This window comes from Pyrus communis, chromosome 12 (assembly GCF_041283825.1).
Source record: "Pyrus communis isolate YQ-2024b chromosome 12, ASM4128382v1, whole genome shotgun sequence".
NCBI lineage: Eukaryota > Viridiplantae > Streptophyta > Magnoliopsida > Rosales > Rosaceae > Pyrus > Pyrus communis.
The window spans coordinates 6,657,219-6,728,600 of record NC_142576.1 but is presented as its reverse complement, the minus strand read 5'-3'; the positions used below and the strand labels follow the sequence as shown (position 1 = coordinate 6,728,600).

General features: G+C 34.6%; 3 protein-coding genes, 4 long non-coding RNA genes, 1 other non-coding gene and 1 pseudogene across 23 annotated transcripts; all 9 read right to left on the bottom strand.

The window, feature by feature from the left end:
* Positions 1 to 784: 784 nt before the first annotated feature.
* LOC148692253 (sesquiterpene synthase pseudogene) lies at positions 785 to 3,091 on the bottom strand (annotated as a pseudogene).
* Positions 3,092 to 4,323: 1,232 nt separating this feature from the next.
* LOC137745692 (uncharacterized) lies at positions 4,324 to 7,256 on the bottom strand. 7 transcript variants are annotated; one of them, XM_088681099.1, is made up of 9 exons: positions 6,909 to 7,251; positions 6,356 to 6,516; positions 6,174 to 6,264; positions 5,967 to 6,000; positions 5,827 to 5,850; positions 5,499 to 5,544; positions 5,291 to 5,371; positions 5,091 to 5,215; positions 4,324 to 4,717 (listed from the first exon to the last, which is right to left on the bottom strand). In XM_088681099.1, the coding sequence occupies exons 6-9, from the start codon at positions 5,502 to 5,504 to the stop codon at positions 4,564 to 4,566; spliced, it is 366 nt and encodes a 121-aa protein (XP_088537225.1). In that variant the 5' UTR covers positions 5,505 to 5,544; positions 5,827 to 5,850; positions 5,967 to 6,000; positions 6,174 to 6,264; positions 6,356 to 6,516; positions 6,909 to 7,251; the 3' UTR covers positions 4,324 to 4,563. The 7 variants fall into 7 exon arrangements, 4 of the variants coding, with proteins under 4 accessions (XP_088537225.1, XP_088537223.1, XP_088537224.1 ...); XR_015954065.1 differs by having other exon boundaries at positions 4,324 to 5,215; positions 5,291 to 5,322; positions 6,909 to 7,250; XM_088681097.1 differs by lacking the exons at positions 5,827 to 5,850; positions 5,967 to 6,000 and having other exon boundaries at positions 4,324 to 4,425; positions 4,518 to 4,717.
* A 6,391-nt stretch (positions 7,257 to 13,647) lies between these two features.
* LOC137744079 ((-)-germacrene D synthase-like) lies at positions 13,648 to 16,931 on the bottom strand. The gene is made up of 7 exons (XM_068483941.2): positions 16,719 to 16,931; positions 15,968 to 16,229; positions 15,480 to 15,855; positions 15,163 to 15,384; positions 14,914 to 15,052; positions 14,456 to 14,701; positions 13,648 to 14,146 (listed from the first exon to the last, which is right to left on the bottom strand). The coding sequence occupies exons 1-7, from the start codon at positions 16,848 to 16,850 to the stop codon at positions 13,853 to 13,855; spliced, it is 1,671 nt and encodes a 556-aa protein (XP_068340042.2). The 5' UTR covers positions 16,851 to 16,931; the 3' UTR covers positions 13,648 to 13,852.
* Positions 16,932 to 25,711: 8,780 nt separating this feature from the next.
* On the bottom strand, positions 25,712 to 27,082 carry LOC137744131 (uncharacterized). 5 transcript variants are annotated; one of them, XR_015954042.1, is made up of 5 exons: positions 26,590 to 27,082; positions 26,474 to 26,496; positions 26,275 to 26,375; positions 26,112 to 26,187; positions 25,712 to 25,894 (listed from the first exon to the last, which is right to left on the bottom strand). It is a non-coding gene; the product is annotated as an uncharacterized LOC137744131 (long non-coding RNA). The 5 variants fall into 5 exon arrangements; XR_015954044.1 differs by having other exon boundaries at positions 26,449 to 26,496; positions 26,590 to 27,073; XR_015954041.1 differs by having other exon boundaries at positions 26,474 to 27,082.
* A 1,114-nt stretch (positions 27,083 to 28,196) lies between these two features.
* Positions 28,197 to 33,383, bottom strand: LOC148692252 (uncharacterized). Of its 3 annotated transcripts, none has more exons than XR_015954347.1 (4): positions 30,454 to 33,383; positions 30,128 to 30,305; positions 28,884 to 29,497; positions 28,197 to 28,569 (listed from the first exon to the last, which is right to left on the bottom strand). It is a non-coding gene; the product is annotated as an uncharacterized LOC148692252 (long non-coding RNA). The 3 variants fall into 3 exon arrangements; XR_015954348.1 differs by having other exon boundaries at positions 29,296 to 29,497; positions 30,454 to 32,859; XR_015954346.1 differs by having other exon boundaries at positions 28,197 to 29,497; positions 30,454 to 31,933.
* On the bottom strand, positions 31,986 to 32,088 carry LOC137746361 (small nucleolar RNA Z103). The gene has a single exon (XR_011069831.2). It is a non-coding gene; the product is annotated as a small nucleolar RNA Z103 (small nucleolar RNA).
* A 451-nt stretch (positions 33,384 to 33,834) lies between the features above and the next one.
* LOC137746260 (uncharacterized) lies at positions 33,835 to 37,845 on the bottom strand. 2 transcript variants are annotated; one of them, XR_015954350.1, is made up of 5 exons: positions 37,687 to 37,845; positions 36,944 to 36,999; positions 35,721 to 36,541; positions 35,236 to 35,297; positions 33,835 to 33,926 (listed from the first exon to the last, which is right to left on the bottom strand). It is a non-coding gene; the product is annotated as an uncharacterized LOC137746260 (long non-coding RNA). The 2 variants fall into 2 exon arrangements; XR_015954349.1 differs by lacking the exon at positions 33,835 to 33,926 and having other exon boundaries at positions 35,232 to 35,297.
* Positions 37,846 to 47,626: 9,781 nt separating this feature from the next.
* On the bottom strand, positions 47,627 to 51,814 carry LOC137744022 ((-)-germacrene D synthase). 2 transcript variants are annotated; one of them, XM_068483883.2, is made up of 7 exons: positions 51,614 to 51,814; positions 49,955 to 50,216; positions 49,422 to 49,797; positions 49,111 to 49,329; positions 48,843 to 48,981; positions 48,409 to 48,654; positions 47,627 to 48,100 (listed from the first exon to the last, which is right to left on the bottom strand). In XM_068483883.2, exons 1-7 carry the CDS (start codon positions 51,743 to 51,745, stop codon positions 47,807 to 47,809), a joined length of 1,668 nt encoding a protein of 555 aa, XP_068339984.2. In that variant the 5' UTR covers positions 51,746 to 51,814; the 3' UTR covers positions 47,627 to 47,806. The 2 variants fall into 2 exon arrangements, with proteins under 2 accessions (XP_068339984.2, XP_088538050.1); XM_088681924.1 differs by lacking the exon at positions 49,111 to 49,329 and having other exon boundaries at positions 51,614 to 51,813.
* A 6,803-nt stretch (positions 51,815 to 58,617) lies between these two features.
* LOC137745947 (uncharacterized) lies at positions 58,618 to 67,804 on the bottom strand. 2 transcript variants are annotated; one of them, XR_015954344.1, is made up of 7 exons: positions 67,619 to 67,804; positions 66,309 to 67,468; positions 66,170 to 66,218; positions 65,974 to 66,050; positions 65,620 to 65,687; positions 59,116 to 59,166; positions 58,618 to 59,032 (listed from the first exon to the last, which is right to left on the bottom strand). It is a non-coding gene; the product is annotated as an uncharacterized LOC137745947 (long non-coding RNA). The 2 variants fall into 2 exon arrangements; XR_015954345.1 differs by having other exon boundaries at positions 66,309 to 67,465.
* Between the last annotated feature and the right edge of the window lie 3,578 nt (positions 67,805 to 71,382).

Here is a 71,382-nt window from a genome sequence, read left to right as displayed (position 1 = left end):
ATAAAATAAAATAAAAAAGATAAATAGGTTAAAAAGGGTAAATGGATAAATGCGTATTAAACGGTTACGGGTATTAAACGGTTACGCGGTTATGAATATGGTTAACCATTTATAAATGATTATGGATATGGGTATAACCGTTCAGGCAATTACCCAACGGGTAAACGGTTATGGGTAAATAACCGCGGTTACCCGCCTGCCATAACCGTTGCCCATCCCTAAACGTAACGCATCAATTAATGACTCTACAAAGATGAAATTTGTTAATGTAACATATATATTACAATTGGGAGTTGAGACTAGAGTCTAGGATTAAAAAACTTAAATGAATTTGGAAGAAATAAAATTAGGCAGCTAGAGGTGGTGGAACGGCAAATGGTGTTGGGAGATGGGGTAACATGAGTTTAAAGTTGGAAGGTTGTGACGATTTGGGGTTGGGAGTTCTTAAATATAATTTGGGGATACTGGAAAGGACCGGGGTTCTCTGGTTCTGTATAAAAAAACAAAGATATTTTAGTTTTTAAATCTTTTATAATTACCTGGCTAAAAAACGTTGTCATTTCGGCTAGGTCTTTTAAAAAAAAAAAAAATTAGAAACCTCTTCTTCGTTATAAGCATTGTTGCATGCACATCCACGGAGGCAACAAGCCTCTCCACTGCACCTGCCCAAATTGTTGGAGAGTCTTGAATGTCAATCGCAAGTGTTTCTTTGGACTTTCGAAAATCCTAGGACCTCCCAGGTCCCTATATGGATTTGCCCATGATAGTAAGTCGATATTTAGTCTTATAAAGCCACAGGTTCCACTAGAGTAGAAACTATAAAATCTTTTAGCACACCTCTGGGTTATTGGCGTAGCCATCTTCACACTTGTACACAACATCAATGACCCTAGTTAAATTGAGAATGCGGATTAGCAAGGGCATGTGGACAACGGTAGGGTGGAGGCACGCTTCGTTTATGTCCTTCCATGCATTATCCACTTGTCTCTGAAGTTTGATTATCGCTTCTTTTTCTGTGGCCCCATATTTCTTCATGTAACAGTTCACAGCTAAGACAAAATGTTCTCGCTCTTGCTCAAACTAATCAGGCATCAGGATTTTATAAAATAAAAAAAAAAGACTATTATTACAAGTATCAGTGCAATCATAATACTCATGCTTGTCAAGATTTCAGTTTGGGCTTTGCGAGGGGGGAAGCCAATCCACTACTATTGGGTCAAGGAGTAATACTATTCTAATTTAACCACTCTTATTAGGTGTAAAATTTTATCACAAAAATATTCTCTGTAATTAGAAGTAGACCGCATAATATAAGTTATATTTTATTGTATCAGGTTTTCAATGAGACTTTTACATTCAACAATACTCACTAATACTATTTACATATACAATTAAGTACCTTGTGGTCCACTATGTCATCCATGAGTCTGACAATTGTTGACGCAGTCTTCACTGCTGGAGGGGAAGTTAATAACCAATCAAAGGAGTCTATTGTAGCTTCTTCCATTCCAACAAAGGATGTGGTTATTAGCAACAGGTAGCCACAGGTCACGAGTGATACAGACATGTATTCATCCAGTGATGGCATGTGCTTCTGGCGGAACAATTTGGCTTCATCGAGTAGCCCTTAACTACTTTTTTCATCTGACACATACCAGATCATGAGATTATAATAGTTCGTAATCATTTCTACTGTTAATTCATATTGATAAAGATCTTATAAATAGATAAAAGTTAGAGAGATAATCTTTACTAGTGACAAGAGCAAAACAGATGTAAAATATCACACTGTAACTATAACACAAGAGGATGACAAATAAAAGAGAGAGGGATAGATACTGATGTTATTAATCTTTTCTTCCTCTTAGTATGTTTTAATAGCACATTGAGCGCTCTATTTATAGAGCAACTCTTAACAAACGTATTAATTACATATTGAAATTTACAGCACACACTTTTTGAAAATACAATTCTCATTCATTTCCCAAGTATACATTACTATGTGGGCATTCATTAATCCATCGATATTTTCAACTCCCCCTTGGATGCCCACATATCAACATCAGTTGCCTCATTAAAACCTTACTCTGAAAACCCTAGTGGGAAACAATCATAGCGAAGGAAAAAGAATACAACTTTACCTGGATTGTTGATATAATGTTAAATATGCTTATGTTGCCTCATTAAAACCTTAATAGAAAAAATCCAGTGGAAAAAATCATAATCGAAGGAAAAAGAGTACAACATACATGTATCATGGATGCTCCCCCTAATATGTGTCTACTCCTGATTCTGCATTTTCCAAATTTATCTGATTGGTAAGTCGACATAATCCGATACTTTGCACTAACTTCTGAAACATGCACTTTGGTAGAGATTTGGTGAACAGGTTTGCCAGATTTTCATTGGAACGGATTTATCTGACTTCAATAACTTTAGCCTTCTGAAGCTCATGTACACTGAAAAACTTTAAAGATATGTGTTTAGTCTTATCGCCCTTGATGAATCCTTCCTTCATCTGGGCAACACAGGATGTATTATCTTCATAGATAACAGTTGGATTGTCTGTCTTCAAAATTACACCACATGAATTCCGGATATAATGAATCACTGATCTAAACCAAGAACATTCACGACTTGCTTCATGTAAAGCAAGTATTTCTGACTGATTTGAAGATGCAGCAACTAATGTTTGTTTTGTTAAGCGCCATGAAATTGATGTATCTCTATTATTGAACACATATCCAATTTGTGAATGAGCTTTATGCGGATCAGAGAGAAAATCAGCATCTGCATATCCAACAAACACCTGGTCATTTGTGGATTTCTTATAGTAGAAGAGACTCATATCTGTTGTCCCACGAAGGTATCGCAATACATCTTTGATTCCCTTCCAATGACGAATTGTTGGAGCAGATCTATACATTACTAACAAGTAGATTGAAAAAGCTATATCTAGTCTAGTACATTGTGCTAAATATAATAATGCACCTATTGCACTCGGATATGATACTTCTGGACCAAGGACCACTTCATCATCTTCATTTAGACGGAATGAATCTTTCTTAATGTCCAGAGAACTAAGAACCATTGACGTGCTGGGGGATAAGCCTTGTCCATGCCAAATCGCTTCAGGATTTTTTCAATGAAAGTTGATTGGTGGACCAAAATTCCACTAGCACAATGCTCAATCTGCAGGTCGAGAAAATATTTTGTTTTTCCAAGATCTTTCATTTCAAATTCGCTTTTCAGATATTCAACAGTTTTATTGAACTCTTCAAAAGTTCCAACTAGGTTCATATCATCGACATATACGACCATCCAGAGTTGGATTTCGTAATGAACATATAAGGGCAAATGACTGTTGAGGTACCCTTCTTTGATCAAATACTCACTGAGACAATTATACCACATTCATCCACATTGTTACAACCCATACAATGATCGCCTTAGTTTGATTGAAAGCATACCTCGTGATTTGTTAGTTGTTTCAGGCAACTTAAGTCCTTCTGGAACTTTCATATATTTGTCAGTATCTAATTCTCCATATAGATATGCGATGATGGCATCCATAAGTCGCATATCAAGTTTTTCTAAAACCAAACTTATTAAGTAACGGAACGTAATTGCATCCATTACAGAAGAGTATGTCTCCTCATAATTAATTCCAAGTTTTTCGTAAAGCCTTGTGCAACGAATCGTACTTTATATCTTGTAATCTCGTTTTTCTCATTTCGTTTTCTTATGAATACCCATTTGTAACCCACTGGGTTTATACCAAGCAGGGTTTGGACTATTGGTCCAAAAACATTTCGTCTTTCCAAGAAATTTAATTCTTCCTGGATTGCATCTTTCCACTTAAGCCAATCTTGTCTCTGTTTGCATTTATCAACAGAGACGGGCTCAATATCATCACTTAATATGATTTCGATGGCTATTGTGAATGCGAACATGTCATCGATGATTATTTCATTCCGATCCCACAATTCATTAGTACAAGCATAATTTATGGAGATTTCTTTGCTTTCATGTTCCTCTATTTCTTCAGGTACATGTGTCTCACCAAGAACATTTTCTTTTTCTAAAAGTACAGAATCATGAATTGTGGATTTATCATTCATTTAGTAGCAAGAGGTGGAGAATTCAACTGTTTAGTAAGTGACTAGTAAAAGAGCCCGCGCGGTGCTGTGGGTTTTAAAATCATGTAAAATATGTAGAAAGTTAAAATGTGTATATATACTATTTACATCCATGTGAAATCTATTTACAACCACAAAAAAAAAGATTTCAACTTGGACATAACAAAAATAGTTTGCAAAAATCTTAGCAAGAATTAACTATATATATGAAGGAATCCCCTATAATGAATAGTTTGCACAACCCAAGATGATATAGCAAGAAATGAAGAACGAAAAACCTTTCCTTCTGTAAAAATGAAAGTAGTAATAACAACATCAGTTCTAGACATATTTGAAGTGTCGAATATAGGAGCATACTTATTAGCTATTGGATTATACCTCGTCAATGACAAACAGCCAATTTCCGCACCATTTTTCTAGAGCTTCATAGTTGGCATAGTCTGAAGCTACGTAACAAATCTCTCCACTTCTTTGAGATAGTTTCGAGCAATCTATGGTTCCCATGAGACACCTTTGCTTTACATCTCAATGCCAAATCATCAGGAAATCCAAGAATAAGACATTGGTGCAATGATTCTCTACATTCCAAAAGATTGTTAAATAAAACCAACGAAATACTTGAAACCAAAAAAGAGAAAAACTACATGCGTATAGAGCTATAAATAAGATAAAATTCAGTTCTTTGCGAAACCCAAAAAAATGAAATAAAAATAAAACTCAACGAAATAAAAGATGAGTATATGCAGTAATAGTCATGTAAGAGTGAGTTCATCAGTTGAAATTTGGTATTTCAGATTGGCCCATTCATCATTTCTATAAAATTTCAATCACAGCATTCCCACTTAGCAAAACTAATTCTTAGTATGAATAAACTAAAAGGCTATATCATTGTAACCCGAATCAACTTATCCGATCAGAAAAAAGAGTGTAAAATCCTTAGTGGAACATAACCTAGTCAATCCAGCAAGTTTTGTGCAAAACTCAATGAAATCTTTTGATGTCCTTATCATTGAGGTCAACTTGTAGCTCATTTTCTGCACATTGATGAAGCCATTCCAACCCAGACTTAGCTTCATCTGCAGAAACATAAATAAATTAGGACAAAGCAACATGATGCATTGTCTCTCTTTGAGCTTGAGAAAATGACATACCTTGCAAGCACTCAAAACAATTTGGCATGTTCCTGCTTCAGCAAATAACATCCACCAGCATATGTCAATTTTTGTACTTGCCTACATTCAAATAGAGAAAATTAATAATAAAAAAGAAAGAAAGAAGCAATGCCCTTGGTAGAAAAGTGTGGTAATTTGTAGTGTACCTATAGCCAGGAAAGATATGATAGTAAAATGTTTTACTTACATGCATAGTGCATCTGTTGCAAGTCTGCAAGTGCTTTTCACTGGGACTGCAGTGAAGGGAAAGGAAAAAAAAATTACTTTTAACATGAATTATTTCATAAATACCATAGATTGTCATGAAGAACATGTATTTTGAAATTATAGATACGATTTATACCCCAAAAGGTAGATAATAGAAACTGCTAAAGCATCAATTGAAAAAATAAAAAGCATCTGCACATGCACACTATATAAACATCAACTAATTGACATTAAGTCAAAGAAAGCATTTCACAGCGACAAAAAAACATTTCACATGAAGAGAACTAAGTGGATGAAAGCAAACATACCCAATTGCAATCCAATGATTTAGCCTGGAAAAACATTTCACAGCGACAAAAAAAAGTGAAATTAAAAACCCTATTGAATCAAATGAAGAATCTTTTAGAGTGCAAATAGTTAGTATTATCAGCAAGAAGAAGCTTGATACCTTAAAATGAAAAAGTATGTGCCTATAATGCAATCTGACAAAACATGTAACAGCAGCCATCAGAGAATTGAAAATTTACTAATAAAATGAACCAAAGACCAATTTTGAATAATCAGGAATGATGATGTTTTAACATTGACATAGTGTGTTTGTGTGTGAGAGACAGATGGAAATAGAGTTAAGAGTTAGACAAATGCAGAAATCAACCTTAAGATTCCCTCTGGTTCAAATGGTGCAAGCACCATTGAGGAGAATCAGACGGCAGAGGTCCATAGTCCGGAGAATTAACACTGTATTCCTGAAACACAAAAGGATTAAAAAATTTCGATTATCATCAATGAAATGCACTAATACAGAAGTTAAATTCTGATATTCAATAATCCACTTACCAGAGAAGGACCATGAGATGACTTTTATTCTTCTATAAACAGGATGTTGATAAAGGCTATGCTTGCCCGGAATAACTGGATTGATAAAGTGAAAATTTTGAGGCTTTAAGGTCTGAGCTAAAAGTTGAAGCTTCTGCTTTCCAACTCGGGAAGAAATAACACTGAAAATGCACAAAATAAAAGGCTTGATTTACAAACCATTAAAAGGAAATTAAGAAATTAATTTATATATTTAATTTGGGTGAGGGATTTGAACAGAAAACCCATTTGCTCCATCCTCCAGATTCATGCTTTTTTTCTTCCCTTTTTGCACCCACTCCTCTCGACGATAATTCTCTATTGTCTTTTATTTTTTTATTATTTGACTCAATCAAAACATTAGGAATTACATTTTCTCAGCCACCAAACAAAAACTTACGAATCTGAAATCACAAAAACACCAAAACTAAAACATGAGATCACATATTCTCAGGTACGAAACAAAAAATTACAAATCCAAAACTAAAAAAAAGCATAAGAACAAACTAAAACATGGGATTGGTGAAGGCCGTACCTTCGGAAGGATGGATGCAGAAAGCTCTTCGAGACCGATCCCAACTCTGGGGACGGAGACGGAGCAGAGGCCAATATTCTCAAGGTTTTGCGCCGAACATTGTGAGATCGGGATAGAACGGTTGAAACCGAACTTGGCACGTTCTGAAAAAGCGTTGAGGAATCAGGGCTTCTATGAAGATGGAGAGCGAGAGAGAGCGAGTTGAGTGTAGACAGAAGAACAAATTTGTGAGAGAGAAGGAAACTGAAGGAAAAGTCGAGAAGATGTAAACTGGTTGGACGATGACCGACGCGTGGCCAAGATCGGTAAAAGCGTCATATCGCTGTTCCAAGCAGGCAAGATAACGGGCAACAAGAAGATATCAAGGGGCATCTTAGCCATTACATTGCTCGTGAACAGTCACTATCCACCGGGTTTTTTTTTTGTTTGAAAGATTCCACCGGCTTTTAGTATATAAATAATTTCCTTCCCACGTTGACCAATACCCGCACAATGGGGGAAAATATAAATTTCACTGTGCAACATAGGAAGAAGGCAGATAATTGGGCGGCAAATGAGGGGCATTTTCGTCACTAAAATAAGTACAGAAAAGTTTGGTGGACATCATGATGATGTTTTTTTATTTTTTTATTCTTTTTTTTTACTTTTCGGTAAAATGAAAATAATATTCCAAAGCAAAGATGCCAAAAGTACAAGGAAAGCCTACTACAAGGCAAGCAAAGGCTAACAAAGCACTAGAAAAAACAATGAAGAGGGGAACATTAAGAAAGACGTTGCAACCATGCAAACGTCACCCCTACCCTACAAAAGCAAAATTAATGTGGACAAGGTAAGTCGTCATTGTTGAGCATATGCACCAACGAAGATGGGGGTCTATCGACCCAAATAACATCACACATCTCCGGATTGTTTGTCGACACAAGAGAATCCATCACTACATTGGCTGATCTTGGAACCCAAGACCAGCAATAGTTCTGAAAAGACTTTCCCACCTCATTAACTCTCACCAAGATCGGAAATGCCTCCTAACAACCATCCTCCAACAAGTTCGATAAGCACGAAACAGATTCCAGGGAATCAGACTCGAGGACAACAGATGTAAGACCTAAAGAGAAGCTCACCTCACAACCCCGAAGCAACGCAAAGGCCTCCACCGATGCGACATTTGGAGCCACGATGGCATATCTCACCACTGCAATGAAATCCCCAGTGGCTGCACGCACCATTACCTCGACAAACCCAGCTTTGGACACCATGGACCAACTTGCATCAACGTTGACTTTATAGAATGGGGCAATAGCAAGAGTCCAATGGGTTACCTGCCCATTCCTACCCGAAGCAAAAATCCTGATGGCCCCAAGGTCCCCCCTAGCCTTCGAGAATACCTCCATCGAGTTAGAGATAGCCATAAGAGCTTTTGTTGCGTTAATGGGCATTTGGTTGAAAACAAAATCACACCGGGACTTCCAAATATGCCAACTCATGATGATGTTTGTTGAAAAAAAGAAAAGGTCGTCTTTTTTGTATTCAGCTCATTTTTGTACGCCACATAAGTGGCTTTAGGAATGAAGGCAGAAGCATAGCAGAAAAGCTGATGTGGAGTAGAGAGAGCAGAGAGAGGGGTAGAGCAACGGTTGGGGGAAAATAGGAATTTCACTATGCAACAAAGGAAGAAGGCAGAGAATTGGGCAGCAAATCAGGGGCATTTTCGTCACTCCACTGTTAATGAACAGTAGTTTTTGGTTTGAGTTTAAGTATATATAAATGATATAAGTCATTAATTAACCTCGTGATTTTGCTTAGTTCATTCTGATGGACTTGTTGCAGTCGATTAAAATCCAGCTTGGCGAACGTTAGGAGAGTTTCATTAGGTGGTTGTCTTAATTCCTGGTAGACAGACAAGTAATACCTTGCTTCGACCCTTGGTAAACCCTTTTGGAGCTGCTGATTTAAGGCATGGGTTACTGTTTTTGCTTAAACGGTAGGTAACCTATTCAAGATGAGTGGTGGCGAAGGTTAGTGCCTCATCTAGTATCTCCTCTTCATGTACCCTTAGATCATCTCCAACTTTTGGTTTAAAAGTCAAAAATTTTAACCCGAAAATTTTACTTTTAGCCCATAAACAATTTTTCTATTCCAACCCTTCTGGTCTAAAATTTTAGCCTAGGATTATTAAAGAATGAACTTAGGCTAATTTTTTTCTTAAATTAAATTTAAAAAAATAAATAAATATGTAGACTATCGTAAATTAATTTTATGAACATTTTAATTTAAAAATATTTAAATTCCGATAAATATGGAAAAATCACGAAATTTTCCACAAAGCAAGTCTTCAACTTTCACCAAACTTTCAACTTTCATCAATCATCATCTATATAAACACAGGTCCAATATTAGTTGATAGCACAATCTTTCAACCTTCAATCATTCTCTATATTCACCAATCTTTCAACTTTGAAAAAGTTTTTGTGTCCTAAAAATTCTCAATATCTCAACAATGGGTGATAGAAGAAAGCATAGCAGGGCAATGCAGATGGCACAATACCAAGCAAGGCTTGACATTGAGCATGCAGAATTGATCAACGCCGAAGCTGAACTTGTAAACTCGCTTATACATTATGAGCACCATAGTGAATCTAGCCATTGTGGCTCTGTCACGGGGCGTTCATTTGTGTAACGTGATAAAGAAGAGTGTCGTGATCGAATGATGAAAGATTATTTCATCGAGCGTCCGAGATTTCCTACTCATGATTTTCGGAGGCGGTTTCAGATGAGTAGAGAGCTTTTTGAAAGCATCTTGAACTAGCCATGCCAACCGCGGCTCTATTACCCTATGCAAAAAAATACATAAAAAATAATTAGTTGCAAAATAATATTATATACATGACAAATAAAATATCAAGAAAAAAACTTACAATTTCTGTGGCGCTCCTTCCACTAGTCATGCTAACCACGGCTCTCTCCAAGCTTCCCTTCCATAAAGTGCATGCTTTGTTGATAGTCTTCCACCGATCATAAACACCACCACCATCCCGCCCGCTGCCGTTGCAGTTTTCTTGAAACTTTGCAATGATTTTATCTCACAAAACCTTTTTATTTTGATTTGTGCCAACTGCACCATCTTCGCTAACAGAAACCCATGCCAAGCATAAAGCAACATCTTCCTCACATGTCCAATTACGACCTCTAATATGCTCTCTTGCCATGTTGAACAATTTGGAAATGGAAAGAAATGGTAGAAAGATAAATTGGAAGAATTGTAGGAGAAAATTGAGTTTTGTATGGATGTTTGAAAAAATACATAGGTATTTATAGAGTTTTTGGGTGAATTTTGAGTTCATTAATTTTTTTTTCATTATTTTAGCCGTTGGATTTAAATTTGGACCGTTAGATTTTTTTTTTTTTACCGTTAGATTTGAGTATATTCGATCTTAGCCGTTAGATTAAATGTATTTTATAATAACATATTTTTTAAAAATAAAATTTGAATTTGGATTGTTGGATCAACCACGGTCCTTAATTGTGATCGTTCAATGCAGAAAAGAGTCATTGGGCTCAGGGAAGTGGCCGACAGGGGCCCTAACAATGGCCCACTGCGCTGTCGGGAGCTGAATTGATGCAGGCCGCTTGGTGTGCGTCGGCGTGTGGGCAGGCCGAGAGTGGCCCAAATGCAGGCGAGTACACGCATTTGGGGGGGGGGGGGGGGTATTTGGCCTAACTTTAGCATTTAGCTTTTTGTCATGCCCCGGATCCGGGGTAGGTGGAGAATTCTATCCCGAGTCCGAAACGCGAACTAAAAACTAAATAAATAAAATTCAAACTGAAACGGGGTGGAAAATAAAATTCTTCTTATTTAAATTAACTCAATAATTCTTTACAAGGCTAAATAAATAAATAAATACAAATTATAGCCTCACATCTATTTCATCTCATCTGGTCAACCCTTGTGACAGTTTGGTTAGTAAACCTGCATAAAAATTGAGGGTGAGCTTCAACAGCTTAGTAGAGACATAACCTTACCATAGTAAATTGACAATACTAAATTACGTGTTATAATCATGTAATCAAGTACCAAATCATTATCAATAACAATGCATGAGTGCAATGCAATACTCTTCATCTCTACCTGTTAATTCATATAATAAAACATGCGGACATGCACGTCCTGTGCATTTTACCTCTGCAGTGCAGGTTCGCATGTTTTATTATATAAATTAACGAGGGTAATTGAAGAGGTTGCATTGCATTCATGCATTATTAGCCATAATGATTTGATATTTGGCTATTTGATTTCATGACACTTAATTTAATATTATCAATTACTATGATAAGGTTATGTCCCTACTGAGCCGTTGAAGCTCACCCCTATCTTGTTATGCAGGTTTACAAACTAAACAGTCTAAGAGGGTAGATGGGATGAGATTGGATTAAGTGTGAGGATAGAATTTTGTTATTACCCGAAGGCTTGGGACAAAACTGTGATTTTAGAATTGTTTTGGAGGCAGATGCTTACTGTTTTTCCAGCAAGGCAGCATGTATACAATTGAGAAACTTTTGAGGACCCAAATAAGAAAGAAAAATGTTTTTAAGGGTCCAACTGAGATAAGGTGATGTAAAGCCTCATATCGGAATTCTAAAATAAAGGAGTTTATATTGGTTGCTACATATAGGGATTATATAGTGATATAGTTTATTTCTTGGATCAGGGACTCTAGTTACCACGACGGTTGTGTTTAATCGAGGTGTTGGTAAGGGACATTGTTTGCTTGCTTTAGACTCCAGGTAGGGAAAATACGGCAAACTTTTACGGAGATTGGTTTTATTAAATTTCGTGTAGCATTATATTATTATTATCAATCTTCTTGGTTGATTAATGTGATCTGGCTTGCTAATTGGATAAATATTGCCCTTGCGTGTTTACTTGTTATTGGTTATGAAATTATTGATGAAATGCTATTGGTTGAGAATATATTGTGGTATATGTGAATTGTTCATAATTGGTCGTGTGGTTGGAGTTTCAGTGGTGAGAAGGAATTGGAAATGAGGGTAGTTGGAAATGATCTTTTGTGTAGTTGAGCCAAACTCTTAGTAGGTACCAAGTCTCAGGCAAGCCCACAGTGCACAGTTTCTTTTGGGTAATTTGGGATTGGTGACGAAGGGTTTTGGCAAGATGACTAACAAAAGGGGAAATTGGGATGATTGAGTTACAGGGGGTTAATTTGTATATTAGAACATTTGAACCACCACTGCAAAGGTAAAATGCACAGTATGGGACGTGCAGGTCACATGTTTTATTATATGAATTAACAGGTAGAGATGAAGAGTATTGCATTGCACTCATGCATTGTTATTGATAATGATTTGGTACTTGATTACTTGATTATAACACGTAATTTAGTATTGTCAATTTACTGTGGTAAGGTTATGTCTCTACTGAGCTGTTGAAGCTCACCCTCAATTTTTATGCAGGTTTACTAACCAAATTATCAAAATGGTAGACCAGATGAGACGAAATAGTTGTGAGGCTAGAATTTGTATTTATTTATTTAGCCTTGTAAAGAATTATTGAGTTATTTTAAATAAGAAGAATTTTATTTTCCACCCCGTTTCAGTTTTAATTTTATTTATTTAGTTTTTAGTTCGCGTTTCGGACTCAGATTTGAATTTTTCCACAGACTCCGGGTCCAGGGTGTGACACTTTTAGCCCAATGTTTTAGCTTGGGTTGGGTGGTGTTTAGGAGGGAATAGATGGAGTAATTTGGCATTTAGCCTAGGGTTGGAGGAGGCGTTAAGGTGCGTGGCTTCATACAAGCTTAATAGTCCTACAACATCATGAACGAGTGATTCCTTGAATTTTCCATCACCGTCCTTGAATTGTTGAATAAATTTGCATGACCAACAAAATGGAAAATACAGAACCTTAAGAAGCATTTGGGTAAAAATAAAAAATAAAAAACTATATGACCACCATCCGAACTTACAGCAATGTAACGTTATAACCTTGTTGTCTCTAAGCAATTGAAAACGAAGTGCAGCGATGTACAGGTCACCCAAATCATAAGAGTTCTCGTGAATTTTCTGTAAAATTTCTTCAATCTCATTTCCAAATTGGTAGGACACATCTAAGCCCTGAATGTCATCAATCAAGTATAGCTTTTGTGAAACATTGTCAACCGATGCCGTTAGCATCCTTCTCACTTGTTCATTCAGTTCTTATACATGTTGTTCAAGTTCAGCATCCACTTCCTACACAGGATCACATTCATTTAAGAAAAAACAAAACGCATAAACCTTTTATGATGTGATAATCTGTGTATGTAATAACAAATCAAAATAGCTAATGTATGTAATAATCTGTGTAAAATAATTTACCTACAAAATAAGTAAATAATGTATCACTAATTGATCAAAATGGCTAATGTAGTACAGATAATATCATCTGCTCAAAAAATAAAAAAGCTAATTGATCAAAATTAAGTCCAACACATCGCTCCCAAAGTTTGCGGTCGCATGTCGCACCAACCATCGTTCCCATCACGAAGGCTTGCAGCTCCACTCCCCTCTTGCTGCACCGCCATATCGAATATGCGATCTCCTTGCCATTGAGTACAACAGTCAACAGTGCACTTTCAGTTATAATACAAGATGTCATGTCGAATCTGTGTCCAAGTTTTGGCACCAACAGCTATACATTCATGTTCTAACAGCTATATATTCATGTTCTAGTGTGCTATTTGAGTTGAAGAAATAATATATGATTTATTCGAACTACATAGAAGTTCTTTTATTAATCATAAGATCATAATATGGAAAACAAACACACAACCCAAATTACATTTTTACAGTCTTAACGGATGGTAGCTAGCTCCTTATTACTTGTAGGCAACTTGGGCGCTGGAGATATACTTTCAAAAGAAACATCACAATAAGTGGATATTTTAGGCTTATAAAGCCACGGGTGCCACTAGTGTAGAAACTATAAAATCTTTTAGCCCACCATCAGCATTATTGTAGCCATCTTCGCACTTGTACACAACATCCATGACCCGAGCAAAATTGAGAATACGAATTAACAGGGGCATGGGGACAGCGGTAGGGTGGAGGCACGCTTCGTTTATGTCCTTCCATGCATTATTCACTTGTCTTCGAAGTTCGATTATCGCTTCTTCTTCAATGGCACCATATTCTCTCATGTAACAGTTTACAGCTGAGGCAAAATGTTCTCTCTCTTGCTCAAACTAGTCAGGCATGAGGATTAAGATAAAGGAAGACCATTAATATAAGTATTAATGCAATCATAATAGCCGTGCTTGTCAAGATTTCAGTTAGGGGTTCAACAGTCCACTACTAATGGGTCAAGCAGTGATACTATTCTAACTTAACCACTTGCTAGTCCAGCAGACGTAGGCTTTTGTATAAAAGCGTCCAATGCAATTAGAAGTGGAATCAATTAATATGAGTTATATTTTATTCTGTCTGGTTTTCAGTGTGAGACTGTTTACATTCTACAATACTCATTAATACTACTTACAAATACGATTAAGTACCTTATGGTCCGCTATGTCATCCATAAGTCTAGTAACTGTTGATGCAGCCTTCACTGCTTGAGGGGAAGTTAACAACCAATCAAAGGAGTCTATTGTAGCTTCTTCCATTCCAACAAACGATATGGTTATTAGCAACGGGTAGCCACATGTCATGAGTGATACAGACATGTATTCATCCAATGATGGCATGTGCTTCTGGCGGAACAATTTCGCTTCATCGAAGAAGCCTCTAACTTGGTTCTTCATCTGGCACATACCAGATCAAGAGATTATATTAATTCTTATCGTTTCTACTTTTAATTAATATTGATATATAAAGATTATTATAAATAATTATTTGTTTCTATACATATTGTGAAGTATTTGCAGCACGTTTTTCTGGCCTTGTAACAACTTTAGACTCAAAACTAAGCGCGTGTATATATATATATATATATATATATATTGAGGATTATTACCGCTTCTCTTGCATGGTCGATGCGATATAATTTCCCCTCGTGCGCAAGCTTTTCATGAATTTCACTGTATATATTCAACAACGCACGGTAGCAAAGTTTCATATACTCTGGTAGTTGATCTATAGCCGAGACATCCCATCTGATCAAGTAATATATAAATCAGTTGTGCGTAATTTAGTTTTTCTGTTTTGATCGGTGTAAGGTAAGATAATTTATACAAGAGAATTTTAACTAATGATATATTCATACCTCTCAATAGCTTCAGTAAAGAGCTCTAGTTCTTCAAATTTTCCATGTGTATCATAAATGTCATCCATAATGGATGTTATAGCGGTAACTTTGCATGATGTCCTCCTAGCAAAGGAATACTGAGGCTGAAAGTAGACTGACATACTCCAGCAGAAGTAGACCTCAACCAATCTATCTCTTGCGAAAGGTAGCTTGTTTGGCACGTCCAAGTCCTTCCACCACCTGAGTTACAAAAATAATTATTTATTAGTAGCTAGAGGTGGAGAATTCAACTCTTTAGTAAGTGATGTATATGGATGGATAAGGAATTAATTTACCTTGTGATTTCGCTTAGTTCTTTCTGATGGACTCGTTGCAGTCGGTTGAAATCCAACTTGGCGAACTTTAGGAGAGTTTCATTCGGTGATTCTCTTAGTTCCTGGTAGACTGACAAGTAATACCTTGCTTCAACCCTTGGTAAACCCTTTCGAAGCGGCTGATTTAAGGCGTGGGTTACTGCTTTTGCAAGTGGGGGGCTTAAACGGAATGTCGCCAACTCGAGATTAGTCGTGGTGAAGGTTAGTGCCTCATCTAGTATCTCCTCTCCATGTATCCTAAGGTGTGTGGCTTCATACAAGCTTAGTAGTCCTACAACATCATCAACGAGTGATTCCTTGAATTTTCCATCACCGTCCTTGAATTTGTTGAATAAGTCTGCATGACCAACAAAATGGAAAATTCAAAACCTCAAGAAGCATTTAGATAAAAAAAAAAAAATATATATATATATATATATATGACCAAACCACCATCCGAGATTACTTACCGCATAAAACGTTATAACCTTGTTGTCTAAGCAATCGAAAACGAAGAGCAGTTGTGTACAGGTCATCCAAATCGTAAGAGCTCTTGTGAATTTTCTGTAAAATTTCTTCAATTTCATTTCCAAAATGGTAGGACACACCTAAACGCTGAATGTCATCGATCAAGTTCAACTTTTGGGAGATATTTTCAGGTGATGTCGTTAGCATCCTTCTCACTTCTTCCTTCAGTTCTTGTACATGTTGTTCAAGTTCAGCATCCACTTCCTCCATAGGATCACATTTTGATTTAAGAAAACAGAAAACGCATAACCTTTATATATTTTTGAATGAGAAGGTTTCCAAGTACCAAAAGATATAGACTACAATTAATATAAGATGATTATAAGTCTTGTAACACATTAGAAAACGCATAACCTTTATGATGTCAACATCTAAATTGTAAACATTGAGAAAAGAGAGGCACCTAGCCTGAAATAGTTATTGCATGGCAGTTTTCATGACTTTAAGAACTTGTTTTTCCCAGAAATAAAAAAATAGTGTGTGAATTTAACTTTGGTAGTTAGATTCGCAACATGTTTGCCAAGTTAAGGAAGGGAAGGTTAGATAAAATGATTTCGAATTAGTAGCATTTTAAATTATTAAAGTACTCTTTGGTTTTTTTTTCCTCTTTGTTTAAAATTACAAATTTAATTTTCATAACAATATAGTGTTCAAAATATATAATAGTTTATTGTAGTAAGAAAGAAGTCTTACCAAAGAAGCGTAGGACAGAAAATGGTCCCCCCAAATGCTGGGAGAAAAAGTGGCTGAAGGCTTAGGCTGATGAACATCAAAAGTGTCATTTGGGTTTGAAGATTGAGATAGTGGAACTTCCACACAAGACATATTTCAAAGATTTCAAACCTGAAGCGAACTAGCCAAGTGTTATTGCTTTGTATCAAGTGCTGGTGTGAGTTCAGGAGCTCATAAGCTTTGCTATTTATAGTATCGCTGACTATCTACCACACCCACTGGAAAAAAAAAAAAAAAAAAAGGTAAAGTACAAAAAACTACCTCAACTATTGGGGTCACGACAGTTTCATACCTCATCTTTTAAAATTGACAATGTCATACCGCATCTTACGAATTTGTGACAATGTCATACCTCCGTCAATTTTTCTGTTAGTTTTTCTATTAAATGCTGACGTGGTAAGAGACAGGAACCCCTCACTAATCTAGCTGGATTAAAAAATAATTAAGTATATTTTTAATAATTAAATATTAAAAAATTAAGAATAAAAAAACAAAAAAAAAATTCCTAGGGGTGCGGCATCCCCTTTCCTTCACCCGCACCAATTTCAATTTTTTTTTGTTCTTCTCTCTCCTTCTCCTTCTTCTTCATCTTCTTCTCCTCCTGGGCCGAAATTGGATTTGTCACTTTTTTTTTTTTTTTCGTTCTTCTTCTCTCTCGTTCTTCTTCTTCTTCTTCTTGGGCCGAAACTGGGTATGATGTTTTTTGTTTTTTGTTTTTTTTGTTTTTTGTTTTTGGGTTGCAGGTAAAGGGAAAAGGGGACGAAAATGAAGATGGGGAGGAGACATAGAGGGTTCTTCTTCTTCTTGGGGTGAAACTGGGTTCGAAATTTTATTTTATTTATTTATTTATTTTGTTTCTGGGTTGCAGGTAGAGGGAAAAGGGGAAGAAGATGAAGATGGGGGAGGAGAGATGAGTGTGCATTGGGTTGGGGGGGACCGAATTGGGTTGGGGGGGGGGACCGAATTGGATTGGGTTGGGGTTTTTTTTTTTTTTTTTTTGTTTCTTTTCTCCTTCTTCTTCTTCTTCCGCAGGAGGGGGTGTTTTAATTTTTTTTTTTTTTTTTTTCTTCTTCTTCTTCCTTCTTCCTTCTTTTGGGTTGCAGTTTGGGTTTTTTTTTTTTTTTTCTCCTCCTCCTTTTCTTCCTCTTCGCCTCCTTCTTCTTCTTCTTCCGCGGGCGGGCCGGGAGGGGGTTGAGTTGATGGGTTTTCTTCTTCCTCTTCCTCCTTCTCCTTCTTCTTCTTCCTTCTTTTGTGTTTTTTTTTTTTTTTTTTTCTGGGTTGTAGTTTCCATTTTTTTTTTCCTCCTCCTTGTTATTACATAAATTCTTATCTTGGCTTTTTAAACTTTTTTTATTACATAAATTCTTATCTTTATTTTTTAACAAATAATAGGATAATTTATATTAAATTTAACTAAATTACAAAAAAAAAATTAAATTAAATTAAAAAAAAAAATTTTGAACACAAAACCACATGAACGAATATTTTTAACCAACTAAACCACAAATTATTTACATATAAATTCTTAACTTATGCCCTTCCCAAATCTGATCTTTAATTTGTGGGTCCCCCACTCAACAAATTAATAATAATTTGTCTCCCTTCCCACTCAACCAATTGGTTTTTTTTTTTTTTTTTTGGGTGAGTAAACCGACGCGCACTGACTAAGGTAGGTTTGATAAGGTTCCTATAATTCTTGGATATCGGTTAACTGAATCGATCCGTGGTTACTTTTGTTTGTTTTAATCAAAATAGATGGTGGTATTTTTGTAGTCTCGTTTTGAGTGTTTAATTAATGGATATATATCACTTTTAACCCCAAAAAAAAAAAAAATCAGAGTAGAGATAAGATTCTCCTTTCCTTTCACTCACTCACACTCAACTCTCAGACCGTCGAAACCCTTCCGTTGTCTTCCCCTTCTCTTCAATAGATTGCCCTTCATTGTCTAACAGGTAATAATCAAAAGACTTCTGCTTTTGGGTTCAGTTTCATCTGCTTTTGAAATTTTTTTTACAATGGTCCCATTCGTTTTTACTTTTGGGTTTGATTTCACCTGCGTTTTATTCTTTCATCTGCTTTTGTGATTTTTTTACAGTGGTCCCATTTGTTTCTTCTTTTGAGTTTGATTTCATATGCATTTTTATTCTTTCATCTGCTTTGGTGGTTTTTTTTTTGTTTTTTTTACAGTGGACCCATTTCTTTGATATTTTTTTTTAAATGGCCCCATTTTTTTGATTAGTTGTCTACATTAGTTGACAATGAGTAATCATTAAAAGTTGATAGCGTTGTATTTGGGTAATTAATTAAGGGGCTTTTGGATCTAGGTCCAAAAACATAAGTAGTTTTTGGGACTGAATCCAGTTATCCAATTATATATTTTGATATCAATTTTGCCCTTTCAGATAAAAATATTTAATTTCTTTAAATTTTTTTCTCAGTTATTTAGTTTTTAAATTTTGAATATTTAAATTCTCAAACTAAAATATTATCTAGTAACTACCTACTATTTATGAAGAAAACAAAACCGATATAATCTAGTAACTACCTATTGTATAGGAAGAAAGATGCTTTATACCTACAAAGCAGATATAATCTACATGCAAAACAAAAATAAACTACCTATTGTATTGGAAGAAAAATTCTGGGAACCTACATGACGGAACATAGAAATATAAATATGATATAATATACCTCCATTAAAAGAACAAATATGGAGGGAAGAGCACAAAAATACCACCCATGAAAAGAAGAGACAAAAAAGAGGAGGATTGATTCCATGATCTAACAGGGAGAATTGTGTGGAAGAAGGAAAGAAGGAGGGAAACGGACTGGGGGTTGAGGTGATTATATGGCTATAACTAATCCTACAATTAAGGGATAAGTTAAACCACAAATAATCCTATAATTAAGAAATTTTATGTATTTACTACAATTCGTAAGCCTAATGGGTAAATATGATACAAACCACAAATAAGCATACGTAGAATCTCAATTATTGAACCTATTTCAATGAAGTGGACTAATCCTACTAATGACTCACAAAATTGAGTCTATATCAAGTTATCCTATTAATTAACATTGGGCTGAAAAATATTAAAAGCCCGAGCATGCAAGGGCTTTTTGGATTTGGGTTAGTTGAAGCACATGCCCAAACAGAAGGGACAAATGACAGCTCACGTTCGGTTAAAATTAATTACTCTTAGATGGCAACCCTTCAATCCACTTAGGCCCTATGTCATAAATCTATGTTTTTGATTTTGTGCGTAGTTCAAAAGGGATTGAAGGTGACCAGTCAATGACGTTGCCTCTCCCTGCTCCATTACATCACTCACCTTGAATTGTGTGGCCAAAACATTTTCTGAGAAATGTGGACGCGGAGAAAACGGTAAGAGTTAGCGATGGAGAATTCGCAATTGGAGACAACGGAGGGCCTCCAAATTCTGTCGCTTATGATGATAGCAAAATCACCTTATTGCCCCTATGTCATGAAAGTTATCTTTCATGAAAGTTGAATGGATATAAGTAAGAGTCATGTTCTTCTAAAGTTTTTATTTTGAGATTATGTGAAGATCAAATGCATATTAATCTTAAAATTATGTTAATTTAGATTCAAAAGCTTAATATATTTAATAATTTAATAAAGCAAAATCACCACATAAGTGTGATTTGTGTTTGAAGATTGAGATGATGGAACCTCCACATAAGACATATTTCAACGATTTCACAAGCCAAGTGTTCATGCTTTTGTATATGGAAGAGATCCCCTTCGGATCTCTTCCACCAAATCTTAGGGATCCGAATGTTCGGGCGCTTTAAATTTGATTCAACGGTCATAAATAAGGGGCTTCTATAAAAATTATAATAATTTTAACCGTTGAATTAAATTTTAAGGGTATCACATGCAAATTACGTGAAAAAAAATATAATTTTTTTTTTTACAACGAAAACTTTTTGAATCAAATTTAGTTTGAGTTGTCTTATGAAAAAATATGAGCTTGCTCACGAACTTTACATGCAAAAAAAAATATGAGTCTTTAAATTTTAGGTATCCATTTCAACTCGTTAAACGCATGTCTCTTTTAATTATTGTACATAACTCCCTTATCAAACTCATTCTAACTAACTTTTGGATATCGGAAAGGCAAATAATTTCCTACAGTACATGCTTAGAAGATTATAGCTGGATTTTGGGGCCTTGCTGATTGTTGTTTCAAGCTTCAATCGCCAAAAAATAAAAAAATAAAAAAATCTTAACATGTTAGGTAGGGTCACCAATTATTTTAACAAGTCGGATTTAAGTTTGAGTTGTATTACTTGTTAGCTTAATCGATTGACACAATATAATTATAAATCATTAAAATAATAAATAAACACGAGCACAAAAAATATGACTCGTTTCTTATTTAAAGTCCCACAATCAGCCCCATTTCAAAATACGTCACCTGTCAAACCTACATGTTTCATTCTCTGTGCGTAAATCGTGTCTTATAAGGACCAACACGTGATGCTCACGTTTTCTGTGAAATTTAAAAAGAGGATTGAAGGTGAACAGTCAACTAACGTTTCTTCCAGCTCCATTATATCACTCACCCTCTCCTGACATTGTTTACGAGTGGCTCAGTGTGGCCAAAACATTTTCTGAGACATGTGGACGCAGAGAAAACTTAATATATTTAATAATTTAATAAAGCAAAATCAACACATAAGTGTGAATTGCGTTTGAAGATTGAGATGATGGAACCTCCACATAAGACATATTTCAACGATTTCACAAGCCAAGTGTTCATGCTTTTGTATCTGGAAGAGATCCCTTCGGATCTCTTCCACCAAATCTTAGGGATCCGAATATTCGGGCTCTTTAAATTTGATTCAACGGTCATAAATAAGGGGCTTTTATAAAAATTATAATAATTTTAATCGTTGGATTAAATTTTAATGGTATCACATGCAAATTACGTGAAAAAAAATATAATTAATTTTTTTTACAACGAAAACTTTTTGAATCAAATTTAGTTTGAGTTGTCTTATGAAAAAAATATGAGCTTGCTCACGAACTTTACATGCAAAAAAAAATATGAGTCTTTAAATTTTATATATGATTTTCTTTTCTTTTATTTATGAATTTTTTTAGTTAACATTAACATGAAAATTTAAGATTAGACTTATATCTCTCATTTTGTCGATTTGCTATTGGTTGGATTTCAACTGTTTTTTTAAGCAACGAGGTAGACCTGACAATATCGTACAAAACTAGTTAATACGACAAAAAACGATAACAAAACGGAAAATTAAAAATATTTGAGTTGAGCTTTAATGTGTTTGAGTTGAGATTCGTTAGTGACATATTAACTAACTGATTAATTTAGTGTTGCCCAGAGGTATCCATTTCAACTCGTTAGACGCATGTCTCTTTTAATTATTGTACATAACTCCCTTATCAAACTCATTCTAACTAACTTTTGGATATCGGAAAGGCAAATAATTTCCTACAGTACATGCTTAGAAGATTATAGCTGGATTTTGGGGCCTTGCTGATTGTTGTTTCAAGCTTCAATCGCCAAAATAAAAGAATAAAAAAAATAAATAAATCTTAACATGTTAGGTAGCGTCACCAATTATTTTAACAAGTCGGGTTTAAGTTTGAGTTGTATTACTTGTTAGCTTAATACACAATATAATTATAAATCATTAAAATAATAAATAAACACGAGCACAAAAAATATGACTCGTTTCTTATTTAAAGTCCCACAATCAGCCCCATTTCAAAACACGTCACCTTTCAAACCTACATGTTTCATTCTCTGTGTGTAAATCGTGTCTTATAAGGACCAACACGTGATGCTCACGTTTTCTGTGAAATTTAAAAAGAGGATTGAAGGTGAACAGTCAACTAACGTTTCTTCCAGCTCCATTATTATATCACTCACCCTCTCCTGACATTGTTTACGAGTGGCTCAGTGTGGCCAAAACATTCTCTGAGACATGCGGACGTAGAGAAAACGTCGGTGATTCGGTCCCAATAACTTTCCAAACCGAAACGTTTGGTTGGAACTGAGCAGTTCAGTTCCTGCGGTTCCAAATCGGTTTGACCGCTTCAACATTCAACCCGTATGTTTCCACCAACAAATTCATAGCCAAACTAATGGAAATCTACAAGATAGACTTGACAATATTGCAAACAACACGGTAATAACATAAAACTATACAATACGAAAAATTAAATATTTGAGTTAAGCATTAATGGGTTCGGGTTGAAACGAGTAGACTCGTTAGTGATATGTTAATTAATTGATTGATTTAGTGTCATCCACATGTATCAGTTTCAACCAAAAACTGGCTTTTTTAATAATTGTACATACCTCACTTATGAAACTCATTATGACAAACCTCGTCACTTACTTTTGGCTACCTTCTTTGAAATGAAGTTTCATGCTTCAACAAATTTCTTAATATGTCAGGTAGTATCATCAATTTTTTAACGGTTCGAGTTTGAATTTGAATTGTATTAATTGTTAGCTTAACCAATGAACCCAATATAAACCATTAAAATAAGGAATAAACACAAATACAAAAAATACAAGTCGGTATCTCAAGCGGCTTATTTAGTTATATGGGCGTATGGCATCCTTTTTCACACATCATTTTTCAGTCGACTTATATAGAAACATGTGATATCATGAGATATCATCTTTTTTACACACATCATCATTCAATTGCTTATATAGAAACATATGATATCATGTGATATCATCCTTTTTCATATGGACCTATGGCATAAAGCTACGTCTTTCATTTTTTGTGTGTAATTCGTGTCTTATACTAAGGACCGACTCCTGATGCTCTTGGGAAACTTAAAAGGGCTTGAAGGATGCTAGCCTCAACGTTGTCGTCTTTGTTGGGCATGGGGGCCTGCGCGTACGAAGAGCGAGTAAACGACGGGTTGAAACTTATACCTGTGGGCGTATGGCGTAAAGCTACGTCTTTAATTTTTTTTTGTGTGTAACTCGTCTTTTTAGGATCTGACTTCTGCCGCGTGTTACATACCTGTTGGGAGGTACTATCAGCCGTCAATGTAGTACTATATTATTTAATAATTTCTTCTCCAAATACTAGAGCAAGGACGAAGATGACGTAACCGTAGAAGAAAAAAATGATGTACAAGAAAAAATGTAAGAGAAAGGAAGAGAGAGAGGTCGAGGTTTGCAACGTGCGGGTGAGAAAAAAGGACGAAGTTGCAACATGTGGGTGAGGAATTGGTTTGATATTTTATTATTTTCTTTATTAAAACTAGAAAATAAAAATTGAAATGTCATATGAACTTGTACATATTTTTCAATTTGTTATATAAACTAAAATTTTAAGCAATTTATCATACCAACATTTTGAAAAAAATCAATTTGTCATCCCACCTAACTTCGTTAAGTTTTCCATAAAAAATAAGTCATGTACGAGGCACATGACTTGTATTCAAGGTTATTTCTGCCATTTAAGATCTTTTTACAAGTTCTTTATTTTTCTTTAGTAAAACTCTTAAATTTTGTGTTCGAGAGTATTCATGCGGATCATTGTGTTCGAGTATATGCATCTACATTTCCATTTCTAGCACCAAAAATCAACTCGTTTCTTATATTACAGAGTCCATATAAAATTTGATTTCCTGATATACTAAACTAAACACTTTAGAATTGTTTTAATCGAACGCAACATAATAGAAGGAAGTGAGATGTTAAAATGGTAGAAATAACATTGAATACAAGTCATGTGCAAGACATATGATTTATTTTGGATGGAAAACTTAACAGAGTTAGGGTGAGATGACAAATTGATGATTTTGGAAAGTTGGTATGACAAATTGCTTAAACTTTTAGTTTATATGACAAATTAAAAAATGGCTACAAGTTTATATGACATTTTAAAAAAAAATTGCCTTAAAACTAAAAAAGTAAGAGATTTAACGAGTTAAACTTATGTTAATTCCTACGTAAATCCATAGTAGGGGTAGCTGACAGTTAGATGCCAGCGGAAGTCCTTCCAACTCGAGGTTGTGGGTTTGCTCTGGCACTAGTGTCCGATGATGAAAGTAACCAATCCCCAAAAATTAACAAAAAAAAATTTCAGTCAATAAAGAAAGAAAATTTAGAACAATAATCCAACCCATCATTTGCTTGAACTTGAATTTTGAATTCGAACAACTAGAGGTGGGCACGGTCTAATTCAGTCTGGTCCATTTTTTAATCCAAAATTGAAGAACACCAGTTCAGTTAAGTTTAGTTCAATTTTACTTAAATCTATTAATGAAACCGAGCAGTGAGGTTTCGGTTTAGTTTGACCGGTTATTCATTGTAAACCGAATTATATATAAGCTTTTTTATTAGCATTCTATATTAAAATTTAATATTAGATAACTTGTATACCCTACAACCAAGCCAAATGTAGAAGATTTATAACACTGATGCATGTAAAGAGCATTGTTCTGTATCATTGGTGCAACACATTACCTTACACAACGTATAATTTGCCTTTTTGATTAATTGAAATTGGGATGAAAAACGGAAGTGCAGAAGGAAGGAGGAGAAAAAAGGCAGGGCCAGGCGGGGTTGGGTGGGGTGTGAGGACATTAAGGGAAAGTGTGTGGCTATATTATGATAAATTTTAATTGTAAAAGCAATGGTGTGATGTACCGTGTACTCAACAATATGCAGGATGTTAATATAACAAGCTTTATATATTCTAACCTTTTTGCACGAACTCATGCATTTGCAAAATATAACAAGCTTTATATATTCTAACCTTTTTGCATGAACTCATGCATTTGCAAAATATCTTTTTACATCACGACACGTTACTCACGGCTTACGAAGTTCTTTTTTCTTTTTTGCATTTGGTGACTCATAAAGACATTCTTATAATTCTTTTTAATTTGTAACCTACATTATGAAAAGTATCAAATTAATAAACCAAGAAATCAAGAATATCTTTATGCGTGAAGTCAAGCATTAACTGGAGATACAGAAGCAAATCAAATTAATTTATATAGGTCACACATGCTATTGATTATGTAAAATTAAATTCTTGCTCCTATCATTTGTGTCCATTCTTGATTTGTTGAAATCCACTTTAAATTTTCTTCGTATTCCTACATAAACCCAAAAAAAAAAAAAAAAAACATAATAATTTTTTTGACAAAAGAAAAGATAACAAGAGGAAACAATATATGCAATAACAGTAACTTGCATATTAATATCAGTGCAGAGAAGAGCTATATATTCTTCTTTACCGAGAGGAGTAAATTAAAGAGAGTTTTAACGAAAAATCCGATTTACTGTTCACTTTAACGAAAAACTATATTTTACCTGAAAAACATCCTCAATGAAATTTAACACGTCATGCAGATAAGACTCCATTTGAAGGAGTTGCCGAGTTTTTTGCCTGAAAAACAGACAAAATCGAAGAACAAATGAGTCCAACTCTACAAAGTCCATGCAATGCACCACATGATAAGATCAAATCCACTACCTGTTCTCTTCATGTGAACTACTCCGATTACTCACCGCACCATCAGTGGACTGCCCGTTTTGCTGCGACTCCGGCGCTTTCTTGCTACCAAACTTGGCATCCTAAAAATACAAATAATTTTATCAGTGGAGAAAACAGAAGCAAGCAAAACAAACAAAAGCAAACACTGTGTACCTCAAAGCAAAACGGAAGCTTATACCCAGATTAATTTCATTTGAGCACCTGGAGGGAGGGAGAGAGGGAGAGGAATTACCGCAAATCTCAAAGCAAAAAATTGAAAAAAGAAGAATCGGCGACTTGGACGTTGGTTTCTACCCCTTTTATCCCAAGTTGGAGTGTTGGAGTGTCGGAGTCCACAAAACCGAAATACCCTTTTATCCCAATTTTTTGGTTTTTGTTTAAGGGTCTTGAGACACCAAAATACTCTTCTGGCATTCTATTGTAGAGATATATTTTTCCTTCGAGTCCTGCTTCAACGCCCAACAGTACGTTTCCACCGACAAATTCTTACAAATTTGAGCCAAATTACTGGAAGTCTACAAGGTAAAAACATAAAACTGCAAGATTTGTGAGACTCGTAGAGAAGAAACGAGAGGGCGAAGAAGGAAAGAGAGAGAAGAAATGGTAGAGAAGAAAAGAGAGACTGGCTCTTAAAGGGGGAGAGACAAAATGTCAGACTGAAAAGGAAGAGGAAGAGACATATAGTCACTAGGGTTTAGTTAGGTTATGGGCCTATGGAACTTCGATTTAGTCAAATTTGGTAGGCCTTGCCAGAGATTCGTATTAGACAGGTGGAAGACTTTAAGGGGAGGGATTCCTATTTTTCAAAAAAAAAATAGGGACATCGTCTTGATCATGAAATCTGATTTTAATGAAATTTTGTGACTTGTGATTTAATCTCAACCATAAAATTTCATTAAAACCAAATCTAATGATCAAGAAGGTGTTCCTATTTAAAAAAAAAAAAAATAGGGATCCCATCCCTTAAATGGCCTGTTAGATGGGTTATGTTTATTGAATATATTTAAAAACAGAAAATTTAAATTCTCACCCCTTCCTCTTAATGTAGATAATATTGTTTGTTAAAAAAAACATAAAAATTAAATTACTATTAGTCGGTTCAGTTTGGTCATGCTAGTTTCTTCAAGTTGAGAACCTGACTGGAAATCAGTATGAATCGGCTCAATTCAATTCTTGTCAAAAGTTTCTTTTCTTTTTTTTGTCAATAAACACAAATTTTCCTTTTTCGATTTTTTTTTTTTTTTTGTCATGGTTCAATTCGGTTTCTTGATTCTAGAGTTCTCATGCCCACCCCTAAAAACTAAAGGTATCAAACGGTCTAACACCTAAAGGTGTCATATGGACCTAAAATACGACTTTGAAACCACTTAGTACTACGGTCTAGTGATATTTTTATTCACTTACAAGTGAGAGATCTTAGGTTCTATTATCGCCAAATGCAAATTTAAACCACATTATTGCTAACCTATTGTGAGGCTAAACTCACCCCTCCTCTTTAGTGTAGATAATATTGTTTGTTCAAAAAAATAAAATGACTTCGAAATAGAAATAGGGTGGTGTTAACCATACACCTCTTTTTATCTTTTACAAACCCTCTCAATTTTTGACCATCGGATCAAATAAATTGATGAGGATTAAGGGATAAAAGTTAATGGAACATAACAGCCATTAGATTATGTCTACAACTACATATATAACGCAGTTATCGTTTTACACAAGAAAGTTTTGCCCGCGTGCTGCTGCGGGATTAGAAATTATGTGAATTTTTTTATGTTTAAATGTATAAACACACCAAATTATATCACATCAATTGAATTACTGCAACATATTGACACACTTAATATGAAAAGTCCAAATACTATTGGACAACATGAAATCCAACAATCTCTAAAGATGAGAAATGAACATAGAAATCCTACCTCATACATATTAAAACAATTAACAAATTCTCAGTAAATGATCACAAAAGAGGTATAAAAAAGTAAATTTCTTAATTTAAAAATTGAGAGATATAAAGAAAATGTTATAAGTTCTTAGTCCTCACCATAACAAAAATAGTGATATCATTTTAACATTAACTTGAATTGATTTCGGTCACCAGCATTAATAAAACCAATGACCTCAACCTGTGCTAGCAAACTACCAAATTAGATGCAAGCCAACCAACTTCAAATTTAACCAAATTAAAAAAAATACAATTAAACTAATCTCTTCTTCTCATATGAAGTAGTAGTTGTTCCCTGTTTTGCCTTTGTGAACAGTACATTCTTCACTCTACACAAAAAATGCATACTCAAAATGCTGAGCAACATTATGAAAACTATACATATACAGTATTGTGTATGTATTTGGACATAAGGTATAAAAATTTACTAAAATAATCAAGCTTAAATTTAACAAAAGAAGTAATTGCGAATTGGAATAAAAAACGATATAATAGTTGTTAATAAAAAAAAGTGACTAAATTTTACAAATAGCATCATAAATTGTTTAAAAATTAACACCATTGAAAAAACTCATCACTCAAATCTGTAATTCTATTAAAAACACAACTGAAAACCCCAAGAAAAGGGGTACAAATTCCTAACCTGCCAAACAATTTCTATAGTCATACCTAAGCAAGGAAAGGGGTACATATTCCTAACCTGCCAAAAGGGTTAATAAATAATACCTTTGAATTGAAAACTGTATTCAAAATTCCCCTCCTTATTTTATGACATAAAATGAGATACACTGATATTAGAAACAACCCTTCACATTTGCTTTTATAAACCCACCATAAGATACACTGCTATTACAAGGAACACTTCACACAGTGCACAATGAAAAATAAGATCATAAATACTTATGATAAGGAAAACTCAAATGAGGAGGGGAATTATAAACTGCAGAATACAGAGTGCACAACCTATTTGAAATCTCCATCACTCATTTGAACAAAAATAATGAAATTGTAACCGAGTATGTATTGAAAGAAGGAAGCGAATGAGAGAACCATACCACTCTTTCAGGAATTCAGAAGAGAAGGCTGAAATCAAGCACATTAATATAACAACTGTGCACATTAAAAACACTTCTTATTTTCACCAATATTCCACATTAAAAAGGCTAAAACTAAAAGAAAGGTTTCAAAGAAGCAAGATTTAGTATGGAAGTTTACCATTGCGAGTAACAATTTGGGTGCTCATTTAGTCAGCTCGAACTGCACACAAAGCGAAAAAATAAAGAAAGTTCAGTTTTGCAGTAAAAGACATAATATAACACATAAAATCACTGAAAACAATAGGATTCTAAAATATAAACCAACCAAACGATTTAGTTGCAGTAAATTATGCATTTTAAAACAACAACAAATATCAAGAGAACTCAGTTTTGCAATAAGTCGTAAACACCATGCGAGATAGCAAACGAAAGGCAGTTGTTTAGCAGCAAACAATAGGGAATACTCCAAGAATCCAAGCCCAGGAAACTTCAAATCCATTGCAACAAAAGATATATGGAAGTAATACTCTAAAAAAAGCTTATGATAATTAATTAATTAATTAATTAATTAATTGGAATATTTTAGAGCTGTGATTTCCTACATGGGAAAGGGATGAGTTTAAGAAAAGTTGATAAGATTTGGAATCACAAAAGATATATGGAAGTAGTACTCTACAAAAAGCTTATGATAATTAATTAATTGGAATATTTTAGAGCTACGATTTGCTACATGGGAAAGGGATGAGTTTAAGAAAAGTTGATTAGATTTGGAATCACAAACACTTCGGAGGGGTTTTATGATAGTTCTCTTAAAACCAAAAGACAGTATTAGGGTTTCTTAGTTTCTTACCCAAATCCACCAATTTGAATCAAATCTATGTAGCCGAGCTTCAAATCCTTCTCAAATCGCCTCCACGAACATGATTTTTGGAAGATTGGAAACGCATAGAGAGGCAGGCCTTGTATTTTTTGCACTTTGAAACGCAATCCATCTTGTCCTACCTTCACAGACTTCTCCGAGTAACCTGCTGAGAGAAACAATACCCATTATACATTTTTTTAGATGGATTTTAGAGAGGAAAAAGATTAGCATTTAAGGACACATGAAAACTAATTTTATGCTGAGATTTGCATAGGAGAAGCGAAAGAAGAAGATAGAGAAGGGGTGGTCGATACCTTAGCCGGCGTTTGAAAGCGACAGAAGGAGTTCGAGTGCGACGGAAGCAGAGATTTGAGAGAGAGATAAGTGAACACAAAAGGAAAAATTTAGAAGTTGTAGTCGAAGTAGAGGTTTGGAGAAGAAGCGATGAGCGATCTGATTTTTTGAATGAGAGAGTGGAATAAAGTAGAAGAGTCGAGAAACAGAAGGTGAAGCAATGAGAGAAGCGTGGCCAGCAAGGGTAAATCCGTCATTTCGCTGTATAGAAACGGAAAAAATAGAATGCCAAAGAGCAATTGGAGGGTAATTTCGGCACTGTACTGTTAATGAACGGTAACCGAGTGTTTGGGTTTTAGTGTATACTAGTAATTGCGCCCGCGCGTTGCTGCGGGTTTTAAAAGTGTATAAAATTTGTAAAAAGTTGTACAGATATGTATATGTATTCATGATATTTATAGCAAGGAACAAACATATAGGTATAACAGATGGTTGAGTTTGGACTTGATAATGAAGCAATTGTAAGAAACAGTGCAGCTGTAATTCAAAGGTCAAAGTTGCTGTAGTGCGTGAAAGAATGTTGATTGAAGCGAGAGTTCGCAAATGGTTCTTAAGTCTATAAATTAATAGTTAAGATGCAGGAAAGTATTAAGGCAATTAGTATTAAACTAAGGCTAGAAATAATATTGTTATTGTTAATAACTAAAATAGGCGAGAAATAATTTGAACAAAACACACAAAAGATAGTGTTAGAATGGTGTACCTTGTGATGAACAATGATTGGAGACAATGTTGTACACAGAAATTGGTTAGTGTGTCCACTAAAGAGTAAATATGTGAAAAATATGCTAGAAAAGAATAGTAAATCAAGACTAAGTTGAAATACAGAGTTACATTCAAATGGTGAACAATTTGGGAAACACATGAGCAGGAATAAATTTTTATGCATCTAAGTGATCTCAGAACTGGAAAAGTTAGGAACGCTGGTAGTTAAGCATTTGCTAGAAAATTTCTTTTGGTGTTTTTGTTTAAAAGTGATTCCAATGATGTAAAAATACAATTTAAGTGTGCTTTATGTGTAGTGTGGTCCTGTAAAATTGGAAATAAAAATTTATCTAATTTCCAACTGATTAATCATCTAAGGAACCAAGCATGCGTCATTGGTTGTATTCATATGGAATATCTTAGATAAAAATAAGCACAAAGGAAGTTGAGAGATTGTATTGTTGAATCAAAGTGAAAACATAGCTAATTAAAGAATGTTGCGGACAAATGTAGGGGAAAATCAGTAGAAAAGGATAAGAAAAAATGTAATCAATATATTAAACATGTTAATGCAAGACTTTACAAAACGGAATAATCGGATTGAAACAAATTGATTCACTGTTTAGTTCGAAAGTTGGTGTTATGAATACAATAGTAAAAAAGGCAATAAATAAATTTAACCTCTAACCAAAGCATTCCTTGATCAAATTGAAAAGTAATATTGTTAATTAACAGATAATTTTATTATCAATTGATTTGTAAAAATGTAATAAGATATTGTACAAAGATGGATCAGATACATTTGGTTTGGTGTTTTGGTGTAAAACAAAGGTAAAAGCTGCTAAGTTATTTCAACTTGCTTAATTTAGAGAAAAGATCATCATTTCCATCTTTCCTCCTCAGAGGAATCAGTTGTTATCAATTTGTAGATAAAGACCTTCTTCTGTTGACTTGGTCTTAATACATGGTTAATGATTGGCCTGATCACTGAGGGGTTTACAATGGATGTCTAAAAGTACAGACAAAGATGTTCCTACCAAAGATGTAGTTGTTCCAAATGTTCTGGTGTGGAACTAAGGCATGTGGAAAGGGTATATCTCAAGCAGGAACGTCTTGAGTAATACTTTTAGATATTGAAGTAAACTCCTGAGTGATCAGGGGAGGGATTAGTTGTGTATTTTAGACTAAGTTAAAAGAAGATAGTGATTAGATACATTGATAACAGCGAATTCCCCTGAGGAAAAATGTTAGTAAAGATTGAAGGTAAAAGCAAAATATTAATTAAAAAAAAGGTAATAAAGCTTGAATTCTTGATACATACCGATGAAGCCTTGAATTGTAATTTAGGATATAGAGCAGAGAAAGGATGAATTGAAGATGTTAAGTAAACGCAAGGATTTATACCTTAATTGAATTTCCAGATTAATTTTCTTTTGGAAAAATGTGAACCTACAAAAGAAAATTGAATTTATGATTAAGAAGAAATGAATGTTGAGGAACTGAATAGAACACAGAAAAACATTGATTTTATTTAGGCAAAATTTTTTGAGTGAAAAACTTGAAACCCACAGATTTCTAATTTTTAACCAAAGATTAAAATATTGGATGAATACATGAAACAGTTTTTGGTGTTTACTATAGTTAAGATATTATTTTATTTTATTCTAAGCATTACTGACACATCATTGGTAAAACCGCCATTTCGCTGTATAGAAACGAAAAAATAGAATGCCAAGGAGCAATTGGAGGGCAATTTTGGCACTTTACTGTTATTGAACAGTAACCGAGTGTTTGTGGTTTTTAGTGTATATAAATTAGGAAATGATGCCCGTGCGTTGTTGCAAGATAAGAAAATTCGTAGGTAATAGCAATTAAAAAAATTATTAAAAATAGATTGAGCATAATTTGTAAGTTGTTCAGTTTTGGCTAATGTTATATTAATTTATACAGACAAATGTATTGAGAAATAAAGAGTAAGTGAAATTGGATACATACGTGGAATGAGAATTTGAATAATGTCTAAGAAAAGATAAGTTTGTTGCAATTTAGTACAACAAAGATGGAAATTGGTGTCTTATGCAATAAAATATATTTAGTGATAGCGTTATATAAGAGTTACAAAAGTGTTGCAAATCATGCTATGATTAAATAGCAGTGTATTTGCCAATTTTTTATAATTTTTAAAACAAAATTAAATGGCGCTCTAAAATGGATCAGATTTATGTAAATTGGTAAACTTAGTTTTGATTATCTGGAGTAAGAATAATCATTTCTGTCTTTTCTCTTCAAGGGAATTAACTATTATCAATTTATATAGATACTTTCTTCTTCTAACTTATTGTGAATACATGGCTTATTATTTGTTTGTCTAGTGAAAGATTTAAGGCCAATATTCAAAAGTATAAACAGACATCCTTCCACTAAAGATAAATCCTGCCCATATTTTGTAAATCTGTGCAAGAACATATTAGATTAAAATATGTGGAGAGGGTATATCTCTAGTGAAAAGAAGCTAGTGTATATATATATATTAGTAATAGCTAATTCGCCAATAAAACAAAGTTTAGTAAAAATTGTGATTAAACGTAGAACGTCAATAAAACAAAGTTAACAAAGTATTAATTAATTTTACATACCTTTGAATATTTGTTTCTTCATTGCTTGAACATGTATCTTGCAACGTTGTAAATCCCTTGCTGAATTAGCTTTTTTTTTTTTTTTTTTTTTCCTAAAATTGTAAAATAAAGTGTTAAAAAAAGGTTGTATGGCAGTTGATAAATAATATATAATAATTAGTTGAGATGGATGGAAAAATGGAGTCATACATAGGATGAAAGAGCAAAAACTAAATTTGAATATAAGAAATAAAAAACAATTTGTAATTCATTATCATGCATTGTTATCTATTTTATGCTAAACATAAAAGATAAAGTCTATTAGTAAGAGTGAAGCTAGTGTTTTGGAATGGGTGTTCTATACACTAAAGAATTGAGAAACTGAGATTAAGAGCAATTCTGATGACGGAATTGAGAATTAATAGGTATACAATTAAAAAGTTATCTTATTGCTAAGTTTGAATTAATAGGTATATATAATGAAATTTTTTTGCCACAAAATGAAATCTGTACAAAAAGCATGTAGTCAATTAAAACGAAAAAAAGAATTCAAATAAAGATGAAATGCCAATTAAAACTTAAATGGAAAAAGGATGAAATAATGCCTCAAAAAATTATAAATGTTTCTCTAAAACTTAATTGAGAAGATAAAAATAGTGACCCACTTTTTGTTAACTAACATCTCTGCAGCAGTTTTAGCATAAAAAATTTGCCTTGCTGGCTAAATTTTTCAGCCAATAAATTGCTAAGCAGCATATATATAGCCAATAAATAAGATAAATTAGATATTTCATGTATACTTAATATATTAGAGTATAAAACTTAGACCAAATGTGTAACCCTTGGGCACTTAATCACATCAGGACATTATTTTAACAAAAACAGAAAAATATTGCATGAAATTTTTTTTTCTGCGAAAAAAAAAAAGGAAACAGGGGAAAGCAACAGCATTTCCCCCTATACATACTTGCTAAAAGTTACCATGGTAAACCACAACATATAAAAAAAAATTACGACACATTGATAAAAAAGACCATGTGTAAATACACTTTATCTAACCATTTTCTGGGCATAAACAGAACCACCACTGACTAAATAATAATGTTCTGCAAAACTAACATAATACTACAACCGCAGGATAAGAATAAGTCACAAAAATACATGACAATAAGAGAAAGTAGAAAACAAAGAAAATTGAAAGGAACCAAATAATCTCAACTAATTGAACACCTAATTTCTGTAAATCCAAAACTAATAGCTCCTTATACATGGTTGCCAACTTATTACAATAAACCACAACAAGGCATAAAAAGCTTTACAACACATTCTAATTAAAATCTAAGGAAAAAAAATGTTAAGTTTTTTCCATTTTAAAATTGAAGAAACAAAACCCACAGATTTAAATAACCATGTGAATCTTACCCTCAAATGTTTCATAAGCACAAAAACTATCTAAGATGTTGTTCTCCCTTTGCAAATGCAACCTGCAAAACAAATCAAGCAACCAAAAAAAAAAAGAACGAAAGGGTAAGTAACAAAGCTCAAAAACCTTAGCACAAAAATGTCATAAACAGGATAAAAATGGCCAGCAAGTCTAACTACAACGGATAACAGTGTAAATGTTACTAATATAACTTGTCACACATAATAAACAACAATATTAAGCTGGAATATTAATCCAGCAGATTTATATACCATTATAAATGTTATCAAAATGAGCTGCAATACAAAGCAGTGAAGATTTATACCCACCAGATCCTTCTCACATTCCAAAATCCAAATAACGACTTCAAATCCATAAAATTACAATGAAATTAATACCATAATGTACCAAACAACTGTAAAAAATAAAATGCAGCAAAGGCAAACATGAATTCAACAGGCCAAATAAGCAAAAAGATTCATACCTCAATTGAATTTTGAACTTGATTCTCTTGCTAAAATATCTTAATCTACAAAACCAAATTAGTTTTATTAATAATAAAGTAACACGATAATGCATCAAACAACATTGAAAAATAAAATCTAGTAAAGATAAAGATCAATTCAACAATCTAAATAAGCGCAAGCATTGATACCTGAACTGAATTTGCAGGTTAATTTTGTCGTTTAACAATTCTGATCTACAAAACCAAATCAGTTCTATTAACACCGATAAGTTAAGAATTGATACGAAAAACAAATCTATATTTGAGGCCTTAAAATATATTATAAGCTCAATTAGTACAAAGAAAGAATCAGTACCACACTCACAACCTTATGTTTTCACCAGTACATATGCATATTGCTCCAGGTTGTTAAATCAGATCTTAAAGACCATGTTCCTAACACCAGAACTAACGACTTCAAATTCATATGAATTATAGCCAAGCCAAATCAAACCATTTAGGTTGTCAATAATGCCCAAATAAGCAGTTTAGCTTGGTTTCTTGAGTAGATCAGGTTGGTCAGGTTGCTGAAGAAACAACTACACACCAATTCTCAAACTGCACAACTACTAAATTACAACAGTACTGTATCGATGACTGAAAATGATCTCTAGAGCATCTAGGTACCCAGGTTTTCAATTAAAAAACTTATCCAATTGAATTCAATTAAAAAAATGATCTCTCAGATGAGTTATGAATTAACAGAAAACATACCAAACGCAGTGGAAGCAGTACGTCGATGTCAGACATGAAACTTAGCTGATTCAACTAAGCGGGCCTGCTAACCAGAATGCTCAGACCTGGATCATATTTTAAAAAAAACCCATAAATCATCATGACCTCAATCAAATATAATCAAGATAGGAACAACATAACAAGCACAGATCACATAATCGAAAAGAAGTTTCGCAACTCATCCACAATAATCAAAAGCTAAATTAAACCCAAAAATTAATCATGATCATCCATTTGTATTGCTGGAAATGTTTAGCCCTTAATTAAAACACCAAAATAAAAATTTCCTCACTCACAGTACAAAACCGAAACTTATAAAGCAAAACCCAAAAATTAATCAACAGTATTCCTCTTTTTTTTTTTTTTTTTTTTTTTTTTTTTTAAGTTTGAGGGAAAAATCGAAGCACAAACAATCAAAAAACCCAAACAAAAAAGAAAAAATAACACCAAAGAGATAAATTATATACCTGACCCAGAAAAAGCTAGGAAGAACAAAACCCTAAAACTCGAAGAAGAATGTTTCCTGCAACCAAAATGCAAAATCAGAGATAACAACCATACTGTAGGCAATTTCATTAGGTATTGAATTTGTCATTCACAAGTGCGAACATAAAACCTCTTACTTACCGATAAAGAGAAATATCACCAGACTATAGTAATGAGTGACAAAACGATAAACTATTTTATTTATTTTTTGAACAATCAATATTATTTATCCTAAAAGAGTGGGGGAGTAGGTTGAGCATCATAATGGGCTAACAATAATGTGGTTCAAATTCGCTTTTGGTTAGAATCGAACCTAAGACCTCTCATTTACAAATAAAGAATAATACTACTAGACCGTAGTATTAAGTGACGTAAACTAGTCTAAGCCCTAGACTTTTCTCAAATTTTTGTTTGACTATGTCAAAATTGCCCTTTAGGTCAATAAAGAGAGAATTTTAAACAAGGCTAAATCGCCAAAATGGTCATTGAGATTTGTATAACACATCACTTTGGTCCCTGAGATTTCAAATCAATAGAAGTGGTCACTGAGATTGTCCACCATCCATTATTTTGGTCCTTCTGTTAAAAACTCCGTTAAGTGTCCCAGAACTCTTGGTCGGAAGTTTGGGCAATTTTCAAAGCTTCGTAACTTAATCATTTCTTAACCAAATTCGACCCATAATATATTAAAATGAAGATAGGAAAATGTAGAATAAGATTATACCTATTTGGAAGCCCAATGGTTGCCGGAGATGGCCGGAAAATAGCCTCAAAGTTGACTGGTCCGAGGGAAAACTGAAAAACTTGCCGGAAACTAGGTAAACTTTAAATGTTCATAACTTCTTTAATACTCAACGAAATCAAATGATTCAAAAACGAAAATCATACTTATCGATGAGACAAAGACAATGGTACCTCTTTTGATGACTAAATCACTGTGGTTTGGCCGAAAAACAGCTCGAGACCAAGATAGCTACTTTCGAACTGTTTTCCGGCCAAACCACGGCGACCCTTCATAGACTTCTCCGAATAACCTGCTGAGAGAAACAATACCCATTATACATTTTTTTAGATGGATTTTAGAGAGAGGAAAAAGATTAGCATTTAAGGAAACATGAAAACTAATTTTATGCTGAGATATGCATAGGAGAAGCGAAAGAAGAAGATAGAGAAGGGGTGGTCGATACCTTAACCGGCGTTTGAAAGCGACGGAAGGAGTTCGAGTGCGACGGAAGTAGAGATTTGAGAGAGAGATAAGTGAACACAAAAGGAAAAATTTAGAAGTTGTAGTCGAAGTAGAGGTTTGGAGAAGAAGCGATGAGCGACCTGATTTTTTGAATGAGAGAGTGGAATGAAGTAGAAGAGTCGAGAAACAGAAGGTGAAGCGATGAGAGACGCGTGGCCATCAAGGGTAAATCCGCCACTTCACTATATAGAAACGGAAAAAAATAGAATGCCAAAGAGCAATTAGAGGGCAATTTCTGCACTTTACTGTTAATGAACAGTAACAGAGTGTTTGGGTTTTAGTGTATATAAACTAGGAAATGATGCCCGCGCGTTGCTGCGAGATAATAAAATTCGTAGGTAAGAATAATTAAAAAAATTATTAAAAATAGATTGAGCATAATTTGTAAGTTGTTCAGTTTTGGCTAATGTTATATTAATTTATACAGACAAATGTATTGAGAAATAAAGAGTAAGTGAAATTGGATACATACATGGAATGAGAATTTGAATAATGTCTAAGAAAATATTAGTTTGTTGCAATTTAGTACAACAAAGATGGAAATTGGTGTCTTATGCAATAAAATATATTTAGTGATAGCGTTATATAAGAGTTACAAAAGTGTTGCAAATCATGCTATGATTAAATAGCAGTTTATTTGCCAATTTTATAATTTTTAAAACAAAATTAAATGGCGCTCTAAGATGGATCAGATTTATGTAAATTGGTAAACTTAGTTTTCATTATCTAGAGTAAGAATAATCATTTCCGTCTTTTCTCTTGAGAGGAATTAACTATTATCAATTTATATAGATACTTTCTTCTTCTAACTTATTGTGAATACATGGCTTATTATTTGTTTGTCTAGTGAAAGATTTAAGGCCAATATTCAAAAGTATAAACAGACATCCTTCCACTAAAGATAAATCCTGCCCATATTTTGTAAATCTGTGAAAGAACATATTAGATTAAAATATGTGGAGAGGGTATATCTCTAGTGCAAATGTCTGCTTTTATACTTTTATCTCTAGTGAAAAGAAGCTAGTTTATATATATATATATATATATATATTATATATATATATATATATATAAGTAATAGCTAATTCGTCTAAAGAGAAGGCCTAGTAAAAATTGTAATTAAATGTAGAACGTCAATAAAACAAAGTTAACAAAGTATTAATTAATTTTACATACCTTCGAATATTTGTGTCTTCATTGCTTGAAAATGTATTTGTCAACGTTGTAAATCCCTTGCTGAATTAGCTTCTTTTTTTTTTTGTCCTAAAATTGTAAAATAAAGTGTTAAAAAAAGGTTGTATGGCAGTTAATAAATAATATATAATAATTAGTTGAGATGGATGGAAAAATGGAGTCATACGTAGGATGAAAGAGCAAAAACTAAATTTGAATATAAGAAATAAAAAAACAATTTGTAATTCATTATCATGCATTGTTATCTATTTTATGCTAAACATAAAATTTAGTAAGAGTGAAGCTAGTGTTTTGGAATGGGTGTTCCATCTCGGTTTAGTGACTATGTTGCCTATGCTATTCCTATTATCACTGATAAGATTCCATCCAATTTTGAGAAAACCATTAAGAGTGAAGAAAATGAGAAGTGGTACAATGCCATGGGTGGCGAGATGAATTCTCTCTTGAAGAACAAGACTTGGGAGTTAGCTACTGCCTAAGGGTAAGAAAGTTATCGGTTGCAAATGGGTGTATGCTAAGAAGAAAATTGTTGATGAGAAAAACAATGTGAGATTCAAATCAAGATTAGTAGCTAAAGGGTATGCACAAAAAAGGCATTGACTACAATGAAATCTTTTCTCCGATTGTGAAGCACTCCTCAATTTGTATTATATTGTTGCACAATATGATCTTGAACTTATGCAAATTGATGTGAAGACGGCTTTCCTACATGGTGATTTGAATGAAGATATATATATATATATATGTATATATATATATATGTATATATATATATATATATGTATATATATGTGTGTGTGTGTGTGTGTGTGTGTGTGTGTGTGTGTGTTTCAACCAGATGGGTATAAAGTGAAAGGGAAAGAGAATTTCTTTTGCAAGTTGAAGAAATCACTTTATGGTTTGAAGCAATCTCCAAGACAATGGTATTTGAGGTTTGATAAACTTATGAGAAGTCAAAATTATTATAGAAGTGTCACATCCCGGCCCGGGACGGATCACTTCCCGGGCCCGCTCCACCACCGTAGCACGATATTGTCCGCTTTGGGCTTATCATTCCCTCACGGTTTTGTTTTTGGGAACTCGCGATCAACTTCCCAGTGGGTCACCCATCATGGGATTGCTCAAGCCCCCTTCTCGCTTAACTTCAGAGTTCCCATGGAACCCGAAGCTAATGAGCTCCCAAAAGGCCTTGTGCTAGGTAGGGATGAGAATATACATTTAAGGATCACACCCCTAGGCGATGTGTGATGTCACAATCCTTAAGGGCCCGTCGTCCTCGTCGCCACACACGCGGCCAGGGTTAGGGTTTGATACCAAATTGTCACATCCCGGCCCGGGGCGGATCACTTCCCGGGCCCGCTCCACCACCATAACATGATATTGTCCGCTTTGGGCTTACCATTCCCTCACAGTTTTATTTTTGGGAACTCACAAGCAACAACCCAGTGGGTCACCCATCATGGGATTGCTCAAGCCCCCTTCTCGCTTAACTTCGAAGTTCCCATGGAACCCGAAGCCAATGAACTCCCAAAAGGCCTCGTGCTAGGTAGGGATGGGAATATCCATTTAAGGATCACACCCCTGGGCGATGTGGGATGTCACAATAAGTCAATATTATCATTGTGTGTACTTCAATAGCTTGCAAGATGGGTCTTTTGGTTATTTGTTGATATATGTTGGTGATATATTGATTGCCTCAGAGAATGTCGAAAAGATTGAGAAATTAAAGAAGCAAATGAAGAATGAGTTTTAGATGAAGGATCTTGGTGAAGCAAAGAATATCATTGGCATGGTGATTATTAGAGATAGAGAAAAAGGTTTGGTGTGCTTGAATCGAAAGCAATACCTTGAAAATTGAGTTCTCTATAATATTCTAAAACTGATAAAGAGAAGCTGCAAATGAAAAATATGTCATATGCTAATTTGGTTGGTAGTTTTATGTATGCAATGGTATGATCTAGACCAGATATTGCTCATGCAGTTGGTATGGTGAGTCAATGTATGCATAATCAGAGCATTGGCATGCAGCTAAGTGGTTGTTGGGGTATCTCCATGGTACTAGAGATGTTGGTTTATGCTTTGAGAGCGATAACTCTGGTATTGGCAACTTTGCAGTTGGTTATGTTAATTCAGATTATGCAGGTGACTTGGATAAAATGAAGTCTACTTCAAGCTGTGTTTACTATGGCTAAAGGGCTAGTTTGTTGGAGGTTCATTTTGTAGTCGTCTGTTGCTTTATCTACTACAAAGGTTGAATATATGGTAGTTGATGAAGCTATAAAGGAAGCCATTTGGATATAGGGACTTATTAGATATTTTGGGGTTGATTAGAAGAAGGTGGAGGTGCATTGTGATAGTCAGAATGCCATTTATTTGGCTAAGTATCAGATTCATCATGCAAGGTCTAAGCACATAGATATGTGTTATCACTTTGTGCATGAAATTGTTGGTGAAGGGGAGATCATTCTCCAGAAGATTCCAACTAAAGACAACCCCGTTGATATGTTGACCAAGGATGTTGTTGTAGCCAAGTTTGTTCATTACCTGAATTTGGCTCACATTTTGCATTGATAAAGAAGGTGTTGAGTAGTAGGAATGTTGGAGCATTTGGCTCGACATGAATTATTCTCTTGCTAGTAATTGGGAGTAGTTTTTTGGGTTAATTGTTGAATATGGTGGTTTATCCCGTCATAGTGCTTTCGGGAATTTGATCACTGTAGAGATTGTTAAGTTTGTGGCAAAATTATTGTGGGCTCATTGATGTCTAGTAGCCCATTAAATGGGTCCTTTTATTTGGCCCATGTGAAAAGCAACATGGTGGCTAGGGTTGCTATTTGTTTTTAACAAGGCAGCATTGTTTACAGTAGCAACAACATAGAGAAATAAAAAAGCGCAGCTGCTGCCCTGTAGAGAGAAAAGCCGACAGCCCCATTCGACGAGAGGAAGAAAGGTTCTGCCTTCTCCTTTGGTTAGCACTCACCCATCAAAGTTGTATTTGTCATATTAGCTTTATTTTTTGTATGAAGAAGAAATTAATCACTATATTTCATTCTTTATTTGTTTTTAAGAAATTTTATTTGAACCCATATAATTTCTTTTTACACCCAACATATTATTTAAATCCATATAGTTTTTAATGAAATTATCAATATCTCTTTAAACCCAATTTTACTACCTAAACTGTGACAACCCGTTCCAAATTTTACGTTTTTATTTTATTTTAAAAGCGTGAATTTACGAAATTGCCCTAGAGGCAAGGACTTTGACTTATGTTGATCATCATCTAGAGAGACATATGACTTATTCTTTTAACATATTCTCGTCGTACTCGTGGATGTGAACGCATAGGCGAAAGTCATTTGCGAATCCAGATTATAACGGTATAGTTATGGACGTTTAAAAATGGCTATTTAAAGTTTAATTATAAATTATTTTAATTCCCACCTTTTGGGAAAGTGCCCAATCTGATTTTAGGCACAAATAGGAAGAAACCAATTAAATTAGAGGGAGAGGGTGAGACCCAATCAGAAATAGAACGAAGGAAAAAAAATAAAAATAAAAAATCCCAGCTTGCCCGTGGGTTTTTCCAACTCGCGACCACAATTTTCCAAGGTCGATTCCGGCCAACTCCGGTGGAGTTTTTCGATGCCACTACCACCATCTTGAAGCTCTCATTCCCCTCTACAAAACCCACCCAAGAACTACTTTGATTAACCACGGTATGTGGCGGTTTGAGGCCACGAAAGTTGGCGGTTCTCACGGTGCTCCAGGCACCCTTTTTGATTTTCTAGCAAATCGGCAAGGTGATGGCCGATGCCACCACTTGGGCTTTGTAGCCCATGATCCCAGGAGAAAAACCCAACCAACCTTGACCCCGTTGGACCACTGTAGAAGACGAATCGACACTGGGAAGTTTTTGGCACCCGCCGGCTTTGTGGGCAAAATTGACCATCTTCCGTCCACTTTTGGACTTCGTGTCAGGTATGAAAGTTGCTCCACTCACTGAGATCTTCATTTCTGTGAAGTTTGAGAATTTTTGGAAATAGTTGGATTTTCCGGCGAGTCGGGGCGGCCGACCGCCACCCGCGGCGGCGCGTGGCCAGTGGGCCGCCAATTCTATTTTTAGGCTATGCCGAATGTCTTGAATTCAGTTTTTTTATTTGAATGACGTAGGTTGATCATTGGAACCTAAATTTGTTATGATACGTTACTTGATAAAAATGTGAATCGACGATCCGACCGTTGGATCGTCACCAAAATTGGATACATTATAATACGTAATATTTAAAGATTATAGGAATTTATGGATCGGGAATCCGACTTACGGATCTTACTGAATTGGATTTGTAAGTTAGTAAAATAAATGTTCACGGCCACTTGTTTTAGGCAATTGGCGGAGATCCGACCATTGGATCGTAATAAAATTTTAATATGTTGTTCTAGAAACATATTGTCGATTGTTGGGAGTTACGGATTGGAAATATGATATGCGGATCTTCCGGGTCGAGTTATACAGGGTTGTAGACCCTACCGTCGATCTTTGATTGACTGTTGACATGTGGTCAATGGGTCTCAAACTATTTTAGAATGCCCTTGAGGTTGTGTTTTATGTGAATTACTTATTCTACGGATAAGAATTCTGAGATGTGATTTGATAATTAGTCACAGGGACCAATCATTCAGGACGCCTCGATGCGTGCACTAGAGAATCATAGCGTGGACTCCAAGTGAGTGCATCTTTTCCTTTTTATCGTACATATTATTGAGAGTTCTATCGAAACTTTTAAATTGATTAGGTATATTACTTTCATATATAATTATTGTGAATGCTTGAAGTACTATATGAACTACGAATGGCTTGATCCCTGTTTAGGGTACGTAGGCAGTCTAACGAGACGTTAGATGCAGCCATAATATATTTGAGACAAAGCCTTATTTGGGAAATTGAGTAATGCGAAGGAAATTGGTAAAGGCAAGTTTTAGTTTTGTGAATTAGTTAGTTAATTAGTGTTAATTGGGTTGTCATGGATAATTATCCCTGAAAATAAGTAGTTCGGGGGTAGGATGTTATTGATTGTACATTTCACACCGTATTGTTTATAATTGAAAATGCTACAACATGGTTGAGTATTAGATTGCATCATGGCATATTCATATGGATATTACCTGGACCTGACTATTGTGAATGCTTTGAAGTGCTATATGACGCCGCGGACGCCCAGGTAAGTCTCAGGTGAGTACATGTTGATGTTAGTGAGTATGATTGTGTTGAGATATAATATAGCTCATAAACCTGCACTCCGGTGTTAGTGCTCCCGCCCGTGGCCAGGGCACAGTCCTTCATGTGATGTTCACCTCACGCACCTTACGCTCACCTTGGATCCAAGGTAGGTGCACAGTCCTGTCGTACAGACCACTTTAGATGGTTCCGACTCGTGTGCAGGTATACTTATTGAGCTATTGGTTAGCCATGATTGATGAGATATGAATAAGTCGTACAGGTCACTATAAGTGACTCTGACTTATATGCTAGCCATGATTGATGAGATATGGATAAGTCGTACAAGTCACTATAGGTGACTCCGACTTATATGATAGTAGTGACTCCGACTTATATGATAGCCATGATTGATGAGATATGGATAAGTCGTACAGGTCACTATAGGTGACTCCGACTTATATGCTAGCCATGATTGATAAGATATGGATAAGTTGTACATGTCATTTTAGATGACTCTGACTGACATATCATTTTGTATTGATTACGTTCATTTGGCCTACTTATTAATGCATGGTGGAATTGATGGCAAGCCGTGGTTTTGGTCATTTCTGAGTATGGTTTGGATATATGTATATATGTTGTACTATCCTATAGAAAACGATAAGGGAATTACAGTGAAGGGTTATTACTGTTTGAAAGGTAATAGTTTTGGAAAACTTGGTTTTACAGCTTACTCACACTTTCTGTTTTGTACCCCTTCAGGTTTTAACTGCTGAGTTCGTATCGACGAGGATATATAGCTAATCTTAGTATTGGTGGCTACTTTTAAGGGTATGATTCTTACCCACACTATTGTACCTTACTTATGCTCTGACATCGCGTGTGAAATGGGTTCGCTCCCACTTCGTAGCGCACTCTGGTATTTAGACACTTTTATATTCAAATTTATTCACTTTTTATACACTATCACATTTTATGGCTTCGTCACCTTCCAGGTGTCGGCCAGCACAGCTCGATTCAGGGTCCAAGTGGACTTTCTGGGTCAGGGTGTGTCATAAACTACCCTCACAAGCCTAATATAATATGCAAATTTATCCTTACACCCATTTTAAAAATAAAAATCCAAAATCAGTGTTCGACAACTTGTTTTCCACAACTCGTTGATTGAGAGTATAATGTCCATACATATATGGAGTTGTGTTTGATGAATTGGTCAAACAAGCAATCTAGAATCGGGAAGTTATGTGAGTAGATAAGATTAGATGAAGTAATTAACTCATATGTTACGGTGTTTTTGTACTTATTTGAGATTGAAATGTTAAACCAATATGCTTATTTCTCTTACAATAGAAATCGAGTTGGTTTTAATCCTTGTGTGCTTTATCTAAATTGCATTCCCATTGTTTTTATCCCATTGCCGCTTCATAAACAAATGCAGTAGCGTATTTCAAATGCTTTAATCTCAAGTTTTTACCTCGGTTTTAAGATTAGGTGTATTGGGTGGTGGAATTGTAATCTGTAAATCCATATTCTTAGGCATCACTTGGGTTTTAGCCATAGTAATTCAAATCTGCATGAATTATAGGACTCAAAATCATTTTATACATACGCATACACTAGTAATAATAATTAACTTAGGCCCTCAGTTGTCATTGGAACCGGCAGTGGGTTTATTGATAAATTTTAGTTTGATTTCTGATTTCATCTTGTATTTGATAGTAATTATACAATAGGGAAAAACTAACAATTCCCATTTTAAATTTAAATTGGGTGTAGAGTGAGGTTATATGGGTTCAAATAAAATTTCCCTTTGTTTTTTTGGTGCGTGAGAACTATAGGGTGTATTGGGCCTTTGGGTTGTGAAATTGCCAAAAACTTTGTAAACACTCTCATTTGGTTGTTAGTGGATTATTGGTGAGCTCCTACTGCTCCGAGGACATAGTTACACTACTGTTGAGAAATCTCGTTAAATCTTAGTGTTGTTTCTATTTTGTTCTTGCATTTCATTTGTTATATTTTCTGTGGATTACCATGAGTTGGTTTCCAATTGATTTGGTGCTATCCTAGCACAACAATGTCTACCACAATTTTCGCATATGTCTCTTCAATCCTCAATAAGCCCTTCTCTACACATTCCGTCAATCCTGCCTTATCGCTTCAGCTTCAGCTGTCACACTCGAGCAGCACCAAAAACCACCTGCACCCCCACTGCCAATTCACTTAAAGAAAGAAAGACCAATTCAGTTTTGATGGATTTGGGAAATATTCGCAGCAGAAGAAACAAAAATATATAAAATGTGCAGCGATGTTTAAGTATGTGTAAGGGGGAGATTTACATGTATACAAAATGTACAAAACTACATAAACAGAACGACTTTCGAGATGTGAAGCCCGAAGGCTCGAAGAGTTCCTACACAAACTGACATCAGACACCAGTGATCTCAGTGACGTTCTTTAGCATTATGTCGGCCTTCATGGCTTGAATCTTTCTTTTACTACTTTCTTTACATTTCAATTTATGTAGTTCAGCCAATCGACCTAGATTTTGCTTTTGGGAAAATTTATAATTTTGACTCCATCATGAAATGATTACATCTTGTTCCCTATTTTAGTTACTATTTTGCTTTCATTTACATTTTAGGCAAGCATGTGCGAAGTTCCACTAAATATTAAGGCACACAAAAAGAAGAAAAAAAAAAAAAAAAAAAAAAAAAAAAACTTAACCACACCACCTCCCACTTGGTACACAATTATTTGGTTAAGAAGTTAGATTAATGCGCAACTTACACACATGCTCAAACAAAAACACTGTCTGTTCCCAGCTTCCAATAATGACAAGTCTATTCTCTCTTTTTCTCAAGCCATCTTGTGGCACTAAGACCAAAAGCAACACCAGGGACCAATACGTGTTAAACCCTGTGCCCAAACTCCGTCTGAGTTCTAGCACCAACTGCTATATATGCGTGTTCTATTGTGCTATTTCAGCTGAATAATTAGTATATGTTTTATTCCCAACTGCATAGTTGTTTTATTGATAGAATCATAATATGGAAAGCAAAGGCACAACCCAAATTACATTTTTACAGTCTTAACGGATAGTAGCTCCTTATTTTTTTGTAGGCAACTTGGGCACTGGAGATTATACTTTCAAAAGAAACATCACAATAAGTCGATATTTTAGGCTTATAAAGCTACGGGTTCTACTAGTGTAGAAATTATAAGATCTTTTACCACACCCTTAGCATTAGTGTATCCATCTTCATGCTTGTACACAACATCCATGACCCGAGCAAAATTGAGAAAACGAATTAGCAGGGGCATGGGGACAGCAGTAGGGTGGAGGCACGCCTCGTTTATGTCCTTCCATGCATTATTCACTTGTCCTTGAAGTTCGGTTATCGCTTCTTCTTCTGTGGCCCCATATTTCTTCATGTAACAGTTCACAACACCGATAAAATGTTCTTTCTCTTGCTCAAACTAGTGCATGAGGAGTAGGATAAAAAGGACCATTAATTAGTATAAGTATTAATGCAATCATAATAGTTGTGCTTGTCAAGATTTTAGTTAAGGGCCAGTAGTCCACTACTAATAGGTCAAGCAGTGATACTATTCTAACTTAACCACTTGCTAGCCCAATAGGTATAGGGTTTTGTCACAAAAGCATTTGGTGCACTTAGAAGTGGAACTACTTATTTGAGTTAAATTTTATTTTGTCAAGTTTTTTGTGTGAGACATTTTACAATCGACAATACTTATTCGTACTATTTATATAAAAGATTTAGTACCTTGTGTTCCGCTATGTCATCCATGAATCTGAGAATTGTTGACGTAGCCTTCACTACTGGAGGGGAAGTTAATAACCAATCAAAGGAGTCTATTGTAGCTTCTTCCATTCCAACAAAGGATGTGGTTATTAGCAACAGGCAGCCACCGGTCACGAGTGATACAGACATGTATTCATCCAGTGATGGCATGTGCTTCTGGCGGAACAATTTGGCTTCATTGAAGTAGCCTCTAACTACTTTTTTCATCTGACACATACCAGATCATGAGATTATAATAATTCTTAATCATTTCTACTGTTAATTCATATTGATATACAAAGATTATACAAAAAGAATCAATTGTTTCTATACATATTGTAAAGTATTTGCAGCACATTTTTCTGGCCTTGTAACAACTTTAGACTCGATACTAAGCAAATATTGAGGAATAGTACCACTTCTCTTGCATGGTGGATGCGATATAATTTCCCATCGTGCGCAAGCTTTTCATGAATTTCAGTATATACGTCCAACAACGCCCGATAGCAGACTTTCATATACTCTGGTAGTTGATCTATGGCTGAGACATCCCACCTGATCAAGTAATACATAAATCAGTTGTGCATAATTAGGTTAGTTTTTCCTTTTTAATCGGATGGTGATGTAAGGTTAGATATTATATATATATATATAAGAGAATTTTAACTAATGATATATTCATACCACTCAATAGCTTCAGTAAAGAGCTCCAGTTGTTCATTTGTGCCATATTCATAAACGTCATCGATAAGGGATATTATAGCAGTAACTTTGCTTGATGTCCTCCTAGCAAAGGAATATTGAGGCTGAAAGTCGACTGTCAAACCCCAGCAGAAGTAGACCTCAACCAGTCTGTCTCTTGCAAAAGGTAGGTTGTTTGGCACGTCCAAGTCCTTCCACCACCTAAGCTACAAAAATAATTATTTAGTAGCTAGAGATGGGGAATTCAACTCTTTAGTAAGTGATGTATATGGATGAATAAGGAATTAATTTACCTTGTGATTTCGCTTAGTTCTTTCTGATGGACTCGTTGCAGTCGGTTGAAATCCAACTTGGCGAACTTTAGGAGAGTTTCATTCGGTGATTCTCTTAGTTCCTGGTAGACTGACAAGTAATACCTTGCTTCAACCCTTGGTAAACCCTTTCGAAGCGGCTGATTTAAGGCGTGCGTTACTGCTTTTGCAAGTGGGGGGCTTAAACGGACTGTCGCCGATTCGAGATTAGTCGTGGTGAAGGTTAGTGCCTCATCTAGTATCTCCTCTCCATGTATCCTAAGGTGTGTGGCTTCATACAAGCTTAGTAGTCCTACAACATCATCAACGAGTGATCCCTTGAAATTTCCATTACCGTCCTTGAACTTGTTGAATAAGTCTGCATGACCAACAAAATGGAAAATTCAGAACCTCAAGAAGCATTTAGATTATACACATACATACATACATATACATATATATATATATACATATATATATATATATATATATATATATATATATATATGACCAGACCACCATCCGAGATTACTTACCGCATGAAACGTTATAACCTTGTTGTCTAAGCAATCGAAAACAAAGAGCAGCCGTGCACAGGTTATCCAAATCATAAGAGCTCTCGTGAATTTTCTGTAAAATTTCTTCAATTTCATTTCCAAAATGGTAGGCCACACCAAAGCGCTGAATGTCATCAATCAAGTTCAGCTTTTGGGAAACATTTTCAAGTGATGTCATTAGCATTCTTCTCACTTCTTCCTTCAGTTCTTGTACATGTTGTTCAAGTTCAGCATCCACTTCCTGCACAGGATCACATTTTGATTTAAGAAAAAAGAAAACGCATAACCTTTAGGATATGTTTGAATGAGGAGGTTTCCAAGTACCAAAAGATATAGACTACAATTAGTATAAGATGATTATAAGTCTGGTAACACATTAGAAAACGCATAACCTTTATGATGTCAATTTCAAAATTGTAAACATTGAGAAAAGAGAAGCACCTAGGCTTGCGTGGCAGTTTTCATGACTTTTAGAACTTGTTTTTCCCAAAAACCAAAAAAAGAAAAAGAAAAATTGTGTGAATTTAACTTTGGTAGTTAGATTCGCAACAAGTTTGCCATAAGGAAGGGAAAGTTAGATAAAATGATTTCGAATCAGTAGCATTTTAAATGATTAAAGTACTCTCTTTTTTCCTCTTTGTTTAAAATTACAAATTTAATTGGGTATATTATCAATTTCCCCCCTGAACTTGTGACCATTGGCCAATTTCCCCCCTCAACTTTAATTTTGGCCAATTTCCCCCCTCAACTCTCAAAATTAGTCAATTTGCACCTTACTGTTAATTTTTTTTTTTTTAAATTTTCCATCTATTCTTTTCTTAATTTTCAATCTTTCTAATAGCTTCCAACAAAGTACTAAAATTAACATAAACTCACCTGCATAATATAGGGTAAAATGTACAAAAACATAATACAGTTAGTATGTGACATGGGTTGATTATAAGAAAAAGTTATGAATCGGGTTTAAAGCATGTAGAAGAAGAAATAATAACAAAAAGAAATAATAATTCTGAACTCATGGATCAAACCTATTTCAATAAAATGGGTTATTCTTAATAAGGAGTCGAAAATTATGAATAGACTAGCCATTTTTTTACTTAAGCTCGATTCTCCGCAATTTACTTGAACTTAGCTTTCACTTTTATAAAGAAAATTGTATTCACATACAAAAATTTACACATCAATCCTTTTTGTTATCAATTTTGTATGGTCAAAAATCAAATAAAATTACTCCATACTGATTTATTATGACTAATAATACTATCTATGATAAATTGTAAAATTCTAAATTTTTATCTATTTGTAATAGGATAAAGATATAGGAACATGATTAACATACATCTTATTTAGTTTCTTACACACACTTGTTTAATTATGATCAAATTAAAATTTAACAGTAGGGTGCAAATTGACTAATTATAAGAGTTGAGGGGGGAAATTGGCTAAATTAAAGTTGAGGGGGGAAATTGACTAATCATGAGAGTTCAGGGGGAAATTGGCCAAAATTAAAGTTGAGGGGGAAATTGGCTAATGGTCACAAGTTCAGGGGGGAAATTGATAATATACCCAATTTAATTTTCATAATAATATAGTGTGCAAAATATATAATAGTTTATTGTAGTTAGAAAGAAGTCTTACCAAAGAAGCATAGGACAGAAAATGGTCACCCCAAATGCTGGGAGAAAAAGTGGCTGAAGGCTTAGGCTGATGAACATCAAAAGTGTCATTTGGGTTTGAAGATTGAGATAGTGGAACTTCCACAGAAGCCATATTTCAAAGATTTCAAACCTGAAGCGAACTAGCCAAGTGTTATTGCTTTTGTATCAAGTGCTGGTGTGAGTTCAGGAGCTCATAAGCTTTGCTATTTATAGTATCGCTGACTACCAACCGCACCCATTGAAAAAAATATATATATATCTACAGAAATTTTACCGGTTGGTCATCAGTTAACCGGTTGGTTTGATGAGCAGTTCCTATAATTCTTGGACATCGGTTAACCGAACCAACCCTACCGTTGTCTTCCCCATCTCTTCAGTAGATCGTCCTTCATCGTTTAACAGGTAATAATCAAAAGACTTCTGCTTTTGGGTTTAGTTTCATCTGCTTTTGAAATTTTTTTTACAATGGTACCATTCGTTTCTGCTTTTGGGTTTGATTTCACCTGCGTTTTATTCTTTCATCTGCTTTTGTGATTTTTTTACGGTGGTCCCATTTGTTTCTTCTTTTGGGTTTAATTTCATATGCATTTCTTTTCTTTCATTTGCTTTGGTGGTTTTTTTTTGGGTAAATTACATTTTACCCTCTCAGGTTTGGGGTCAATTTTAATTCCTTACAACATCTTTAAAAAATTTCAATTTCATACATATACTTATCATTTTATTTCAATTTCATACATCCGTTAAAAATCTGTTAAGTTAATAGTTAAGTGATGACATGGCCAATATGAGGTTCCCATTTGTGATGATGTGGCTACCATATTTGTGCCACTTGGCTAAACACTTAATAAAAATTTATAAATATTAAAATAATTATAAAATTAAAATATAAAATATAAAATAAAAACTAGAAACCCAGACTTCATCTTCCCCGCCGAGCACCCTTCCATCCACTCTAACCCCCCCCCTCCCCCACAGCTCCACCCCTCCATCCTCTCCATTCGAGCACCCTCTTCTCCCATCCCTCATCATCCACCATTTGCCCACCCAAGCCACCCTTCTCCGATCCACTCCTCCCTCTTAGCCTCGCCGATCCACCTTCTTCCTTTCCTCCACTCTCTTCACCTCCCCTCCCTTCTCTCTCCCCAAATCAACCTTTTCCTTCCATCCTCCACTCCCTTCTCTGCTCCACGATTTGCATCCTATCAAATCCGATGGCGATGGAAGTTCTTCATCCTTCCCGTCACCGAGAAGGTGAAGGACGAAGGTGAGAAGGGAAAGATTGCTGCAGGCCATGGCAACTCGGCTGGACAGCGATGGCAGGCTTGGGATGGGCCTTCTAGGCCTGGGAGTGGTGGCGGGAGGTGAGGTAAATGGAGAGTAGGAAGAGGGTGATTAGAGAGAGAGTGTGTGTGCGCGCGCGCGCGCGTTGATTTGGGGTGGGGAAGACGAAGGGGGAAGGGGATTTCTGGGTTTCAGTTTTTTTTTTTTTTTTTTTTTTAATATTTTTAATTTTTTATTAAGTGTTTAGCCACGTGGCACAAATATGGCAGCTATGTCAGCACAAATGGGAACCTCGTATTTGCCCCATCATGACTTAACGGTTAACTTAACAAATTTTCTAACAGATTTATGAAATTGAAATAAAATAATAAGTAAATATATGAAATTGAAATGTTTTAAAGATATTGTAGGGAATTGAAATTGACTTCAAATCTGATAAGGTAAAATGTAATTTATTTATTTATTTTTTTTTAACAGTGGATCCATTTCATCTTTTTTATTTTTTATTTTTTTAGAAAATGGACCCATTTGTTTGATTAGTTGTCTAGATTCGTTGACAATGATTACTGTATTTGATTAATCATTAAAAGTTGATAGTGTTGTATCTGATTAATCACTAATAGTTGTTAGTGTTTGGGTAATCAATTAAAAATTGGGCTGAAAAATATTAAAAGCCCAAGCATGCAAGGGCTTTTTGGATTTGGGTTAGTTGAAGCACAGGCCCAAGACAGAATTAAATATTATTTCTTAGCAGCTAATAGATAACAAGTCTATAATTGAAGTGATAAGGGACAAATGGTAGCTCACCTTCGGTTAATATTATCTTTTAATAATTGTACATAACTCCCTTATCAAACTCACTCTAACTAACTTTTGGATATCGGAAAGGCAAATAATTTCCTACAGTACATGCTTAGAAGATTATAGTTGGATTTTTGGGCCTTGTTGATTGTTGTTTCAAGCTTCAATCACCAAATAAAAATTCCTAACATGTTAGGTAGCGTCACTAATTATTTTAACAAGTCGGATTTAAATTTGAGTTGTATTACTTGTTAGCCTAATCGATTGACACAACATAAATCATTAAAATAATAAATAAACTCGAGCACAAAAACTCATTTCTTATTTAATGTCCCACAATCAGTCCAATTTCAAACTATGTCGCCCTTCAAACCTACGTCAGTAAATTTTTCATTTGGGTTACTTTTCTCACACCTTTTTAATTTTTTGCCGTCTGATTAGATGAATTGAAGAAGATCAAAAGGACAAGAATTAATAAAGGGTGTGAGAGAAATAAAAGGGGTATGTGGATAGCACATCCCTTTTCATTTTTTGTGTGTAATTCGTGTCTTATAAGGACCGACTCTTTGGTGCTCACATTTTTTGCGGAATTTAAAAGGGATTGAAGGTGAACAATCAACTAACTTTTCTTCCAGTTCCGGCGTGAGATTTTTCAGCGTGATCGGTACACAGAGTGGTATACCACGTGTCACTATACAAATAGTGGAATATGTGTGTTAAAAAGTTAATAACTTAAAGAATAAAATTTCCTACCACTTCAATTAAAACACGTGGTGTGCCATTTATGTTCCTGTCACAATGAAATTTTCTCCATTATATCACTCACCCTCTCCTGACATTGACTACGAGTGGCTCAGCGTGGCCAAAACATTTTCTGAGACATGTGGACGCAGAGAAAACATCGGTGATTCAGTCCGAATAACTTTCCAAACCGAAACGTTTGGTTTTACACTTTTACTTAAATTTCTTAATGAAACTGAGCAGTTCGCTTCCTGCGGTTCCAATTCGATTTGACAGGTTATCGATTGTAAACCGAATTATATATTATTTTTTTCGAATCCTACTTCAACATTCAACCTGTATGTTTCCGCCGACAAATTCATAGCCAAACTATTAGAAATCTACGAAATAGACTTGGCAATATTGCAAACAACACGGTAATAACATAAAACTATACAATATGAAAAATTAAATATTTGAGTTGAGCATTAATGGGTTCGGGTTGAAACGAGTAGACTTGTTAGTGACATGTTAATTAACTGATTGATTTACACTATATTTGGGTGAAGAAATTTAAGATTACTAAGGAATTTAAAAATGACGGAAATTGAAATGACGATATTTTATTTTCTAGAATTTGTAAATTTTCTTATTTGGTTAACCTAAAAGAACAATGGAATTGAATACGGAATTTGTTATTTTTAAACTCGCAATCATAGAAATTGAGAAATGACACTTATTTACATGGAATTTGAACTTGGAATTTGGAGGTCCCAAATTCCAAGTTTTTTTTTCATGAGGAAATTCTAAATTTCTATATTTATGAATCCAAACAAGAGAATTGGTGCCTGTCAATTTATAAATTCTGACTTTTACCAAAATTCCATGTTTATTTTCCTCATCCAAACATAATGTTAGTATCAACCACATGTATCAGTTTCAACCAGAGACTGGGTTTTTTAATAATTGTACATACTTCCCTTGTCAAACTCATTATGACAATCCTCATCACTGACTTTTGGATACCTTCTTTGAAATGAAGTTTCATATTTCAACAAATTTCTTAATGTGTCAAGTCGTATCACCAGTTATTTTAACGATTCAAGTTTAAATTTGAATTGCATTAATTGTTAGCTTAACCAATGAACGCAATATAAACTATTAAAATAAGGAATAAACACAAATATAAAAAGTATGAGTTGTATCTCAAGAAACATGTGATATCGTATCAACCTTTGTCCATACATCATCTTTCAATCTACTTATATGGGCCTATGGCATAAAGCTACGTCTTTCATTTTGTGTGTGTAATTCGCGTCTAATGAGGACCGACTCCTGGTGCTCTTGGGAAACTTAAAAGGGATTGAAGAAGTAGACCAATCAACTTAACGTTGTTTACTAGTGGCTCAGAGAATTCGCGATTGCAGATGATGGACGGTTTGAAGATTCTGCCACGCATGGGGCCTCCGCGTACGAAGAGCGGGTAAGAAAACGATGGGTTGAAACTTGTACCTGCGGGCCTATGCCGTAAAGCTGCGTCTTTCATTCTCTTGTGTGTAACTTGTGTCTTTTTAGGATCTGACTCCTGCCGCGTGTTATCTACCTGTTGGCAGGTGCCAGGTACCATCAGCTATCAACGTTAGAGTACTGTATTATTTAATAATTTCTTCTCCGAATACTAAAGCAAGGACGAAGATGACGGAACCGTAGAAAGAAAAAATGTAAGAGAAAGGAAGAGAGAGAGGTCGAGGTTTGTAACGTGTGGGTGAGGAAAGGAAGAAGTTGCAAGGTGTGGGTGACGAGTTGGTTTGACATTTTATTATTTTCTTTACTAAAACTAGAAGAAAATTTTGAAATGTCGAACTTGTACATATTTTTCAACTTATCATATATACTAAAATTTTAAGCAATTTATCATACTAACTTTCTGCAATTATCAATTTGTCATCTCACCTAACTCCGTTAAGTTTTCTAAAAAATAAGTTATGTGCGAGACACATGACTTGTATTCAAGGTTATTTCTATCATTTAAGATCTTTTTACAAGTTCTTTATTTTTCTTTAGCAAAACTCTTAAATTTTGGGTTCGAAGGTATTCATGCGGATCGTTGTGTTCGAGTATATGCATCTACATTTCCATTTCTAGCACCAAACATCAACTTGTTTCTTATATTACAGAGTCCATATAAAATTTGATTTCATGATATGCTAAACTGAACAATTTAGAATTGTTTTAATCGAATGCAACATAATAGAAGGAAGTGAGATGTTAAAATGGTGGAAAAAACTCTACATACAAGTCATGTGCGAGACATATGACTTATTTTGGATGGAAAATTAACAGAGTTAGGGTGAGATGACAAATTAATGATTTCGGAAAGTTGGTATGACAAATTGCTTAAACTTTTAGTTTATATGATAAATTAAAAAATGGGTACAAGTTCATATGACATTTTCAAAAAATTTCCTTTAAAACTAAAAAAGTAAGAGATTTAACGAAGTTAAACTTATGTTAATTCCTACGTAAATCCATAGCATGGGTAACTGACAATTAGGTGCCAATGCAAGTCCTCCAAGCTCGAGGTTGTAGGTTTGCTCTGGCGCTGGTGTCCGATGATGAAAGTAACCAATCTCCAAAAATTAACAAAAACAATTTCAGTCAATAAAGAAAGAAAATTTAGAACAATAATCCAACCCATCATTTGCTTCAATTTGAATTTTGAATTCGAACAACTAGAGGTGGGCACGGTCTAATTCAATCCGGTCCATTTTTTAATCCAAAATCGAAGAACACCAGTTCAGTTAACTTTAGGTTCAATTTTACTTAAATCTATTAATGAAACCAAGCAATGCAATTTCGGTTTAGTTTGACCGGTTATTCATTGTAAACCGAATTATATATAAGCTTTTTTATTAACATTCTACATTAAAATTTGATGTTATAACTTATATTCCCTACAAACAAGCCAAATGTAGAAGATGTATACCACTGATGCATGTAAAGAGCATTGTTATGTATCATCGATGCAACACAGTATGTTACACAGCGTATAATTTGCCTTTTTGATTAATTGAAAACGGGACGAAAAACGGAAGTGCAGAAGGAAGGAGGAGAAAAAAGACAGGGCCAGGCAGGGTTGGGTGGGGTGTGAGGATATTGAGGGAAAGTGTGTGGCTATATTATGATAAATTTTAATTGTAAAAGTAATTGTGTGATGTACCGTGTACTCAACAATATGTAGGATGTTAATATAAAAAACTTTTATATACACTAACCTTTATGCACGGCTTATGAAGTTCTTTTATTTTTTTTTTTAACATTTGGTCACGCATTAAGACATTTTTATAATTATCTTTAATTTGTAACCTACATTATGAAAGGTATCAAATTAACAAACCAAGAAATCAAAAATGTCCTTATGCGTGAAGTCAAACGTTAACCGGAGATACAGAAGCAAATCAAATTAATTTATATAGGTCACAAATGCTATTCATTATGTAAAATTAAATTATTGCCCCTATCATTTGTGTCCATTCTTGATTTGTTAAAATCCACCTTAAATTTTCGTCGTATTCCTACATAAACCACAAAAAAAAAAAAAAAAAAAAAAAAAGAACACAACAATTTTTTGAGAAAAGAAAAGATAACATGAGGAAACAATATGTACAATAACAGTAACTTGCATATTAATATTAGTGCAGAGAATATTGTTTGATAAAAAATAAAAAAATAAATCATATTATTGTTGCCCTATTATGAGGCTAATCTCACTCATCTCCTTTAACGTAGATAATATTATTTGTTCAAAATAAAATATGACTTTGAAATAGAAATAGGGTGGTGTTAACCATACGCCTCTTTTTGTCTTTTACAAACTCTTTCAATTTTTAACCGTCGGATTAAATGAATTGATGAGGATTAAGGGATAAAAGTTAATGGAAGGTAACATCCATTAGATTATGTCTACAACTACACATATAACGCATTTATCGTTTTACACAATAAAGTTTTGTTCGCGTGTTGCTGCGGGAATTTTGTGAAATTTTTTATGTTTAAAGGTATAAACACATCAACTTATATCACATCAATTGAATTACTGCAACAACATATTGACACACTTAATATGACAAATCTATAAACTATTCGACAACATGAAATCCGGCAATCTGTAAAGATGAGAAATGAACATAGAAATCCTACCTCATACATATTAAAACAATTAACAAATTCTCAGTAAATGATCACAAAAGAGGTATAAAAAAGTAAATTTCTTAATTTAAAAAATGAGAGATATAAAGAAAATGTTGTAAGTTCTTAGTCCTCACTGTAACAAAAATAGTGAAATCGTTTTAACATTAACTTGGATTGATTTCGGTCACCAGCATTAATAAAACCAGTGACTTCAACTTGTGCCAACAAACGACCAAATTAGATGCAAGCCAACCAACTTCGAATTTAACCAAATAGAAAAAAAATTACAATTAAACTAACCTCTTCCTCCCATATGAAGTAGTAGTTGTTCCCTGTTTTGCCTTTGTGAACAGTACATTCTTCTATAGTCATACCGAAGCCAAGAGAAGGGGTACATATTCCTAACCTGCCAAACAACTTCTAAAGTCATACCGAAGCAAGGAAAGGGGTACATATTCCTAACCTGCCAAAAGGGCCAATAAATTATACCTTTTTTTTTAAGAGCTTGTATCCTTTTATCTATATCTTGAGCTGGACTCGCTGATCCACAACAAAAAAGGGTGTAAATACACCAACAAAACAACTTTTAACAGCAAGACTAAGAATAAAATTACTGTATTTTAACATCTCACATGCAACATGAAAATCATACACATCTTTTATATGATTAACTACAACCACTTACTATTTCTTAATTTTGAATCCACTAACTCTAGAAGTTAAACAAAAAATCAACACAATTAAACCCACATTCCAATTCAACCAAAATTCAACAAATTCACCCCAAATTAGTATTAACTAGAAAACAGAGTTTTGACATTGAACAAGATCTTTAGAAAATGGAAGAGAATCAAAGAATTAAGGGAAAGCTTAGAACTCAGAAGAGGAAACGACTTCACTGTATTGTATTGTCAAAAACCAATCAAACATTATTGCAAGAGAACCAAATATAAAGGAGTATGGGAGTATCACTATTTGCTTAATGACCAAGCTACCCCTCAACATATCTAACTAAATCTTATCTATTTAACCAAATCTTACAACTCTATCCAACTGTCCTTACAACCAATTCCAACTGATTTGCTGACCTGGCAGCTACCATGTGACCATACTCATCATCCCCCCTCAATCTCAGGTAGGGTGACCAACCCTGAGATTGCAGCAATGCTTGAAAAAGGCAGGTCCATGGAGACCTTTGGTAAGAACATCAACCGTTTGTTCTGCAGTGGGAACATATTGAACTTGTAAGTCCTTCTTCTGAACCTTCTCTCTTACAAAGTGAAAATCAGTATCCAAATGTTTAATCCGTGTATGAAACACATGATTAGAACATAACGCTAACGCAGAGAGGTTATCACACTGTAATAATGGTGGCATTGACAAGAACTGATGAAGATTTTTGAGCAGCAACCGGATCCATATGACATCAGATGCACAATGAGCTAAGGCCTTATACTCAGCCTCTATGGAGCTCCTAGAAACGGAGGACTGTTTCTTTGATTGCCACGAGATTGGATTATGTCCCATATACACCACAAAACCTGTAATAGATCTTCTAGTATTAGGATCAGCTGCCCAATCCGAATCAGAGAATGCTGTAATAGAGTTGTCCAGAGATGCAGAATATGTAAGACCACACATGGCAGTACCTTGAACATAGCGAAGAATCCTTTTCACAAGACCATAATGAACATCAGTAGGTGTATTCATATACTGACAAGCAATGTTGACAGCATATGAGAGATCTGGTCGAGTAAAGGTAAGGTACTGTAAAGCACCAACAAGACTGTGATACATAGTGGGATCACTTAAAGGAGTGCCATCAGATGCTAAGAGCTGAGTATGAGGCTTACATGGTGTGGATGCAGGCTTGCAATTGTCCATACCAGCTTTGTGAATCAAATCTTTGGCATACTTAGATTGATTCAAGAAAATATCACCATTAGCATGATACTGAATCTGCAACCCGAGAAAATAAGACAATCTGCCCATGTCTTTGAGATCAAAAACATCTCCCAATTCTTGAATAATAGCCTGAACCTTTGTGGCATTAGATCCTGTCAGGATAATGTCATCAACATATAATAATAAGGCAATAACATCAGTGCCATCATGTTTGATAAACAGACTGTTATCGGATTTAGACATTGTAAATCCCATAGCTGGAAGATAGCCTGTAAACTTAGCATTCCAGGCCCTAGGTGCCTGTTTCAAACCATACAGAGATTTAACCAATTTGCACACAAAATCAGGATGTGTAGAATCCACAAAACCTTGAGGTTGCTGCATGTAAACCTCTTCTTCTAAATCTCTATGTAAAAAGGCATTTTTAATGTCAAGTTGCCTTAATGCCCATTTGTTTTGAGCAGCAAGAGAAATTATCAACCGAACTGTAGTATGCCTAACAACAGGACTAAAGGTTTCAAAATAATTCAAACCAAACTCTTGAGTATAACCTTGAGCCACTAACCGTGCCTTATATCTGGATATTGTACCATCAGGATTCCTCTTCAATTTATAAACCCACTTACTACCAATGATTGATCTATGTGTTGGTGGAGGAACCAACACCCAAGTCCCTTGACTGGTTAAAGCATCAAATTCTTCTTGCATGGCATTTTGCCAATGAACATCAGATGCAGCATGCTTAAAAGATTTAGGCTCAGACAGATCATTCAGACTAGCCACAAATGAAAAACCATCAGAACAAGACTCCTGGGCATCAAGCTGCAATGAGTGTAATTCTGGTAAGGATGCTATGTAATTAGCATAGGTCTTCCTCGAAATGGCACCAGTTTGTAACCTAGTTTTCATTCGTGGAGGAGAAGAAACAGTAGGATGTGGAGTACCCCCAGTAGAAGATGAAGGAATGGGAAGAATAACCTCCAGTTGTGCAGGATCAAGGACAGGTAACACCAAAGCTGTCGAGGAAGATGAGGGAGTTGTTTCAGATTCAGGGACAGTCAAAGAGGGACTCAGTGGGCCAGACAATCGCTGAGAAGGATGCAGAGTAGTAGAATCAGACAAAGCAATACCATTTCGACCCACAACACCATCAAGATATGAAGCATCAGTAGGCACTGAAACTGACTGTGGCATAAAGATAGCAGAATGTATTGGAGAAGATACATTGGTGGAATCGGAAGAACTACTTCCCTGAGATGTAGTCTGTAATGAAAGCTGGGACTTATATGGAAACAAATCTTCATCATGAATCACATGCCGAGAAATGATAAATTTCCTAGACTTTAAATGGAAACAGATAACTCCTTTATAGCCAGAGGCATATCCCATAAAAGCACATAACAAAGCCCTTGGTTGCAATTTATTCACATTGTAAGGTCTAATGTATGGATAAACCGTAGTACCAAATATTTTAAGCCTTTGTAAAGAAGGAGAAACACCATATAGACTTTGATATGGAGATTGCATGCCTAAAGCCTTGCAAGGCATTCTATTAATCAGAAACACAGAATGTGCACAAGCATGATACCAAAGATCCTGAGGTAACTGAGCAGTAGTCATAAGGGTAATAGCAGTTTCCACAATGTGTCTATGTTTCCTCTCAGCAAGTCCATTTTGTTGAGGAGTATATGGACACGAAATCATATGTACAACGCTCTTATGATTCAGAAAATCAACAAATCTTTTACTTATATACTCCCCACCACCATCAGATTGCAAACACTTAATTCCAATATTAAACTGAGTGAAGACAAAATTGTAGAATTTCTGAAAGACATCAACCACTTCTGATTTATTGATTAAAGGAAATATCCATACAAATCTGGTAAACTCATCAATAAAACTGACATAGTATTTGTAACCTTCTATAGACATAGTAGGTGATGGACCCCACAGATCAGTATGCACCTTTTGAAAAGGAAATTTACAGGACTCGTTTCTATCATGAAATGGCAGTCGACACATCTTGCCAGAAATACAACAAGAACACACATGTTGATGAGAATCAGGAGAACAAACTATACTAGACTGTTTCAACATTACAGACAACACTTCATTGCTTGGATGACCACACCGTTGATGCCATACTTCAGACTTTATTTTCTGTCCAAGAAGAGCCACTGACTTCCGAGATGAAGACTCTGATAACAACTTCACTGGAATCCGAAACAACTCACCCTCATTTGTCCTTCCGTGATACAGAACAGCCTTGGTTACCTTGTCCTGCACAAAGAACTCATGATCATCACATATAAACCAACAAAAATTATCCTTGCATAATTGTTTAACTGACAATAGACTAACTGCAATAGTAGGAACATGTAAAACTGTTTTGAGAAGTAAAGACTGAGGTAAAGTATGTAAACGTGCAGAACCAATATTTTCGATTTGCAAACCTTCACCATTTCCAATAGTAATCTTATCAGATCCTGCATAAGATGAGACTTGCTGCAGGGAGTTCAAATCAGCAGTCATATGGTGCAAAGCACCAGTGTCTACTATCCAAGAATCTTGAGGGAGAAGATTAGAAGAAGCATGAGCTTGCATAGCAGTCAAGGAAGGAGCAGGAGATGTGCCTTGATAGGCAAAGTTATTACGATGATGACAATCCAAAGCACTATGACCACGCTTGCCACATATTTGACATTCCACAACCTGTCCCATCGAACTAGGACTAGTAGATCGCTTCCAACAATTAGGGGCTGTGTGACCACGTTTAGAACAGATTTGACATTCTGGAACAATATGAGATCTAGTTTCAGTATTCCCTGACCAAGACTGCCAAGTACCTCCACTTTGTTTAGGACCAGAAAACTGTCCACGTCCACTGCCAAAATTTGGACCTCTATAGCCCCCATTAAGCTTAGAACCAGAGAAAGGCCGCGAACCATGATTGGAATTAGGAAATGGCCTAGAAGAATTACTATTGCCCATAAAACCATAGACATTTGTAAAATCAGGATATGTAGGAGGCAAAGATGGAGGCATCATGTATGAATTAGGAGAAAATGGAACTTGAGGAAACATAGAATCATCCATAGAATAAGGAATCTGTGGAAACATTGGACCTGGTGGCAGAGCAGGCAGTGCATTAGAACCCTGAGACATAAATGGCATACTCACAGGTGGAGCATTATTGGGAGCTCGAGTAATAGTACCACCAGTGGAGAAAGGAACATTATCAGAGTTACTAGAGGAACCCTGAGAATCACCGGACTGAGAAGAAGAACCTTGCATATACAACCCAGAAAAATTATAAGCCAAAGTGTTAACCATAGAATCAGCCTCTCTCTCTGCACACAGTAACTGTTCTCTGAATTCCCTTAGAGAAATAGAAGTATCTCGAGTAAGAATTATAGTTCGTATAGTAGAATACTCTCTCAGTAAACCAGATAAAGCAGCCACCACAAAATCATTGTCTGAAACAAATTCACCAGCTGCAACCAATTGTTCTTTAATGTGCCTCATTTTGGACAAATATTGATCAACTGAATCACCCCCCTTCTGAATTGTTTGAAATTCTGTTTTTAACGTATTCACCCTAGCCTTTGAGATTGATGCATATCTATTTTGAAGATTAGACCATGCCTCATGGGCAGTCTTGCACCCCAACACATGTTCGATAGACTCATCAGATAAAGTAGCAATCAATAGACTCAAAAGAGCTAAATCAATAGATTCTCATTCAAGAAAAGCTTCTGTAGCAACATTAGTAACCCCAGAGGTCGAATCAATCACAAACTTGGGAGGACATATAGTAGTTCCATCAAAATGACCAAAGAACTTATAACCCTTTAACACCGATTGAAATTGAAACACCCATTTTGAGAAATTCTTATCAGTTAATTTGATCGTCAACATTCCAAGCAAACCCTCAAGTTTAACCCCAGAAGACGCCATGATGATTAGCAATCAAGAAAACACAATACTAATTCAACAATTATCAACGAAATGGCCTACTAAACAACAAATCTTGCAAAACAAAATTACCCAGATGGCTTCGTGCCCGCTACACAATCTTGAATTGGCTTCGTGCCCAGTCCACAATCCAAAAAAAAATACTCAGATGGCTTCGTGCCTGCTACAAAATCTTGAAATGGCTTCGTGCCTGCCACAATCCAGAAAATTACTCAGATGGCTTCGTGCCTGCTACAAAATCTTGAAATGGCTTCGTGCCGCAACTGATGTCATAAACCACAAACACAGAATCAAAGCTCCATGAACAATCAAGCTCTCAGAAAAACCGCCCCAAGAAACTACGAACCACAGGAGGAACGAAGGCTCTGGATACCATATTAACTAGAAAACAGAGTTTTGACATTGAACAAGATCTTTAGAAAATGGAAGAGAATCAAAGAATTAAAGGAAAACTTAGAACTTAGAAGAGGAAACGACTTCACTGTATTGTATTGTCAAAAACCAACCAAACATTATTACAAGAGAACCAAATATAAAGGAGTATCACTATTTGCTTAATGACCAAGCTACCCCTCAACATATCTAACTAAATCTTATCTATTTAACCAAATCTTACAACTCTATCCAACTGTCCTTACAACCAATTCCAACTGATTTTCTGACCTGGCAGCTACCATGTGACCATACTCATCAATTAGATCAACAGAAAGAGAAACATGGGAAAACCCAAATGCAATAGGAGGGAGGGAGGGAGGGAGGGAGAGAGAGAGAGAGAATGAGCTTCTGTTATGAAATTTTGAATGATTACCCAATCTAATCAGATGTTAAGACTACAGTAGTGATTAGTACGGGAAAAACTTTTCCTATGAGTGGATTATAAATTTCTTATAAGTCCTAATTATCAGTTAACCCCAAACTAAGTGAGATAACGTACAGATAGAAAGACACATCACTGACATTAACTTATTTTTGTTTATTGATGAATATAAACCGAATTTTTCAGTGAAACAATTTGATTGAGAAAAATAATAAAATAAAATAATTAAGTAACAATACTTAAAGCCCGATCAACATTCAAGTAAAAAGTGAGAGAAAGACCAAGAGTCCAACCTTAAAAGTTCGCATGAAATTCTGTAACTTCGTACAGTACCTTCGTAATTGTATCACCCATAAAACTACTGAAATAAAACCAACAAATGTGAAGTCAAAATATATATACAATCTGATATTCTTGCTCAAGAGTGTAGAAGATATAAGCCTACTGTGAAACTAAAAAATTGAAATCTACAAACATCAAGGTGCAATTGTATGCCATTAAAAAGTGTAATCAAAGCATACAATCTCATTCAGCTCGAATTTACGTATCAATACGTGGATTGGGTCAGAATCAAAATTCAAAACCCATTAATAAAATCCAATATTTTACTTCAACACAATCATAGATTAAGATTAAAACATTATTACCTACTAAGAAATCCCAATAATCAAATCCTTCTTGTCACTTGGAAGAGCCGATTGGAACCAATTGGGGTGAAGTTCTCCTTGTTATTCAATCATAAAACCAAAATTCAAAGTTGAAAGCATTTATAAAAGACATATACAAAATATTACAATTTAAAAAGAAAAAAATGGTAAGAGTAAAAAAAAAGAGCATGTGTACGGAGGAGAGGAGCAATGAGCATGGACAATCTTCGCCACATTTCAATGAACTGGAAAATGATATCATAGACGGTAATTCCATAAGTATTTTAATCGTAAGATTTTAATTGATTTCAAGTAGTATACATCCAAGAGCTTACTGGATTCTGAGTTATATACCGAGCTCTATTGAGTCCTCTTGCCAACCAAGAATGTGAGTTCATTGGTGAAACCACATGGATCATTCCACATATAAATGCTAAAGGAAATAGCTTTATAATCAAGTAGTAAGTGGTTTAAGTCTATTCTAATATACAAATGTGAAGAAAGATAGATTGATAGACAGATAAAAAGCAAGTTATGCAGTCTGTAGAGGGTGCCCAGTTCTTGGTCTCTCCACTTCAAACCTTGTCCCACATCAAAAACAATGAGATCATTGTCAACAGAAAGTACAATCCGAATGTTGGACACAAACTACTCAAACTCGAGCAGCTATGACCAAATGATGATAATTGTATGAGAAAAAAAAAAAAAAATCCCAATAACAACAAGAAGCAACACTTCACATACAATTTGAATTGAAAACTGTATTCAAAATTCCCCTCCTTATTTTATGACATAAAATGAGATACACTGCTATTAGAAACAAGACTTCACATTTGCTATTATAAACCCACCATAAGATACACTGCTATTACAAGGAACACTTCACACAGAGTGCACAACGAAAAATAAGATCATAAATACTTATGATAATTAAAACTCAAATGAGGAGGGGAATTATAAATTGCAGAATACAGAGTGCACAACCTATTTGAAATCTCCATCACTCATTTGAACAAAAATAATGAAATTGTAAGCGAGTATGTATTGAAAGAAGAAGGAAGTGAATGAGAAAGGGATGAGTTTAAGAAAAATTGATAAGATTTGGAATCACAAAAGATATATGGAAGTAGTACTCTACAAAAAGCTTATGATAATTAATTAATTGGAATATTTTAGAGCTGTGATTTGCTACATGGGAAAGGGATGAGTTTAAGAAAAGTTGATTAGATTTGGAATCACAAACATTTCGGAGGGATTTTATGATAGTTCTCTTAAAACCAAAAGACAGTATTAGGGTTTCTTAGTTTCTTACCCAAATCCACCAATTTGAATCAAATCTTTGTAGCCGAGCTTCAAATCCTTCTCAAATCGCCTCCACGAACATGATTTTTGGAAGATTGGAAACGCATAGAGAGGCAGGCCCTGTATTTTTTGCACTTTGAAACGCAATCCATCTTGTCCTATTGACCCTTCACAAACTTCTCCGAGTAACCTGCTGAGAGAAACAATACCCATTATACATTTTTTTAGATGGATTTTAGAGAGAGGAAAAAGATTAGCATTCAAGGACACATGAAAACTAATTTTATGCTGAGATTTGCATAGGAGAAGTGAAAGAAGAAGATAGAGAAGGGGTGGTCGATACCTTGGCCGGCGTTTGAAAGCGACGGAAGGAGTTCGAGTGCAACGGAAGCAGAGATTTGAGAGAGAGATAAGTGAACACAAAAGGAAAAATTTAGAAGTTGTAGTCGAAGTAGAGGTTTGGAGAAGAAGCGATGAGCGATTTGATTTTTTGAATGAGAGAGTGGAATTAAGTAGAAGAGTCGAGAAACAGAAGCCAAAGCGATGAGAGACGCGTGGCCAACAAGGGTAAATACGCCACTTCGCTGTATAGAAACGTAAAAAATAGAATGCCAAAGAGCAATTGGAGGGCAATTTCGGCACTTTACTGTTAATGAACAGTAACTGAGTGTTTGGGTTTTTGTGTACATAAACTAGAAAATGGTGCTGCGCGTTGCTGCGTGATAAGAAAGTTCGTAGGTAATAACAATTAAAAAAATCATTAAAAATAGATTGAGCATAATTTGTAAGTTGTTCAGTTTTGGCTAATGTTATATTAATTTATACAGACAAATGAATTGAGAAATAAAGAGTAAGTGAAATTGGCTACATATAGGGAATGAGAATTTGAATAACGTCTAAGAAAAGATAAGTTTGTTGCAATTTAGTACAACAAAGATTGAAATTGGTGTCTTATGCAATAAAATATATTTAGTGATAGCGTTATATAAGAGTTACAAAAGTGTTGCAAATCATGCTATAATTAAATAGCAGTTTATTTGCCAATTTTATAATTTTTAAAACAAAATTAAATGGCGCTCTAAGACGGATCAGATTTATGTAAATTGGTAAACTTAGTTTTGATTATCTGGAGTAAGAATAATCATTTCTGTCTTTTCTCATCAAAGGAATTAACTATTATCAATTTATATAGATACTTTCTTCTTCTAACTTATTGTGAATACATGGCTTATTATTTGTTTGTCTAGTGAAAGATTTAAGGCCAATATTCAAAAGTATAAACAGACATCCTTCCACTAAAGATAAATCCTGCCCATATTTTGTAAATCTGTGAAAGAACATATTAGATTAAAATATGTGGAGAGGGTATATCTCTAGTGCAAATGTCTACTTTTATGCTTTTATCTCTAGTGAAAAGAAGTTAGTTTATATATATATATATATATATATATATATATATTAGTAATAGCTAATTCGCTTAAAGAGAAAGCCTAGTAAAAATTGTAATTAAATGTAGAACGTCAATAAAACAAAGTTAACAAAGTATTAATTGATTTTACATACCTTTGAATATTTGTGTCTTCATTGCTTGAAAATGTATTTGTCAACGTTGTTAATCCCTTGCTGAATTAGCTTTTTTTTTTTTTTTTTCCTAAAATTGTAAAATAAAGTGTTAAAAAAAGGATGTATGGCAGTTAATAAATATTGTATAATAATTAGTTGAGATGGATGGAAAAATGGAGTCATACGTAGGATGAAAGAGCAAAAACTAAATTTGAATATAAGAAATAAAAAATAATTTGTAATTCATTATCATGCATTCTTATCTATTTTATGCTAAACATAAAAGATAAAGTCTATTAGTAAGAGTGAAGCTAGTGTTTTGGTATGGGTGTTCTAGACACTAAAGATGAAGAGCAATTCTGATGACGGAATTGAGAATTAATAGGTATATAATTAAAAAGTTATCTTATTGCTAAGTTTGAATTTGACTAATGATAGGTATATATAATGAAATTTTTTTGCCACAAAATGAAATCTGTACAGAAAGCATGTAGTCAAGTGGGAAGCAATGTTAATTTGAAACGAAAAAAAGAATTCAAATAAAGATGAAATGCCAATTAAAACTTAAATGGAAAAAGGATGAAATAATGCCTCAAAAAATTGTAAATGTTTCTCTAAAAAAAACAGTGACCCACTTTTTGTTAACTAAGATCTCTGCAACAGTTTTAGCATAAAAAAAATTGCCTTGCTGGCTAAATTTTTCAGCTAATCAAATTGCTAAGCAGCATATATACAGCCAATAAATAAGATAAATTAGATATTTCATGTATACTTAATATATTAGAGTATAACACTTAAGACCAAATGTGTAACCTTTAGGCACTTCATCACATCAGGACATTATTTTAACAAAAACAGAAAAATATTGCATGAAATTTTTTTTTCTGCGAAAAAAGAAAAAGGAAATAGGGGAAAGCAAAAGCATTTCCCCCCATACATACTTGCTAAAAGTTACCATAGTAAACCATAACATATAAAAAAATTTACAACACATTGATAAAAAAGACCATGTGTCAATACACTTTAACTAACCATTTTCTGGGCATAAACAGAACCACCACTGACTAAATAATAATGTTCTGCCAAACTAACATAATACTAAACCGCAGAATAAGAAGAAGTCACAAAAATACATGACAATAAGAGAAAGTAGAAAACAAAGAAAATTGAAGGGAAACCAAATAATCTCAACTAATTGAACACCTAATTTCTGTAAATCCAAAACTAATAGCTCCTTATACATAGTTGCCAACTTATTACAATAAACCACAGCAATGCATAAAAAGCTTTACAACACATTCTAATTAAAATCTAAGGAAAAAAAAATGTTAAGTTTTTTCCATTTTAAAATCAAAGAAACAAAACCCACAGATTTAAATAATCATGTGAATCTTACCCTCAAATGTTTCATAAGCACAAAAACTATCTAAGATGTTGTTCTCCCTTTTGCAAATGCAACCTGCAAAACAAATCAAGCAACCAAAAAAAAACACGAAAGGGTAAGTAACAAAGCTTAAAAACCCTAGCACAAAAATGTCATAAACAGGATAAAAATGGTCAGCAAGTCTAACTACGACAGATAACAGTGTAAATGTTACTAATATAACTTGTCACACATAATAAACAACACTATTAAACTGGAATATTAATCCAGCAGATTATATACCATTATAAATGTTATCAAAATGAGCTGCAATACAAAGCAGTGAAGCTTTATACCCACCAGATCCTTCTCACAGTCCAAAATCCAAATAACGACTTCAAATCCATAAAATTACAATGAAATTAATACCATAATGTACCAAACAACTGTAAAAAATAAAATGCAGCAAAGGCAAACATGAATTCAACAGGCCAAATAAGCAAAAAGATTCATACCTCAATTGAATTTTGAACTTGATTCTCTCGCTAAAAAATCTTAATCTACAAAACCAAATTAATTTTATTAATAATAAAGTAACACGATAATGCATCAAACAACATTGAAAAATAAAATCTAGTAAAGGTAAAGATGAATTCAACAATCTAAATAAGCGCAAGCATTGATACCTGAACTGAATTTGCAGGTTAATTTTATTGTTTAAAAATTCTGATCTACAAAACCAAATCAATTCTATTAACACCGATAAGTTAAGAATTGATACGGAAAACAAATCTATATTTGAGGCCTTAAAATATATTATAAGCTTAATTAATACAAAGAAAGAATCAGTACCACACTCACAACCTTATATTTTCACCAGTATATATGCATATTGCTCCAGGTTGTTAAATCAGATCTTAAAGACCATGTTCCTAACACCAGAACTAACGACTTCAGATTCATATGAATTATAGCCAAGCCAAACCAAACCATTTAGGTTGTCAATAATGCCCAGATAAGCAGTTTTGCTTGGTTTCTTGAGTATATCAGGTTAGTCAGGTTGCTGAAGGAACAACTACACACCAATTCTCAAACTGCACAACTACTAAATTACAACAGTATTGTATCGATGATTGAAAATGATCTCTGGAGCATCTAGGTACCCAGGTTTTCAATTAAAA

Excerpts from the sequence above, each read along its gene's own strand:
- LOC137744079 (XM_068483941.2), bottom strand. The coding sequence starts at position 16,850 with ATGTCTTGTGTGGAAGTTCCACTATCTCAATCTTCAAACCCAAATGAC. Across the intron at positions 16,230-16,718 it reads TTCTGTCCTACGCTTCTTTG|GAAGTGGATGCTGAACTTGA; the intron begins GTAAGACTTCTT and ends GATCCTATGGAG. Across the intron at positions 15,856-15,967 it reads AGGTTATAACGTTTTATGCG|ACTTATTCAACAAATTCAAG; the intron begins GTAAGTAATCTC and ends TTGGTCATGCAG.
- LOC137745692 (XM_088681098.1), bottom strand. The coding sequence starts at position 6,211 with ATGGTGCTTGCACCATTTGAACCAGAGGGAATCTTAAG. Across the intron at positions 5,545-6,173 it reads GAACCAGAGGGAATCTTAAG|TCCCAGTGAAAAGCACTTGC; the intron begins GTTGATTTCTGC and ends CCTTCACTGCAG. Across the intron at positions 5,372-5,498 it reads GCAACAGATGCACTATGCAT|GCAAGTACAAAAATTGACAT; the intron begins GTAAGTAAAACA and ends ATTTGAATGTAG.
- LOC137744022 (XM_068483883.2), bottom strand. The coding sequence starts at position 51,745 with ATGGCTTCTGTGGAAGTTCCACTATCTCAATCTTCAAACCCAAATGAC. Across the intron at positions 48,982-49,110 it reads TTTACTGAAGCTATTGAGTG|GTGGGATGTCTCAGCCATAG; the intron begins GTATGAATATAT and ends TTACTTGATCAG. Across the intron at positions 48,101-48,408 it reads ATGACATAGCGGAACACAAG|TTTGAGCAAGAGAAAGAACA; the intron begins GTACTAAATCTT and ends CTCATGCACTAG.